The sequence below is a fragment of the Protopterus annectens genome, chromosome 15.part0, assembly GCF_019279795.1.
Source record: "Protopterus annectens isolate FY-2018-M chromosome 15.part0, PAN1.0, whole genome shotgun sequence".
NCBI classification, from domain to species: Eukaryota; Metazoa; Chordata; order Ceratodontiformes; family Protopteridae; genus Protopterus; species Protopterus annectens.
Window position 1 is genome coordinate 392624289 of NC_056749.1, and position 72089 is coordinate 392696377.

Sequence of the window (72089 nt, forward strand, 5' to 3'; positions counted from 1 at the left end):
ATTATTTCACTTTTCAATAAATCTATTAACGTATTATATACCCTTTGTATAATAGGTTGTACTTGTTCTTCTTGTAATGGCATATAAAACTTCATGTCACTAAGCATATTAATCATACTGTCACTATATTGTATCATGTCCATCACTACCAAGCCATTCCCCTTATCTGCTGGCCTGATTATTATATTGGAATTAGTGCGTAAATTCTTCAAAGCTTGTCTTTCTTTATATGTTAAATTAAAAGGCTTTCTACTCCTATTGCCTTTCTGATCTAACTGGTAAATCTCATCTTCTACCAACTTACTATATGCCGCTATCAAGGGTTGGACAGGTGGAATATATGTACTAGGTTTTCTAATTTCTTGAACCCTATCTGTATTATAATCCTGAAACTCAATTTTTAATGAGCAATTCCGTATGAAAAGTTTAAAGTCTCGTAATGTTTCGTCTAACTTACTAAATGTAGTGGGGATGAATGTTAACCCCTTAGATAAAACTTTTAACTCATCTATAGTTAAGATCTGACTAGACAGGTTATAGATTATGTTAATTTCTTCCCCTCCCACATTTTCTTGATGTTCTGGGTATGTATGTGGTCTGGGGAAAGTTTCCTTTTCTGACGACCCCGACTCATTGAACGTGTTCTCCCTTCTCCTGGAGGGGGTCTGATAGGGAAAGGGTGTTCTTTATTAAACCTACTTATAGTAGGTAGAATATTATGATTCGTCATTGTTGTAACATTAATTTGTTCTACTGTACTCGTTGAAGGTGATGTATGTGATGATGGAACTTTTCTACGTACTACTGGTTCAGGCTTACTAGCTTCCCTTTGGGGCGTATTTACATTCCCTGACTCTATTTGTGTTGTAATAGGTTCACCATTAAAAACACTTTGTACAGATGTGTAATTATTTATAACTCCATTTTCCTTTGCATAATCCTTATAACTGCTATTTGTATGTTCTTTACTTAAAGCATTTATCACTTCCCCAGTTACCTCTTCATTTAATACTGGAGTGTTAATTACATCTGCAGTTGGTACATTTGTAGGTTGAACATCCATTGTTTCTGACCATCTAGGCCAAGTAAAGATGTTACCCACATTAAAATCTGTGATATCTCTCTGTAATTTAGCTTTTTTCTGGTTATAGAGCCTTCTTTCATATTGTAATACATTATCTAACAAAACATTGCAACAATTGTCTACAGCAAAGGCTGGATAATTAGTGAAAACTGCTGTCGGTTGTTCTATTATATCTAGGCGTAACGCTTCCTCTAAGGGAGCGAAAAACTTGTTCATGGGTCTCATATAATTGAGGCTTATCTCAATATTGAGTTTCTGCCACTCAAAAAGTAGCTCTGGGTACTGTGTAGCTGTAGTGGGCATTTTAAGTACCCTTAAGCCTCTAGGAACAAGCCGTAACTGGAGAAGTGATAAATGCTTTAAGTAAAGAACATACAAATAGCAGTTATAAGGATTATGCAAAGGAAAATGGAGTATTCAGCATTTCATGTAATTTAATTATAGTGAAGTATTTACATGTTATGACCCATGTTAGGAATATTTAGATAGTGATAGTTTTTATAACAATATAAGTGTAGAAAATGGAGGCTGTGGAAATGTTTACATAGAAATATATAGTAACATACTTAATAGAATAGAAAAGTAAGCAAATGCATTTAGGTCAGCATATTATTAAACATATTATTATATGCAATGCTAAAGTTGTATAAATAACTGTTTTAGAAATTTATTTGTTTATATAGTGTATCAATACATGATAAGCGCGATTTTCGCGCTCTTTTTAGTATTTAAATGACCTAATTAATTATGTTGATCAGGTCTGATGAAGATTTTATCGAAAGCGCATACATTTTGGATTAATAAGAGATCGTGGATTTTATTTTGCATGCCAATTTATTTCCAGAAGCAGTTTTTATAGAGTGGATGGTATTCGGAATATCGTGATTGGAACTGTTGTGGTGAACGAAGAATATTCTGTGTCTACAGAAGTGTATATTTATGGTAACGGCTTACCCCTCCATTGTTTTGCTAACGCTAGGAATTTTCTTGTTATATAACTGGTGGCTTTTAGTCTATCTAGCGGAAGCATTTACTCCGTGTGTGTTCCTTGATTTGGTATTTATGATTAAACATGACACTTAGGTGAGGTGCCAGTTCATTTTGTAGTTCATGTAGTACACAGCCTGGGATGTCATCTGGTCCCATGGATGCTGTATTCTTAGCTTTGGAGAGTACAGTTTCTACATGTGTGGCCATGATTATCAGAATTTGGCAATCTTTTGGTATTGAGATGGGCCCTTTAGGGGGTGAGAGTGGGGTGAAGTTGGCACTAAAGCGATCTGCCAGGATATTGGCAATATCCTTGGGATCAGTATATTTAATGCCATTCTGTTGTAACTCAGAGCAGATCTGAGCACTGCCATTTAGATTTTTGACATAACTTTAGAATGTCTTGTGGTTGTCTTTGGAATCTTTGGCAATTTTATTTTCGTAACTAGCTTTTGAGGATTTTATGAGGGATCTCAGCTTCTTACTGAGGCTGTTGAGGGAGTTTTTTGCATCCTGGGATTTTCCTCTTTTTTTGCAACAGTTTCTTCCTTCTGTTGTATAGTTTGTTTATAGCAGGGGACCACCAGATTGGCTTCCTTTTTATGGAGAAGAGCATCTTGCTTCTATTTGAGATGGCACGATTCATGCATGAGTGGATGTGCTCGTACAGTGCCTTAGTGTAGGATTCTGCAGTCAAACTTCCAGATCCCGTCTGCGTGGGTGTTGTGAAGTTTGTCACTTCTGACTTCAGTAGCTTGAAGTTGGCTTTGGAGAAGTTTTTTAAGGAGGTTTCCTTACTGGGGGGTGGGGTGGGATGTGGATGTCAAGGGTGATTTGCTTATGGTCAGACCTGACCAATGAGGGGGTGACCACTGGTGTGGAGCATCTATCTCCCATGTTGGTAATGACCAGGTCTAGGATATTGGAGCCCCTGGTGGGACAATGGATTAGTTGATCCAGGGCATTGGAATTTATGAATTCCAAGAACCGTTGGGAAAAGGAGTTGGTACCTGAGTAGTTTTCCCAATTAATGGCAGGGTAGTTGAAATCACCCAGTATTAGGGTGTTTGGTTGTATCTTAATATTTTCCAGTATGTTTAGAAAGGTGTAGTGAGAATCTTGGGGCATGGATGGGGATCTGTAGCAAGCTACAATTTGGATTGCAGTCTTACCTAGTGTTAGTTACACCTGGAGAATTTCAGATGCATTGTGTTGGGCAACTAGTCTGGAGGTGTGAATATCCTTGGTGAATATGGACACTCTTCCACCTTTAGTGTTTTGGTCCTGGTTTTGTGGCCTAAAAGTGTGGTAAGAATTGTAGCCTGGTATTGCAGGGGTGCTCTCTGGAGCCTTGAACCAGGTCTCAGTTACTGCACAGATATCTATGTTCTCCATTTTTAGGAGTGCCTCGAGAGAGTGCATTTTGAGGTTTAGACTTCTAGCATTGAGTAGCATTACTTTCAGATTTTGCCTGCTTCTATTTGTTACGGTGGTGGTTTTATCCTTTGAACCTTGCCTAAAAAGGCACTATAGGGGTGGCAAGAGCTTTAGCCAGTAACCTGAATCCCAGGGGTGACAGGTGCAGACCATCTCTGGCAAAGCATCGTGGTTTGTCGATCATGTCTTCCCAGGCAGACAAATACTGGATCCCCTTTGAATGACACCAGAAGCTTAGCCAATTGTTGAAGTCAATTATTTTGTCCTTATACTGTGGTATCATTCTTAGCGAAGGCAGGATGCTACTCAGGGCTAGGGTCATACCTGCCTGGGTCACATGATCCTAGAGCTCTTCCATATCTCTTTTCATGTAGTCCAGGGAGGTACGTCTCAAGTCATTCACTCCAGCATGGACAATGACAGAGTCATATTTGTACTTGTTGTGGAGTGACTTGAGTGCATGCCGATGAATATAGTATGACTAAGACTGAAACTCATCTACTGGAGATTCCGGACTTCTAGTTTTAACTTTTAATCAGATATGCTGGCTCTGCCAGTCATACTCATTCAAGAGTACACAGTGATCTGCTGATTCAATATATATTTGGTAGTATAGATTGGACAGTACCAGGACAGAGTTATATTAATATTATATACTCGTGTTATGTGCATAGATAGCTTATTTGTGCTTTGACTTTGAATGAAAATCTGGGGAGCAACACTGGGATTAGTCAACAGCACTTCATATGCATTTGTTTTCCCTAGAAAATTAGTAATGCAGAGAACTGATGGTAACTGACTGGGTCTTCTAATGGTGTGACAGGTAGGGTGACCTAATTAGTAATTTGCAGAAAGCCATATTATGTCACAAGATGGCTAAAATAGGCCTGTGTGGGATGAATGTCATGGAGGAATTACTGGTTTTGTGATCCTGCTCGTGGTGAAAGGTCAAGATTAATGTATAGTAACTGGGGGGTGATGATACTTTTAACAGTTTCTATTCAGGTACAGGTCAGATTCTTAGAAAACGGTAGATTTGGATGATTAGTTACATATTTTGGTAAAGTTCAAGGACAGTGACCATACTGAAGACAATCTGTTCATTATTCCAGAGTTATGTTTATCTCTATTTATGACATCCTAAGTAGTGAAATTTGCATACATAATAGGTTGAGTTATGTTGTACTGATCCTTAGATTTTTAAATTTAGGGTGAAAAGCTAGATTGCTTTGCTGTCATAAAGGCTGTAGAGAGATCTGACAAAAAGGAAGCATGGTTGTTCCATAGTTAGGAATGACTGGGGAAATGAATGGTTTTCCAACACGAAGTTGTGCAGAGGCAACAGGCCAGGCAATTGCATGCCTTTTAGCCAAAGTAGTAAAGCTTAATGTAGATATAATGTTGTGTTGTACGGTGATAGCAAATGCTACTCATTTATTTATTTAAATCTTTTTAAGGAGGTACAGCACTTATCCCACCAGATCATTTGAAGACTGCCTAGAGCATACAAAAAATTGAATATACTGTCACATACAGCAAATAAGAAATAAAGCATCAAGCGAAAATAAAATAAAAGATACAGACATGTAAAAATAAAACAGCACAACATAACAATGCAGCCATAGTAAGAATGACAGCAAAGTCACATTCACAGTAAAACATATTTTATAATTTAATAAAAGAACCGAGTGCAGCAAGAGTAAGGTTAAAATACCAAAATTTAATTCCAGTGGGTACACACAAACGGATGAGCGCTTTCACAATAAATGCTTCTTCAGATCCATCTAAAAAACCCAGAAGTCTGCTCTTTATATAAATGAACCAATTAACCAATCAATAAAAAATACTCATCTACATTTGAAATATATAAAAACAAATAGCTAATAAAAATATATCTAAGTATATATATATATATATATATATATATATATATATATATATATATAAAAAATACATTCATGTAGCAAACATGTATATAAAAAACATTAAATCATGAACTACATAGTCTAAATAAATAAAGACACATAGACATGTAGTCAAAGATGCATCTATAAATGATTAAACATGGACCAACCACACTATATATACCAAAATCCGGAGTAAACAATGTTCAGGAGAGGAAGGTGATTGTAAAAAGCCTGAGTGGTTTTATCACCTGTGTTGCTTATATTATGTGTACTGATAGATGTAAATCAGCATTGAGACTAAACAGCGTGGATATATAAGGAGCATCCAGATTATTTAACGTTCCTACGCTGTTTCAACTTGGGTTTGATTGAAGCTCTATCATTCAAACCATGGCCCCTATCTGCCTTTAGTGTGATGATCCAATCGGTCTCCTTGGCTTCTGTAAATTTCATAATATCACCACCCCTCTTATTGACAATGATAGTCTCCAATACCCGAAATAAAAAAGTGTGATTCCCCATCATGGGAAACTACATATCTCGCTAGAGCATTATGTAGAGTGCCCTTCCTCATGTGGTAAACATGTTCCCTCATTCTGTCCCATAACGGATGGTTGGTTTTACCAACATAAAAACTTGGGCAAGCCTGACAGGTGGCTAAATATACCACATTGGATGTCATGCAATTAGCATCCACCTTGGTAAGAAAAATAACATGATCATCCGGATGGATGAAAACCTCACTGCTATCTATAAAGGAACAGAAATTACAGTGACCACACAGTTTGGTGTATCCAGTATTCATCATAGTCCTATCAAATCTAGGATAACATAGTAATCGCTTCAGATTACTCTTGTTCCTAAACAAAAAACCTGGTGTCTCCCCCACGATATTCTTCAGATCATCATCAATAAGGAGAATATCCCAGTGCCTATTAATGATTTCCTTTAAATGGGGTAAATCAGAAGTAAAGCAGGTGGAAAACTTGACAGGTCTATGGGTCGTATGATATCCAGTCACCTCATATTGGCTTCTAGGTCCAAAATATGGTGAACCCAGAGTAGTACGTAAGGTTCGTGCCTCCTCTAAGTATGAGTTAATCTCACCATCACTATATCCCCGGATTAATCCTGAGGCTTTCTAACTCCGAGATAAAGCCATTGTTGGTAGGATTGAGTCGCGAGGCTCTAATAGCTTGTCCTTTCATGATATTCTTAAAAACAAAGGGTGGATGCATACTCAACCTTAATAACAGGGAGTTACAATGGCAAGCCTTACGATGGACTCCCGTATTGATCAAGTTGTCTGTTAGTCTCTCAATATATAAATCTAGGAAGTCAATCCTATGTGCTGAATGATTCATGGTAAAAGTAAGGAATGTAGTTAAGCTGTTCATGGTTGTTAACATTGATTCCAGCTGTGATGATGTCCCATCCCAGAGAACAAAAAGGTCATCAACAAACCTTCTGTAAAACACTACGTGTCTGCAGAATAGATCATCCTTAAATAGAATATGCTCCTCCCAATGGGCAAGGAACATATTGGCGTAACTATTGGCACATGGTGTGCCCATAGCTACGCCATCACGTTGTCTATAAATCTGATCCTGGAACATGAAAAAGTTGTTCTCTAATACCAGTTCTAGAAAATGTACTATCAGATCTTTCAGCACTGTAGTGTAATTGCTATGCCCTTTCAAATAATGTGATACATAATCAAGTCCTATATCATTGGGAATCACAGTGAACAAAGATTGGACATCAAAGGTAGCAAAAATGTAATTACATGACTGCCCTTGGTGGCCAATACAGTCATATAAATCAATTAAGAAGTGCTTGGAGTCCTTTAACACTGTAACATTATCATTCAACACACATCTCAGATGTTTTTCTACAAAGACTGATAAATGTTCGGTGGCCCAACCACGGCCGGAGACTATCGGTCTCATAGGTGGGTTCCCCTCATCTTTATGTATCTTGGGGAGTCCTTGTATAATTGGTATAACCGGTGCACGAATCATGAGGTATTCATATAACTCCTTGTCTATCAAATTACTTCTGAATATATCATTAAGTGTATTACTAATGTGATTGACAACTGAATGAACCTCATCAATAAGGGTAGGTTCATAGAACTTATCCTGTAGCATTAAGGTCATGGCCTCTACATAAAAAGACATATCCATAACTACAACTTTACCACCTTTGTCGGCTGGTCTGATAATAATGGTGGGGTCATTCTGTAACTTTCTAAGACACTGTCATTCCTGGAAGGTCAAGTTATCTCTCCGTCTCTGTCTATTTGTTCTCAAGTTGATATTATAATAATTATATAATTCATCTCGGCTGGGGTGCCTTCTGTCTTGAGTCTGCATGTCCTGCCTTAGGTGTGCATGTGAGTGTGCCTTCTGTAGAAGGTTGGGCGCTGGGCTGGCAACTCGTACACGTAAAAACTCCACTGCCATTCAATGTGCGGGACAAGATCCGCTTGTGTGGCGCCCCCTACCCGGAAAAAAAAGCGAAGAAGATATAATTCATCTTCAGTCAATCTAAAAAATGCTTCAACTAAAGGGTGATGCAATGGTACATAATCACTCAAGTTTTTAAAAACAAATTCCCTGGTTTGAGAAGACTCTCCTTGGGAATTATTATACATGAGTTTAAGCATTACATTCCTACAAAATAACTTCAAGTCCATGATAGTGTCAGTTAATCTGCTCTGACTTTTAGGAATAAAATTTAAGCCTCTATTCAAAAGACTGATGTCATCATTAGTTAAATTGACATGAGATAAATTATGTACTAGTTCTTGCTGTTCCACATTTTCTTTAAAGTCTGATGAGGTATGAAATCTCCTGATAATTTCCTTTTCTGTCTGCCCCGACTCATGGAGCGTGGTCTGCGAGGACCCTTCTCCATGCGTACGGGCAGAGGAAAAGTTAAATCCAAACTGGTATGGTTATTGGATCCAATCACAGTAGTTGCACATAGACAGTTGTAAATAATCTGTTGATGTCATCCACATTATCCATGCTGTTTAGTCCCAATGCTGATTTACATTTATCAGTACACATAACATAAGCAATATAGGTGATAAAACCACTCAGGCTTTTTACAATCACCTTCCTCTCCTGAATATTGTTTACTGTGGATTTTGGCATATACAGTGTGGTTGGTTCATGTTTAATTACACCTTTGACTAAATGCCTATGTGCCTTTATTTATTTAGACTATGTAGTTCATGATTTAATGTATTTTTTATATACATGTTTGCTAGTTGAATGTATTTTTATATTGACTGAAGATATATATATATATATATATATATATAATATCAACTTGAGAACAACTGGACAGAGACGGAGAGATAACTTGACCTTCCAGGAATGACAGTGTCTTAGAAAGTTACAGAATGACCCCACCATTATTATCAGTCCAGCCGACAAAGGTGGTAAAGTTGTAGTTATGGATATGTCTTTTTATGTAGAGGCCATGACCTTAATGCTACAGGATAAGTTCTATGAACCTACCCTTATTGATGAGGTTCATTCAGTTGTCAATCACATTAGCAATACACTTAATGATATATTCAGAAGTAATTTGATAGACAAGGAGTTATATGAATACCTCATGAACCGTCGTTGGGCCACTGAACATTTATCAGTCTTTGTAGAAAAACATCTGAGATGTGTGTTGAATGATAATGTTACAGTGTTAAAGGACTCCAAGCACTTCTTAATTGATTTATATGACTGTATTGGCCACCAAGGGCAGTCATGTAATTACATTTTTGCTACCTTTGATGTCCAATCTTTGTTCACTGTGATTCCCAATGATATAGGACTTGATTATGTATCACATTATTTGAAAGGGCATTGCAATTACACTACAGTGCTGAGAGATCTGTTAGTACATTTTCTAGAACTGGTATTAGAGAACAACTTTTTCATGTTCCAGGATCAGATTTATAGACAACGTGATGGCTTAGCTATGGGCACACCATGTGCCAATAGTTATGCCAATATGTTCCTTGCCCATTGGGAGGAGCATATTCTATTTAAGGATGATCTATTCTGCAGACACATAGTGTTTTACAGAAGGTTTGTTGATGACCTTTTTGTTCTCTGGGATGGGACATCATCATAGCTGGAATCAATGTTAACAACCATGAACAGCTTAACTACATTCCTTACTTTTACCATGAATCATTCAGCACATAGGATTGACTTCCTAGATTTATATATTGAGAGACTAACAGACAACTTGATCAATTCGGGAGTCCATCGTAAGGCTTGCCATTGTAACTCCCTGTTATTAAGGTTGAGTATGCATCCACCCTTTGTTTTTAAGAATATCATGAAAGGACAAGCTATTAGAGCCTCGCAACTCAATCCTACCAACAATGGCTTTATCTCGGAGTTAGAAAGCCTCAGGATTAATCCGGGGATATAGTGATGGTGAGATTAATTCATACTTAGAGGAGGCACGAACCTTACGTACTACTCTGGGTTCACCGTATTTTGGACCTAGAAGCCAATATGAGGTGACTGGATATCATACGACCCATAGACCTGTCAAGTTTTCCACCTGCTTTACTTCTGATTTACCCCATTTAAAGGAAATCATTAATAGGCACTGGGATATTCTCCTTATTGATGATGATCTGAAGAATATCGTGGGGGAGACACCAGGTTTTTTGTTTAGGAACAAGAGTAATCTGAAGCGATTACTATGTTATCCTAGATTTGATAGGACTATGACGAATACTGGATACACCAAACCATGTGGTCACTGTAATTTCTGCTCCTTTATAGATAGCAGTGAGGTTTTCATCCATCCGGATGATCATGTTACTTTTCTTACCAAGGTGGATGCTAATTGCATGACATCCAATGTGGTATATTTAGCCACCTGTCAGGCTTGCCCAAGTTTTTATGTTGGCAAAACCAACCGTCCGTTATGGGACAGAATGAGGGAACACGTTTACCACATGAGGAAGGGCACTCTACATAATGCTCTAGCGAGACATGTAGTTTCCCATGATGGGGATCACACTTTTTTATTTCGGGTATTGGAGACTATTATTGTCAATAAGAGGGGTGGTGATATTATGAACTTTACAGAAGCCAAGGAGACCGATTGGATCATCACACTAAAGGCAGATAGGGGCCATGGTTTGAATGATAGAGCTTCAATCAAACCCAAGTTGAAACAGCGTAGGAACGTTAAATAATCTGGATGCTCCTCATATATCCACGCTGTTTAGTCCCAATGCTGATTTACATTTATCAGTACACATAACATAAGCAATATAGGTGATAAAACCACTCAGGCTTTTTACAATCACCTTCCTCTCCTGAATATTGTTTACTGTGGATTTTGGCATATACAGTGTGGTTGGTTCATGTTTAATTACTTATAGATGCACCTTTGACTACATGCCTATGTGCCTTTATTTATTTAGACTATGTAGTTCATGATTTAATGTATTTTTTATATACATGTTTGCTACATGAATGTATTTTTTATATATATATATTTAGATATATTTTTATTAGCTATTTGTTTTTATATTTCAAATGTAGATGAGTATTTTTTATTGATTGGTTAATTGGTTCATTTATATAAAGAGCAGACTTCTGGGTTTTTTAGATGGATCTGAAGAAGCATTTATTGTGAAAGCGCTCATCCGTTTGTGTGTACCCACTGGAATTAAATTTTGGTATTTTAACCTTACTATCGCTGCACTCGGTTTTTTTATTTAATTTATTTGATTTACTATTTACGGAGCTGCAGCGTTTACTTGTGGAGCGTTAGACTTTGTTTGTTATTCATATTTTATAATTTGTTTTTCAGTGTTGCAGAAGAGGACACACATATTCAGTTTTGTTGGTTTAACTTTTGAAAGTGTGCACCAGAAAAAGAAATGTGAAGGATTGAACTGCTTGTTTACTGACCCGATTGATTTTCCCAGAGTTCTACAGGAATTAAACATCAGAATTCTTAGAGACTGAAGAAGAAGACAGATGCAGGAAAACGTTAAATGTATAAGTAGTGTAGGGTAATGCATATTAAAGGGGAATAGAAGAGAAGGCAGAGATTTTGTTTGACTTAAATATTAGGGTTAGAAAAATTAGGCACTTTTGATGACCAGTGAACTTGGGAGAGATTAATGTTTACCCTTGTTGGGGGAGCTGTTATACTTTGTATTTTTCAATAGTACATCCTATCAAAATAGTATGACTGAACAAATAACAATGAAGAATAACATGTTTAAAAATAATTAAAAAAATCACCTGTTTACAATATATTCAGTTACATACGTTAGTGATCATTTGAATGACTGTATGCAACACAAGATAGCCATATATTAAAATATTTACAGTTTCACTACAGATTTATCACATTTGAGTTAGAAGATACAATCTGCTGTAAGCAATGTATACAGCCTTGACAACTGTTGTTTATTGTTGATTCTAGTCCTTTTATTTACAAGAACAAGTTGATTCTTTCAACAAATTGTCTTTTAGTTTGCTGTTAAATACACCAATAGTATTTTCCTCTCTAGCTTCTGAAGGGAGCTGATTCCAAGTTGATGGTGCCAGCCTTGAGAATAATTGTCTACCTACAGCTGTCCTGAATGTAGGTCTAAAGACGTCTGTAGGTATTGTCATGCTCATCCATTACTGTACAGTTTTGTGGTCTAAACTGTAATTCTGTTTTCTATGGGAAACAGTTTTCTAACTTAATAATGTTCTAAATATGTGAGAGGACAGTGCCCTAGCTTACAAATTTTGCAGATCTGTGAGTGGAATAGCTGTTTTTTCTTTCATTGTCTGGTGACAAGCTGAGGCCTGTCACAAGCTGACAGTGAAGGGTTAATTATTCTCCAAGTAACGCATATCTTTAAATTTTGTTAATTGCTGCATGAATTTTTTTGGTGTGTTCACACTAGAGTGCGATGCTGTTAATGGGAGTGTCCATTACATTTTTAGGGATCAGTACTTTCCTTGCTAAGGCAAGATGACTAGTGGGAGACAAAGGATGCAATATTTTGTAGTCAAATTTAAACTGACAAAGGGTCTTATTAATATTATCAGTATGTATTATGAAAGAGTTTAAAAAGTGTCAGTGTCTCTGAATTGTGCTGGCATTTGTATGGACGCTGCCTTGCTAATCTGTATACACTTTCTACCCCATATAGTTTGCTGGTTTCTCGAAACACATCACTTGCTCCTGCCATGTTATACATTTTTCTTCAAATTCCATTCAGCCTTATGCAGTACAAATCATGTTTATGAATCTCATCCACAGTTTATCAGATGGATACCAAACATTACCCCCAATATATCTAGTGGTCTGTACAAGCAATAAGTAATGATGAACTCCTTGGTACTTTTTTTGTTGATGACCTAGTCATCTTGTCTTCCAGAAAGACTATCATAGGATATATGGCAATGTCACAAACTGTAGCCCACATAAACAGTTTGTTTAACTGCTACTCCAGATAAAATTTCTCACATCAAAGTGAATGCTTCCAGAGATCCATAAAAGACTAACATACACCACCAACAGCACTACTCCTTTAACTCACTCTCAGTTAGCCCCAGTGAACCAACCCAACCATACAAATATCTAGGTCTGTGGATTAATTGCATCTTTTCAAGCAACACATATGCAAAGCAAGCTCTTAACTCCAGTATTAGCAAGAAATTCCCTGGTCACATCAGTATCAAGATACTAAAGATTCAAACCATGTACTTGCTAAAGGCAACATGTTTTATGTTTTAAAAATACCTTAAAGAAAGTACAGTTGTGTAAAATCTTACCATAATGGTAGATGTCCTTCTCTTCATTGTTGCAGTATTCATAACATTTGAGATCCCTTGTTATGGGGGGCCCAACATACAGCCAGTACACCAAAGCCTTTTATAGTGCTTTAATGGTACACTGTATGTCACACATATGCTCCTTGTGTAGCATATGGTGTATAGGTGACGTCTGGATGTACCATTTTCAGAACTTAAGGCCCCAGTAGGAATGCCAGTCCAAGGAAAAGAAAAATGTAACCAGTACATTCAGAAAGCAAATGGACCAGGGGGAGGAGGGAGAGAGTGAACACTGCAACAATGAAGAAAAGGACATCTACTGTTATGGTAAGATTTTACACAGCAGTGCTATGTCCTTCCATTTCAGTGTTGCATTATTCATAACATTAGGGAGAATGACTAAGCTCAGGAAGAAAATTGTGAGGAGGAAGGACCAGCAGAGCCCTCTAGGAAGCTATGAAGGCCTTAGCTCTGGAGATTCCATCCAACTTGTAGTTCTTGGTAAATGTATGCACAGAAATCCAGGTAGCTGCCTCAAGAATAGAGTTAGTAGCTAAACCCTTGAAAAAAGCACCAGAAGAAGCCACAGCCGAGTAGAATGAGCCTTAACAGAATAAGGAATGCTCTTACCATGAAAGGAATAACAAAAAAAATAGCTTTTGAGATCCAGGAAGAAATAGTTTGCTTGGATACAGCTAATCCTGAGGACCTAGGATGAAAGGAACCAAAGTGCTGATCAAATTTCCTAAAAGTCTTGGTCTTATTCAAATAAAATCTGAGTTGCCTATGCACATCCAATGTATGCAGCAGCACCTTCTCCCTGGCAGATTGCAGAAAAGGGAAAAAATTGGACAAATGAATAGACTGATTAAGGGTCAACTCATTCACCACCTTGGGCCTAAAAGAAGGATTAGTATGCAAGAACACACCTATCCTTATGAAACACCAAAACAAGACAAGCCATAAGGGCTTGAAGCTCAGACACCCATCTGGCAGAAGTAAGGGCTAACAAAAGTACAGTCTTCCAAGAGCAATGTTGCAAGGATGCTCAAGCTGCAGGCTCAAAAGGAGTCTAAGTCAATTTTTCTAAAACAAAATTAAGATCCCAGGGAGGAGGAACAGGCTTCCCGGAAGGCCTAATATAAAGGATGCCTTTCAGGAATTGTTTAGAAGCTAAAGGGGGAGATAAAGGCAGGCAAGCAGAGACAGCTGATAAGTGGGACTTAACAGAAGAATAAGCCAACCCAGCAATGAGCAATTCACACAGATAAGAGCGAACCAAAGGAACATTCACAGCAAGTGGATTCAGGCTATGAGAAAGACACCAAACAGAAAACCTCTATTCAGAACTCTCAACCAATCAGGGACAAATTTCAACAGAATCAGGGACAATTCAAGAAAAAATCAGGGACACTTTTAAAATATTAGTGCTATTAACTTGAAACAATGACAGAATCAGAGCATATGAATTAATACACATTTTCTGAAGTAAAAGAGGTCTATAACTCTTAATTATTGTCATTATTCATTAAGTGTAATTCACCACCTTTCCTCCAAAAGTCACTAGTTTTAGGAGGGATTAAGAGGGACAGAGCTAAAATTTGAGTCAAAATCAGGGACAGTTTAGAGGTATGCCTCTATTATTTGGAAAAGTAGGATTTCCTAGTATTAGGTTTCCAGGCTTCCTGCAGGACCCTAACCACATCCTCAGAAAAAAAGTGTCTGTGTGGAATCAGAATCCTATCACCCGCAGTGTTAGCTGAGGAGTAGACAGTTGGAGTTGGATGAGAGATTCCTTGTCTTGTGTGAGTAGGTCAAACCTGTGAGGTAACTTGTGATGACTGCCCTTAGCTAAATGCAAAAGAAGAGGGAACCAGTGTTGTCTTGGCCAAAAGGAAGTCACCAACAAGATTTTGGAAGCATCCTGTTGAATTTTGAACAGGACTTTTGGAATGAGGGGAAGGGGAGGGAAAGCATAAAGAAATATCCCCTTTCAAGAAATAGATAGAACTTGCACCTTCCAACCCAGACAACCTGGAACTCTGGCACACAATACAGGAAGTTGTCTGCTCAGAGGGGAGGGAAAGATATCTATTTGAGGAGTACCCCACTGGTGAACAATGCCCAGAAACACATCCCATTGAAGCATCCATGCATGGGATTGAGTTCAGGACCTCCTCAGGGTGTCTGCCACTATGTTTTGACCTGAGGGAATGTAAACTGCTTGAAGAGTCAGTTGATATTGGACCTGAAAATTCCACACTGGGAGTGCCAAATGGCAAAGAAGATAAGATGTCATCCCACCCCCTATTTGTTTACATACCACATCAATTTGGTATTTTCTGTAAATACCTTGAGAGGTCCAGGGGAGTAAAGAGGATGAAAAGCCCGAATAGCAAGTAGAAGAGCTCTCATCTCTCTGATATTGATGTGCTTTTTCTGTAGAGGAGGCAACCACACCCTCTGCAAATTTAGGGATCCAAAATCTGCTCTCCATATCATGTCTGCCAAGTCTGAATCAGTTTTGAACAGCTCCTGGGAGGGAAGTCAGTGATGAAAAGAGAGTCCTGGATTTGAAGACAACTGCTGGATCCACCAGTGAAGTTCCTTCTTGAGGCAAGGCAGAAGAGGAGCTATAAAGTCTAGGGGATGCATGTGTTGAAGCCAAACTGACTTCAGAAACTAATTAAACTGTCTCACGTGGAGTTTGGCCAGAGGAGCATAGGAATGATGGATGCCATGAATCCCAGAGCTTTCAGAAACTCCCCGACTGTAATAGAGATCAGAGGAAGAAGAGTTTCAGAGAAAGAAATGAGTGTTATGGCCTTAGGAGGTGGTAGGAATGCCAGCATATTCACCATTTGGATCCTGCACCCCTGAAAAACATGGTCATGAGAAGGAGTCAAAAAAGACTTTTTGAAGTTTATTGTGAACCCCAGTCATTCCATTACAGAAATGGCAAAATGAAGATTTTGCAACAGATCTCTGGAGAAGATGCCCGAAACAGGTGGTTGTCCTAGTAAGGAAATACTTGGATCCCTGAATCCCGCAAAAAGCAATCACAGGAGCGACACATTTGCTGAATATCCCTGGGGCAGAAGCAAAGCCAAAGGGCAAAGCAGAGAACTGAAAATGCCAGGAAACAACAGAGAAACATAAAAATGTCCTGAAAAGGGGAGGGGGATCTGGGATAAGGAGATAAGCATCTTTGAAATCCAGAGACACCATGTAAGCCTGAGGAAGCAGAATAGGAAACAGAGTCTGAAGGGATAACATTCGAAAGGAGGGTACCTTCAGAAAAGTGTTTAGATGAGACAGGTTTTTTATTGGTCTCCAAGTACCCACTTTTCTGGGGACTAGAAACATCCTGGAGTAAAACCCCTCTCCCCTTTTGGGACATAGACACCTCTTGAATTGTACCCAGAGTCAAAAGATCCCAAAGCACCTCTGGGAAGGAGGAGAGCTTCTAAGGAATACCCATAAAAGTGGGAAGGGATTTACAAACCATGAAATACCCTTGCTGAATAATGGACAGGACCCTGGAATCCTGAGTGATCTGTAGCCAAACAGGAAGAGAGAGAGAGAGAGAGAGAGAGAGAGGCAAATGGAAAAAGGAAAGTGGCTGGGAAGAATAGGATAGTCAGACAGCACTTGATTTATCTGGAAAAGGAAACTCCTGAGACATTGAAGTCTCAGTAGTCTTAGCAGGAGTAGCCTGCTTGCCAGCCTTTTTACCCTTAGAAGGAGGGTGAGATTGCCTGCGAACAAAGGTTGGCTTATTGGGATAGTTTCTCTGAAATTTAGGCACAGGAGAGACAAATGCAGGTTTACGTTTCCATAAGGCCTTTCCCTTATTCTGAATGTACTAAAACATAGCAGCAGCAGCTTTAACAAACACGTGTTTATTATCAAGAGGGGCATCCATCAACTTAGCCTTAATATCATCAGGCAAAGGTTAAAGCTGAAGCCAAGAATACCTACTTATCACTGACCCAAATGCAGCATCCCTACAGGAAGCATCTGCTGCATCATGACTACACTTGATGGAATGATGAGCCACCTAAGAAGTCCCTAACAGGGAAAGAGCAGAAGTATTATCCTCAGAGTCTGGAAGATCAGAAATAACCAGACAAGCCTGGGATAGGAGAAATAAGAAATACCTGGACATATGGGTCTGATAATTAACAGCCCTAAAAGCCAAAGTAGTAGAGGTGTAAACTTTCTTGCCTAGCCTTTCCATGGTCCTGATATCTTCATCAAAACACAGTAACAGAGAAGAAAGCAACTGAGAGGGTTTGTCAGAAGCTACAGAAAGCACTGAGGTGTCATCAGACACACTTGTACAAAAATTTAGTCCTCAGGCACCCTATAGAATCAGGTTTCTTGGGAGCAGGGAGACTGAAAGCCATGAGCCTTAGAAGCATTAGAAAATGCATCAAACAAGGCAGCCAAAACAGGAGGCGCAGCAGAAGGTTTAGAAGATTCCATCTGCAGTGACTTATAGTATCTTTTATGTACCTCAGAAACTTGAGCACAGTCCCATTTAAAGAACTCTGTCATCCTGGAGATTATGTCCCCAATAGAAATCTCTTCAAAGGGAGCATCAAGACTGGTAGACTCCTCTTCCTCCGAACCACAGTCCAAGGAGAGGAATTTGAGGAGAGTAAGCAAGGGATTCCTCATCTGAATCTAGCTCCTCCTCAGAAGAACCCTATTACCAGGGTCTTTTTAGGGGAGTAGAGGACCGAGGGGGGGCTGGAAAAGAAATTCCTGAGTAGGTTTCAATGCCATTAAAGTGCTAAACAAACCCTGAGTGAAGGACTGCCAATCAGTTTGTGGATCCTTAGGAGCAGGAGCGATATATTTAGTCTTTTGGTTTTTCTTCAATGGGACATCTGCCTTACAAAATTTCAAAGGCTGTGACCCAGGATAGCATTCAATGATAGTAGTAAGGACTTCTTCTCTCACTAATATTTGAGGAACATCCCCAAGCCCCTTGGAGATGATCAGCCATGTTTCCCCCTGAATGTCAGAAAGAGATGTCTGCAATGCCTCCTCAGACATGCTTAAGTCAGATCCCAAGCAAGCTCCAAGCTGGTCATGGCAGAGGACTCTAATGATTAAGCTGGGCAAACTTCCAGGCATTCACTCACCTCAAGACAGACATCTGGTAGAGGCTGAACTGCAGAAGATTCTGGCGTAGGCTTCTTGGCCTTCTTCTTCACTGATGACTGTCCCTTGGAGAGGATAGTATCCTCTATTGTGTCTTTCACTGTGTCTTTCACAAGAAGCTTAAGATGCTGATTTTCAAGATAGAGTGCCAAAGAAGAGAGTCTGCTATGAAGGGTTTTAGGTACAAATGTTTGAGAGATGGATCAGGATGTATGGTCGTGAGAGGCACCTAGGCAAAAAAGACACTGGTGATGGTGGTCTTTATGGGGAATCTGTCTCCCACACTGACATTTACCCTTCTTGGATGACATGAAACCCCACAAGGAATAATAAAAAGGGATAAGTTAAAAAGAACCCCAATGGAGCATTTATCTGCAATGGCTTGCTGAACCAGCAATGGAACACATGTTCAGAACGAAGATCAAGTGATGGCATTCGGACTGGTGGCAAAAAATTTCTGAAGAGGTACATCCAGATGTCACCTTTATGCCCTACACTTTGCAAGGAGCATGTGTGTGATGTATGATGTACCTTAAAGCAACCTAAAGGCTTTGGTATACTGGACGGATGTTGGGCCGCCCATGGCAGGGGAACCCAAATGTTATGAATACTGCAACAGTGACACTGAAGGACATCAGTTATACTCCATAGGTAAGTATACAACACAGCAACTACAAACCAACTCCTCAGGCCTCTTACTCTAGTATTCAATTACAGTGTAGAGCCAGACATCATCTGTGATAACAGCCTGATATTCATCTTCAAAGGAAGATTCACTGGTTATTAGCATCCATTTAAGATACTCTGTTATTTACACTGTAATAACCTCAGATTTATGTAGTGCCTTGTTACTACACCTACTAGTTGTGTTCTTACATATTACCAGCAAATTAATTAATCAAGCATCATATCCCTCTGTGGCTTCTTTATACGACAGATGTGCTATCTGCTAATCCATCATTAAGGTCTGTAGATGGTAGATGCTGCTTCATAGAGACAAAATTCTAGCTTTACTGGCTGGCTACTATGTTGCCTGCTTTGACTGTAAACATAGACCCTTAATACAACTTTTTAACTTAAACTATTAACTTTTATGTATATGTTTATTAATTGACAAGTCCACTTCAGCATTTTGGTGTTTTTGTGTTGCATCACTATGCCCTCCACTTGGGTGGTCCTTTCACATACCTACATACAAGTATTTCAAGCACAGGTAATACATAATGCTCTTCATTACAGGCTCATAGGTTCATGGATTAGTACTAGGCTAACTGCCCTTGTGGGCTGTTTTAAGCCTAGCCAATTACACCATGTGAGAATCAAACCCCAAACCTTATGTTTGTAACCATTATGCCAACATACCACCCTTCTAGCCTGCTAATATATTAAAACAGTCACCCCCATAATAAGTACCCAAGTTGTTTTAGAAATCTCAACCAGTACTTGTTTAATATAGTTTGATAATCTATTCCAGGCATCAGCTACTGTCTCAGAGAACCATTTAGTACATCTCTCATTCCTATATAATCTTCTACACAGGTTGTCTGATGAGTCTCTGTTAATCTTTGATAACCACAAACATTGCCAGAGGCAGTTGTCCCTAAATTCCCTATATATTGAATGGCGCAGTGGTGCAGCAGTTAACATTGCTGCCTCACATCAAGAGGTTCTCTGGTTTGATTCTCAACTGGGGTTCCTTCTGTGTGGAGTCTGCATATCCTCCCTGCATTCGTGTGGGTTTCCTCCAGGTGCTCCGTTTTCCTCTGATGTTATAAAGATGTGCATCTGCAGCATTTCTCCCTGGGCCTCCACTGAGACTTTCCCGGTAAACAAATGATAAATAAATAGATAAATAATAAAATAAATATCTGAATAAGGTCTTATCTTAAATATCTATATGACACACTATACAAGTCTAGATTTTAAGTATTCATAATAACTTAAGCTTTCACATGCATGGATGCCCTTGGTGTAGTATGTCCAATTTACCCACACAAGTTTTTATTCATCAGTCTCTGTTTTTTCCCATTTTTTACAGGGTGTTCAGGTGTTGTTTCAACTGTCGCATCTCTATCATCTCAATGCCACTCTCCTACCATTTTCAGCAGTCATACCTGACCACCACACATCTTCTCTCATGCAATCCACACATTTTTTTGAAGGATGCCCTAGCTTTTTCCTTGCAATCTTCTTGTCAGTCACAGATCTTCTTCACCAGATTAATTTCTATTTTCCTGGCGATGTGCCCAAACCACTGTAATCTGTTTTCATGGACTTTGTCTGCAATTGGAGATACTTGGGCTTTTGATCTAATGTTCTAATTTCTTCATCTGTCCCATAGTGAGTTTCCTACCACCAGTCTCAGGCACATCATCTCCATCACCTCTAGCTTGCTCAGCTGCTCTGCATTCACTGCCCAGGTTTCTGTACCATCCTGTAGTACTTGTTGCTCCACAGTTTTGCACACCTTACTTTGCTGCTTCTTTGGCACTTTTCTTTCACACGTCACTGCTGACACACTGTGCCAGTTGGCTGCAGCTCCTCTGATTGTAGATCTAAACATTTCATTCAGACTTGTCTTCTGGTCAATCACCCCTCCAAAACACATGAATGTGTTAAGCTGCTCCTCTGTTTTCTCTTTTATTTCAATTTTTAGCTTCATCTTATTCCCCCTATTTGATGCCATGACAGTGGTCTTGTTTGTACTCAGTTTCATCTAATGTACTCCCAGTTCTGCATTCTATTACTTTGTAATTTTCTGACTTTCTTGTTCAAAGTTTCTTTGTAATGCCACATTGTCTGCATACAGCAGCTTTGTTTAACTGTCCCCTCTGAACTGTTTTATAAAGCAGTCCATCATCAGTATGAGCAGTAGTGGGCTCACAGCTAAACCTTACTGCACACCTGCCCACTCACCTTGGGAACCCCTCTGAAAGTCTGAACACTGTTTGTTCTTGTGTCACTGGGTGTTTGTAGATAGCCTGCATCAGTGCTATCATTGTTTCTGAACCATTGCAGGACTGCTAATATTAGTTTTCTTGGGACCTTATCATATGCTTTTCCAAGTGTAGGAATGCTTAGCTGGATGCTTTCCTTATCTCTACCTTCTTCTCAGCTATCTGTCTTACTGCATCCTGATCTGAATCCAAACTTACAAGCTCCCATTTTACTTTCTACTACTCCTCTGTGTATTCACTTATAAATCACCCTTTCTAGCACTTTCAAGCATCTGAGGCAGGAGTCTGATACCTCTATACAGACCACAATTTTGAAAGTCTCCTTTATTCTTGTACACTGGCACTAGAATGCTTACTCTCCAGTGATCCATGATGCACCTTTCTCTCTGTACTGTATATATCCTCTGGAGCCATTTCTCCCATAACCTACCCAATATCTTGATCATATCTGTTGTGATCTCATCAGAGTCTGTTGTTTTTCTTGTCTTTATTTTCCTTAGTGTTGTTCTTACTTCTAAGCAGTGCTCTTCTTTCTCCTTCATTGTCTTCCTCTTGCATCGTTGGCTGTGTTTGTGGCAGTACAGATTCTGTGGGGTTTTCTTCATTCAAATGGTGCTGGATGTACTCCGTTTATCTGCTTTTGATGTCTTGTGGAGTGATGAGCAGGTTGTTGCTTGTATCCCTTATGAAGGGTTTCTGATGCAGCCTGATAGAGTTTATTTTGTGCCATTTGCTGACTCACTTTCTAGATGCAAGTAAAGTGACCTTGTTGTCTTGTTTTTTTCTGTCACTGCCCTCCATAGCCTCTTTTAGTCAGCAGCATTTTTTCTCAGCCTGGTCCTCTTTTCTTTCACCCATCTTTTCCTGCATGCCTTTCTTTTGATAAGTTCTGGATCTCTGCATTCTGCCACAAGCCTTCCTTATGTACCTTACTTTCACACCTAACATGGAAGTAATATCTGTTCACTAGTTATCACATATGATATTTCTTTTTCTTCCTGAGTTGCTACAGACTGATTTCCAAATATATCAATATACACACATACATACACACACACACACACACACACACACACACACACACACACACACACACACACACACACACATGTAAATATACCTATGACACTGTGTTACTGAAGTATAGCCAGACTATCCACTTATGCTGTGCTGATACACTGTTGGAAACTACTGGTGTTCCGGCTGCAGTGTGATTCTCAAACAATCTGGAAATATATCGCTGATTGATAAGTATATTTCTTGGCATTTTAACCTTTCAGAGTTCTGCATTGTCTTAATTTTGCCTGACTGAATTATTTTATATATTTTCTGGCACTGTTTTATGTTTCTCATCTGTCCTGAAACTGCATTGTTTTCTGTTTCTCATCTGTGCTGAAACTGCTTCCCCCCATTTCTGTGGTGAAGTTTATAAAACTGGTCTAACAGCTTTTGTGTTATCTGATTGCTTCAAGGCTTGTTGATTTAAAAATAGTTTGTAAATTTCTGCATACACTGTTGGAAACTCCTAGTGTTCTGGCTGCAGTATGATTCTCAAACAATCTGGAAATATATCGCTGATTGATAAGTATATTTCTTGGCATTTTTAACCTTTCAGAGTTCTGCATTGTCTTAATTTTGCCTGACTGAATTATTTTACATATTTTCTGGTATTGTTTTCTGTTTCTCATCTGTCCTGAAAGTGTTTTTTTTCCCGCTCCCACCCTATTCTTGTGGTGGTGTTATAGTTGGTGGCTTTGTAGTTGCCTGCCCATACTGTAAATTTGATCTGGGACACCCCTCCCAATCTGGTGTTCAGTCTACTTAATAAAGAGAGAACATGAGAAGGCCAACCCACTTTGGTTCTTCACCTTGAATTTTTCTTCTGCTCCTTCTTCCTCTCTCTTTGCACTTTACTAAAAACAAATGCACTTTATTTTGCTTTTGCCTCTTCTTAAAAGTGCTCAGTTGTATTTATTCTTCTCCATTAACTGTTACTCTAAGCCTTTTGGTTTAAGCACTTGGGCTCCAGACCGGTTGTTTTACATTAAGAAGGTTTGTGGTCTGCACTGTTGTGGCAGGACAATTAGCTTATATCCTTCTAAGTTGGGAATTGCCGATTGAAGGCTCAGTGTCTGTTATTCTAAATGTATATTAGTTCTGTTTAAAGCACTTGGGCTTCAGGCCAGTTATTTTTCATTAAGAAGGTTAGTGGTCTGCACTCTTGTGGGAGGAGATGCTAGATTCTGCCCTTCTGAACTGGGAATTTCTGGTTTAAGGCTTATTGTGCCTGCTTATTTGAACTGTTTCTTTCTGAAATTGGTGCACCTTGGTTGCTGTAGCATAGACTAGATTCAGGCATCCTGAATCTAGTTTTGTTTGTATAACTTGAGCACTAAACCAGGCCATCTCTTTTGGAGAAGGTTCCCATGTAACCTAGTGGCAGGAGTGTGCAGTTAGAACTTGTCTGATTGAAGACTGCTGGAACAGGGCTCAGTTTTGAGCATTTTTACTGGTTAATTGGGTAATTTGTTTAAATTAGTTTGCTCATTTTCTATTGTTATATAAAGAAGTTGCACTTTATTCATCTGCTTTAACTGTATTTGTGTTTATTCCTACTTTATTACTTTATTTTGCTTTTGCTGCTTCTTAAAAGTACTCAATTGCATTTATTCTGCTGCATTTATTACTGTTTGTTCGTAGCCTGATTAAATTGTAACTGTTATTCCAAGCCTTTGGTTGAAGCAATTTGGGCTTCAGACCAGTTGTTTTACATTAAAAAGGTTTGTGGTCTGCACTGTTGTGGCAGGACAGGTAGCTTACATCCTTCTAAGTTGGGAGTTGCTGATTAAAGGCTTAGTGTCTGTTATTCTAAAAGTATATTAGTTCTGGTTTAAGCACTTGGGCTTTGGGCCAGTTATTTTACATTAAGAAAGTGTGGTCTGCACTCTTGTTGGAGGAGAGGGTAGATTCTGCCCTTCTGAACTGGGAGTTTCTGGTTAAAGGCTTATTGTGCTTGCTTATTTGAACTGTTTCTTTCTGAAATTGGTATGCTTTGTTTGCTGTAGCATAGACTAAATTCAGACCTGCTGAATCAAGCTTTGTTTGTATAACTTGAGCACTAATCCAGACCATCTTTTTTGGAGAAGGTTCCCCTGCACCCTAATGGCAGGAGTGTGCAGTTAGAACTTGTCTGATCAAAGACTGCTGGAACAGGGCTCAGTGTTTAGCTTTTTATTGGTTAATTGATTAATTTGTTTAAATCAGTTTGCTCATTTGCTACTGTTATATTTAAAAAAATATATATATATATATATATATATATATATATATATATATATATATATATATATATATATGGTTCCACTTTAAATCATCAAATGTTCAGAACATCGATGTTGAGAACATCGAAGGTTTAAAGTGGAATTGCCAGGTAAGTGAAAATATAGAATTGTGGGTGTGTATGCAGGGCAGCAGTTAGGGTATGGGAAATCTCTCATTTAGCGCTACCGCATATAGTGGTAAACGGGAGATTTCCCTTACCCCACTGTAGTGCAATCTTGGAGTTGGAATATTAAAGTAGGGGGAGTGTGGGGGGTGTAGGGTCTCAATGATTAGAACGTCGATGTTCTGAACATTCGAAGTTTCAAAGTGAATTTACATATATATATATATATATACACACACACACACACACACACACACACACACACACACACACACACACACACACACACACACACACACACATACACACTTTATGCATCACTGCTTAGCTAGGGTTAAACTATTCCCAGCACCATACAGTCTGCTCTTCAAATTTTCCCTTAGAACTAGCCAGTTTTTTTAGTTTTAGCACGAAAATCTGTTTCTTTGAGCTCAGCACTTGTTCAGAACTTGTCGTAAGCACTAAATAAGCTACAAATTACTCAACTTTCCTCACTTGTCTAGAGGAAAACAGTTTTTAGTGCTTAATAAATAAGTACCTATCCAGGCATGTCTAAGGGTCAGCTCCCGGTGTTTTCTCCTGTCCACCTGATGAATCTGGGCATCTTGGGGCAATGCAGCAATCGCCTCATGTACACAGACAACCCTCTCCTCCTACCACCCAACACTACAATCTGTGAGAGATGCAATTATATAGCCAAACTAGAAGCAAAGCTCTCTTCACCCAAGACTGGACTAGACAGTCAAGAGAAGAAGGTAAACATTTGCACCACACCACACTCATCACATAGTCCTTCAAAACCTACACCACCAAAACACACACATAGAAACATGAAACACACACCTACATTCATGGACACTCTCAATAAAAATCTGCTCAAGCAACAGAGACCTCCAAAGCAGAAATGCAAGCAACCTCCACCCCCCCTACACAACTCAAATGACACACAGCCCACAAACTCAGTGTGCCACTCAACCACAGCCCATAAGGCATAACAACGTACCCAACACTCTAATCATAGGTGACTCTATAGTCAGGCACACTGATGTTCCACTCACCAGGCTAAACAAGGAGAAAGTTACTATCAGCTGCCTGTCAGGTGCCAGGATCAGCCACATAATGCATGCACTCAGGTCACTCCACAACAAGTACAAATATGACTCTGTCATTGTCCATGTTGGTGTGAATGACCTGAGACATACCTACCTGGACTTCATGAAAAGAGACATGGAGGAGCTCTCCGATCTTGTAGCCCAGGCAGGTATGACCCAAGCCCAGAGTAACATCCTGCCATCACCCAGAATTATACCTTAGTACAAGGCCAAAATAATTGACTTCAACAATTGCCTAAGCTTCTGGTGTCATTCTAAGGGGATCCAGTATCTGTCTGTCTGGGATGACATGATTGACAGACCACGATGCTTTGCCAGAGATGGCCTGCACCTTTCCCCCTTGGGATTCCGGACTGGCTAAGGCTCTTGCCACCCCTATAGTGCCTTTTATAGGCAAGGTTCAAATGACAAATTCACCACCTTAACAGGTACAATCATACAAAATCTGAGGGTAATGCTACTCAATACTAGAAGTCTAAACCTCAAAATGCATTCACTAGAGGCACTCATTAAAATGGAGAACATCGACATCTGTGCAGTGAGAGAGACCTGGTTCAAGGCTCCAGAGAGCACCCCTGCATTACCAGACTATAATTCATACCACACCTTTCGGCCACTTAACCTGAACCGAAACACTAAAGGCGGAGGTGTGTCCATATTCATTAAGGATATCCACACCTCCAGGCTAGGTGCTCAGTATAATGCATCTGTGATTATCCAAGTGCAATTAACTCTGGGCAAGACCGCAATCCAAACTGTAACTTGCTACAGATCCCCCACCATCCCCCAGGATTCCCACTCCTCATTTGCTGATACACTGGAAAATATTAGGGTACAACCCAACACCCTAGTAATGGGCGATTTCAAGTACCTTACCATTAACTGGGAAAACTATTCATGTAACAATTCTTTTGCTCAACGTCTTCTGGAATTCATAAATTCCAGTGCCTTGGATCAACTTATCCACACCCCCACCAAGGTCAGCAATCCTAGACCTGGTCATTACCAACATGAGCGACTAGTGTTCCACACCAGAGGTAAATTTCTCATTGGTCAGATCCTACCACAAGCTAATCACCCTAGATATCCACATCCTGCCTCCACACCCCATTAGGGAAGCCACCGTAAAAAATTTCTCCAGAGCCAACTTCATGCTTCTTAAGACAGAAGTGGCAAACTTCATGACACCTATGCAGATGGACAATAGAGGTACAACTGCTGAATCCTACACAAATGCACTTTATAAGCACTTACACGAGTGCATGGATCATGCTATCCCTAACAGAACCCAAGAGGCAATCCTCCAAAAAAAGGAAGCCAATCTGGTGGTCCCCTGCCATAAACAAACTCTACAACAGAAGAAAGAAACTGTTGCAAAAAAAAAAAAAGAGTAAAATCCCATGATTGGAGGAACTCCCTGGTCAGCCTCAGTAAGAAGCTGAGATCCCTCATAAAATCCTCCAAAGCTAGTTATGAAAACAAAATTGCCACTGATTCTAAAGACAACCACAAAGCATTCTATAGCTATGTCAAGAATCTCAATGGCAACACTCAGATCTGCTCTGAGTTCCAGCACAATGGCACTAAATATACAGAACCAACTGATATTGCCAACATCTTGGCAGATAGGTTCAGTGCTACCTTTACCCCCCTCTCACCCCCTAAAGGGCACATCTCCATACCAGAAGAATGCAAAGTTCATGTAATCACGGCTGCACAGGTAAAAACCACACTCTCCAAAGTCAAGAACACAGCATCCATGGGACCTCACAACATACCAGGCTGCATTCTACATGAACTGCAGAATGAACTGGCACCTCACCTAAGCACCATGTTCAATCATAGCCTCACCTCAGGCTTTGTGCCCACTGAGTGGCACACAGCGACAGTTATCCCACTCCACAAAGGGGGAGCCACCAGACCCCAGGAACTACTGCCCCATTAGCCTAACGAGCCTGGTCTGCAAGGCCATCATGATGGATCTTATACAAAAAGACATCGGTAATCTCCAAACTCTTGACCCCACCCAGTTCAGGTTTGTAAAAGGCAGATCATGTCTCCTAAATCTGATGGACTTCTTTGAAGCAGTCACTAAAGCAGTAGACGAGGGTAAGGTGGTTCACACAGCCTATCTAGATCTCGCCAAAGCTTTTGACACCATCCCCAACTCTGGAATTATAGATAAACTCACTAAACTACGTATAAATCCCTATGTCACAAGATGGGTTGTCTACTGTCTCATTGACAGAACCCACACTGTCAAAGTAGCAGACTCCAAATCCGACTTCAGACCAGTGACAAGTGGAGTACCACAGGGTTCAGTCCAGCTTGCTACAGTTTAAAAGAAGATTTTTTTTTTTAAACTAAACAGTGAGGAAGGAGGGCCAGAGCTAAGGAATTTAAACGGGACCTGAATGGCTGGGGTGGGTGGGGGTTTGAGATGCTTGTCATACATCTGGCCATCTGATTGGTGGCCAGTAGAAGGAAAGTAGAGATGTGTAAACTCTTACCATAGCAGTAGATGCCCTGCTCTTCACAGATGAAGCATTCATAACAGAAGGGATTTCCTGCCAATGATAGCTCAATGTCCAGACAGTATACCAAATATTTTAGTACTTACAGGCATTGTACTTCACATGCACAGTACCAGCATAAAGTGTAGGGCATAAAGGTTGATGTACAAACGTACACACTTAGAAATGAAAATGCCTCAGGAGGAACAGAATGTCCCAAGAGACAAGGAAGAACATGTGTCTCCAGAAGGAGAAGAGAGAGACAAGGCCCCTTAACCAGACGGACAAGAAGGACAGGTTAGAATACAGGGGGTAGGAGGGAAGGAGCGAATACTGCAACAGTGAAGAAAAGGGCATTTACTGTTATAAGATTTTACACAACTGTAGTATGTCCTTCCATATCACTGTTGCAGTATTCATAACAGAAGGGAGAGTACAAATGCTCAAAATGAAACCTGGGTGGAGGATGGCACTGAACAGCCCTCTAGAAACCCATTCAAGACAGCTCGGGAAAACCCAGCTCTAGCCCTGGAAATAATATCCAACTTATAATGCTTTATGAAGGCATGGACAGAAGACCAAGTAGCAGTCTCAAGGATGGAATTTGTATCCAGCCCCTTGAAAAACGCACCAGAGAAAGCAATATCTCTGCTAGAATGAGCCTTTACTGATTGAGGTAGGACATTTACCATGAAAAGAATAACAAAATTAAATGGCTTTAGAAATGCAGGAAGAGATGGTCTTCTTAGAAACATCTAAACAAAAATATCTGGGATGAAAGGAGAAAAAATCTTCTCTGATTTGCAAATAACTTTAGTTTTATCCAAATACTATCTGAGCTATCTATGCAAATCCAAGGTGTGAAGGACCTTCTCAAGGGCAGACTGTGGAGAAGGAAAAAGGAAGGCAAATGAATAGACTGATTAAGGGACAACTCATTGATCACCACGGGCAGAAAAGAAGGACCAGTATGAAGAGACACCTTGTCTTTGTGAAAAATTTAAGAAAGGAGGAGCATCCATGAGAACCTGAAGCTCAGGCACCCTCTTAGCCAAGGGACAGCCAAAAGAAGAACAGTCTGCCAAGTAAAATGTTTAAGGAAGTTGAAGCAGCAGGCTCAAAAGAAGCCTAAGTCAAATTTTCAAGAACAAAACTGAGGTTCCAGGAAGCTAGAAAAGGCTTCCTGGGAGGCCTGACTTTAAGAAATTGCTTGACCTCAAATCTAGAGGTCAGAGAAGGAGTCAAGGGCAAACAAGCAGGAATTGACAGGTGAGTTTTAACTGAACAATATGCCAGCAAATCACACAAATAAGACAGAACCACAGGAATCTCCAGAGATAGGGGATCCTGATGGTGTCACCAGACAGAAGATCTTTTCCATTTGGACATATACAATGTCCTATTAGTGGGTTCCCTGGCTTCATGCAGGACCGAAGCATGTCCTCAGAAAAGAGGTGCCTAAAAGGGATCAAATCTTTATCATGCACAACATCAGTTGAAGAGTGGACAAGTGAGGAAGAGTAAGAGACCCCTTATCTTGTGTGAGAATGTCCACCCGGTGAGGTAACTTGTGGCAAGTGTCCCTGGCCAATGGATGGGAGATCGCAGATATACCCCAGGGATTACCTCAGTGTCACTGCTCAACAGAGGCACAGCAAAATAATGGGTATAGTTCCCCATACTAAAGGGGGCGTAGTAAGCCACAAAACTATGGGCTAGGCTTGTAAATGCCCTCGGGCAGATAGCCTAGTATGAACCTATGAACCTATGAACCTATGAACCTATCTAAGCCAAAAGGGGTCACTAACAAGATTTTGTGAAAAGTCCTGCCTGATCTTGTGCAAAACTCATGGTAGCAGAGGAAGGGAAGGAATACAAAAGCATCTCCTTCCAAGCAGAGATAGGATGCCCACTTTCCAAGCCAGGGGACTTGGGACTCTGGAACAGAAGAAGTTGCCTGTACAGAAGGAAGGCAAAAAGATCTAACCACCAATGAGCAATATCCAGGAATACATATCTGTGAAGCATCCATTTGTGAGCTTGTGTGGTGGAGTTGCTTAGTCTTACACTAGACTGTGCTCCGAGGAAATGTAAACAGTCTAAAGAGTCAGTTGATACTGGATAGCTAGATCCCAGACCTGGAGGGCTAGTCTGCAAAAAAGGTAGGACCTTGTATCACCTTGCTTGCTAACATACTTCATCACTGTGGTATTGTCTGTGAACATGTTGAGGAGCCTGGGATGAAAGAGGGAATGAAAAGCCTGAAGAGCTAGAAGCAGAGCCTTCATCTCCTTTAAAATGATGTGGTCTGACCTCTGATGAAGAGGCCACAGACCCTGAACTGTGACAGAGAGCTGAAGGAAGCACCCATCTCCTGTCTGAGGCTAAAGTAAAGAGTACCTGAGTCAGGCTGGAGCTTGGAAAGGAAGATCTGGGTTGAGAGAGAGTTGATGAATCACCATTGAAGCTCAAGCTTGAGACAAGGAAAGAAAGTGACTGGGAAGTCCAGGGGATGGCAATGTTGGAGCCACACTGACTTAAGGTACTACTTCAGCTTTCTCGTAAGGAGACTGGCAACAAAGATTATGGGAATGGTGGAGGCCGTGAACTCGAGGACCCTGAGAAAGTCCCTGGTCATGACTGTAGCAAGATGCAGAAGAGACTTGAAAAAGGTGATAAGAGTCAGGGCCTTGGGGGCAGGCAGAGATGCCAGCATGGAGATGGTCTGGATCCTGCAACCAAGAAAAAACATGATACTGCAAAGGAATCTGAGCTAATTTCTGGAAGGTTATGGTGAAACCCAGAATCTGCAACATGGAATTTCTATACTAGAGATCCTGAAGCAGAGCATCAGGGGAGGAAGCTTGAATGAGCAAATTGTCCAGATAAGGAAAGATCTGAAGCCCTCTCATCCTGCAAAAGGCAATGACAGGAGCAAGGCATTTGGTGAATACCACTGGAGCAGTAGACAGGCCAAAGGGCAAAGCAGAAAACTGAAAATGTAAGGAAGAAATAGAGAAATGTAAAAATGTCCTGAAAAGGATGGATGGGGCTATGAAGGTAGGCAGGCTTGAAATCCAGAGAGACCAGGAAGAGAGACTACTACATAGGGTCTTGGGGACAAAAGCTTGGCAGATAAAATACTGAATATGGTTGTGGGAAGCATCCAAACAAAACAGACAATGGTTGTGGTGGTCTTTATGGGGAATCTGCCTACCATACTGACACCTTCCCTTTCTAGATGACATGAAACCAACCAACACTAAAAAAAGATAAGGAGAAACCTGAACAGGGTACTTACCTGAAATATGGCTTGGCAACCAGGACAGGAGAAAGGGGTTCAGACCAACAGTCAATGATGGCATTCAGACTGGTGGCAAAGAAGTTCTGAGTGTGTGCGTTCATACATCAACTTTATGCCGTACACCTTGCATTGGAACCATATGTGTGACAACATCCCAGGCTGCATTCTACATGAACTACAGAATGAACTGGCACCCCACCTAAGTACCATGTTCAGTCATAGCCTCACCTCACACTTTTTGCCCACTGAATGGCACACAGTGATGGTTATCCCTCTCCACAAAGTGGGATCCATCACGGACACCAGGAACTACTGCCCCATTAGCCTGATGAGCCTGGTCTGCAAGGCCATGGAATGTATCATCATGGAACTTATAAACAAAGACATTGGTAATCTTCAAACTCTGGACCCCACCCAGTTCAAGTTTGTAAAAGGCAGATCATGTCTCCTAAACCTTATAGACTTCTCTGAAGCAGTCACCAAAGCTGTAGATGAGGGTAAGGTGGTTCACGCAGCCTATCTAGATCTCACCAAGGCTTTCAACACCATCCCCCACTCTGGAATTATAGATAAACTCACTAAACTAGGTATAAATCCCTATGTCACAAGATGGGTTGCCAACTGGCTCACTGACAGAGCCCACACTGTAAAAGTAGCAGACTCCAAATCCGACTTCAGACCAGTATCTACCTCTCTGAAGTACAGGCTAACAAACACAGAAGGTCTTTGGCTAATGAAGTTTGCAAATGACTGCAAACTAGGAGCCATAACTGAAACTCCTAATGATGTGGACATCCTACAAAAGGGCCTCACTGAGACATATGCCTGGTGTCAAAGCCATGGCCTCAAGCTCAATGCCAAAACATGCATTGTCATTCCTTTTGGTAAAAACTCTGTACCCTTGAACCACCACATAGGCGGTAGTTTACTTAACACCGAAAGTGTGATGAGACCTTGGGACACAGGTGGACACTAGTCTTTCCTTTGATAATCACATCGCCACAGTAGTCTGAAATCCTTCTAAGTGGCACACCTCATCACAAAAGGTTTCTCATCCAGGAAAAAAGAGGTCATTGTTTCCCTCTACTCATCACTCATTAGACCCATTATAGAGTGCAGTGCCCCTTTTGGTATGTACTTCACAAGACATCTACAACAATTGGAAAGGCCTCAGAAATACCTCACAAAGAGACAGACAGACAGTCTCAAAAAGCTCCAGCTTTACTCCGTCACATATTGCCTTCTCAGAGGCGATCTCTGCCTAACATACAAAGCTATGTCAAACTCAGAGTTGCTGGACATGTTCTATTTAAAGAAATCCCAGTCCCTCCGAGCTACACGCTCTAAGGATCTAAACCTTGTCACTACAATAAACAGAACATGCTGGAGGGATAGATTCCTGTCCTAGAGACTTCCCATACTCGGGAACAAACTACCTTTCTATATCAAACAAAGCTTCTCATTAGCACTCTTCAAGAAAAATCTTGATGATTAGATGGGAAATAGGAAATTCACCCCAGGGATCACCTCTGTGGCTCTGCTCAACAGGGGCACAGGAAAATAATTTTCTTGGGTGGCAAAAGCCAGGGTACCTTTTTGGCTAGGCTTATATAGGCCCTAGGGACAATAGCTTAGTACCTACCTATGAACCTATAATGAGGTCAATAAAAAGGCCAAAGTGTACATGTCCAGAGCTAGTGGGGTTTGGCTTTATTAGCCTGAATGTAACCATAAATACTTAAAAAGTTAAAAAGTCATGGACATTTAGAAACCATGTAGCTATTAAACTTGATGTCCTTAAGGGATCATTTGCATATATTGTATCCCATTGGCATCCACTACAGGAAATTTAAGGTGTTTTGGTAAATGAGTGGAAATAATGGCTTTGTCCTGCTGTTTTATTTGGTCTGCAGACTAAAAGTAATTGCATGTCTTTTGACAACAGGGAATTTTTTAGGTGTGTAGCTTTTGAGTATGAAATTGAGGGCTGGGCAGGCTGTGAGTTTATGTATGATTTTATGTATTTTTTTTAATTTCTCCAAGACTTTTGAGTTTTTAATACCGTGTTGGGAATGGACCCCATTCCTAAGTCAAAGTATAATTAAAGTTCATGAAATTAGTATTGTTTCAGTCTTTGATGTTATCCAAAATCGCTCTTTGCAGTACCCGCAATGTGTCCAGCACTGACTCCGCAATTTGTATGGAGTTACATGTATCAGTAAAGTATCTAAGTCCGATTGCAAATTTTTTTTATGAGACCCATTGCTCCTACTACTATTCGAACTGTCTGGGTATCCTTCTTCCACATTACCCTTGTTTCTGCCTGCAAATCCTGGTATTTTATGACTTTGTGTCTCTCTATACATAAGACAGTATAATCACTGGGTATAGCAATTTCAATGATCAATGCTACTTTTGTCTTCTTTTTCTGGGCTACTACATCTGGTTTTCTCATATCTGTTCTTTGACCTGTTGGTAACAGGTGAGCCCATGTGACATAAATTTCATCATTTTCTATAATGCTTTGTGGATGACGTTTCCAAAGCTTCAATATTATAATGTTTGCACAATCCCCAGTGCAACAGTCTTGCCATATTATTATGCCTTTCAGTATACAGGCCTTCTGCCATTAGTGTATCACACCCAGCAACAAGATGTGCAGCAGTTTCCAATTCTATTTTACAAAACTTGCATTTAAGATCATAGGAAATTAGTAGGCTATTGGCCCTGAGGCCCTTATCAGCCTAGTCAAGAGTTTAGCCTATGCATAGACAAATCAGCACCCAATGCCCCTGTCCAGCAGGGACATGGGTGGAATTCCAGGGATGTATTTTCTATTTCCCATCCAGTTATCCAGTTTGGAGTTAAAAAGGGGTAAAGAGGTACTTTGCTTGATGTGGACAGGGAGTCTATTCCATAGATGGGGGAGTCTCTGGGACACAAATCTGTCCTGCCAACAAGTCCTGTTGATGTCACAGACCAGGTTGAGGCCACATATGCGGGTTACTCGAGTGGAGCTTGACTTGCAGATATGCAGCAGTCCCATCAAGGCAGAGTCCGAGATCATCTTGTATGCCAGACAGAGGTCACCTCTGAGGAGTCTGCATGAAACAGAGTAGAGGGATAAGGCTTTTAGCCTATCTGCGTATGGTAGATTTCTGAGGCCCTGGATTCTCCTGATGAGGAATCTCTGGGGTCTCTCCAGCTGCTGCATGTGCTTTGCAAGGTACATGCCGAATGGGGCATTGTACTCAATAATGGGCCTTTTAAGAGAAGAATACAGGGATGTTATGACCTCCTTGTCCCTAGATAAGATACCCTTACTTATGAGGTGAGCCATGTAGAAAACTTTTTGTACAATGGAACCAACATGGTGGTCAAAAGTCAGGTTGCTATCAATCTGGGTGCCCAAATCCCTAATGACTGACTGCATGCTTAAGATGTTGATAATTTGTGGGGACATCACGCTCCCCAAAGGGGATGATGATGCATTTGTTTGTATTCAGCTTGAGTCCATGTTTCTGGCGCCAGTCATTTGTTTGGGTGAGACCCTCTAGGAGGATGCCCATGTCACTAGGGGAACTGATGACTGCTCCCAGCTTGCAGTCATCTGCAAACTTGGTCAGCCATAGCCCCCAGGTTTTGGCCTGCACCTCAGAAAAGTATATCCCAAATAACAGAGGACCCAAGACTGAATCCTGGGGTACGCCACTTGATATGGGTCTACTGCCTGAGGTGGCTTCCTGTATTTTGACTAGGTGGATTCTATCAGTGAGCCAGTTAGCTATCCATCTGGTAACATATGGATTGATGCCTAGTTGAGAGAGTTTATCTATTATGCCCGAGTGGGGAATAGTGTTGAAGGCTTTGGCCAGGTCAAGCCAGGCATTGTACACTGTCTTCCCCTCATCTGTGGCTTTGGTGACTGTCTCAAAGAAGTCAACCAAATTTAACAGACATGACCTCCCCTTGACAAAGCCAAACTGTGTGGGATCAAGTGTTTGGAGGTTGCCAATGTCCTTGTTAATGAGGCCCATGATAATCTATTTGATGGCCTTACAGATCAGGCTAGTTAGGCTGATGGGTCTATAATTTCCCAGATTGGTGGACGCTCCACCTTTATGTAAAGGGTGACAGTGGCTGTCCTCCAGTCAGCTGGGACAAAGCCGGTACTCAGGCTTTGGTTGAATAGGGCACCTAATGGTGCTGCAAGTTCCTGCCTAAGTTCATGTAGGATGCAGCCTGGGATGTTATCAGGTCCCATGGGGGCTGTATTTTCTGGCTTTGAGAGAGCAGTGATGACTTGATCCCTAGATATAAGGGGAAGGAGGCAGGTACTGGGAATTTCCTGATTTACTGATGGGGGGGGCAGAGGGGTGAAATTTTCGCTGAATCTGTCAGGCAGCACGTTTTCTATATCTACGGCATTTGTATATGTGGTGTCCTTAACCACCAGTTCTGGGTGCAACCTTTGAGATTATGGACATATGTGTAGAAGGCTTTATAGGTTCATAGGTGTGTGCTAGGCTAATGGCCCTAGAACCTTTACAAGCCTAACCCATAGAATTACCCTGGCATCGTGCCACCCGACCTTAGTTCCCAGTGCCTCTGTCAAGTAGAGCCACTGGAATGATCTCTGGGGTAAATTTTCTATTTCCCATACACTCATCAAGATTTCTCTTGAAGAGGGCCAGTGAGGTGCTCTGTTTGACATGTATGGGAAGTCTATTCCATAGCATGGGCAGTCTCTGGGTTATGAAACTCTCCCTCCAGCACGTTCTGTTGATTGTGGTAATGAGGTTGAGGTCTCTGGAATGTGTGGTGTGGAGAGAATGGGATTTCTTTATATGTAGCATTTCTAACAGAGCTGGGTCAGACATGGCTTTGTAAGTCAAGCAGAGATCGCCTCTAATTAGGCGATATGAAACATAGAATAGCTGGAGTTTTTTAAGTCTGTCCATATAGGACAAGTTTTTAAGGCCTAGGATCCTCTTTGTGAGGTACTTTTGTGGCCTCTCCAGTTGTTGCAGGTGTCTAGTGATGTACATGCCAAATGGGGCATAATACTCGATGATTGGCCTAATGAGGGAAGAGTAGAGGGAGACAATGACCTCTTTCTTCCTGGATGCAAAACCCTTAGTAATGAGATGTGCCACATAGAAGGACTTTCTGACCACAGTGGCAATGTGGTGGTCAAAAGAAATGTTGCTGTCAACCTGTATTCCCAGATCTCTTATAATGCTTTCTGTGTTCAGTGGACTACCATCGATGTGGTAATTCATGGGAACTGGGTTTTTCCCAAAGGATATGATGACACATTTTTTGGCATTGAGCTTAAGACCATGGTTCTGACACCAATTGTTGGTCTCAGTGAGGCCTTTCTGTAGGATGTCAACATCACTTGGGGAGTTAATAATGGCTCCCAACTTGCAATTGTCTGTGAATATTGTCAGCCAGAGTCCCTTCGTGTTGGAATGGACTTCTGAGAAGTAGATACCAAACAGGAGAGGACCAAGGACCAATCCCTGTGGGACTCCACTCATGACTGGTCATCAGTCTGACTTGGAGTCAGCTACTTTCACACTGTAGGTTCTATGTCTGAGCCAGTTTGCAACTGACCTAGTGATATAGGGGTTGATGCCTAGCTTAGTGAGTTTTTCTATAATTCATGAGTGGGGAATGGCATCAAAGGCCTTGGCCAGATCAAGGTAGGCTGTATGAACCATCTTGCTTTCATCCATAGCTCTGGTGATTGACTCAAAGAAGTCAACCAAGCTGAGCAGGCATGATCTACCCTTCACAAAACCAAACTGTGAGCAATCCAGAGTTTGGAGATTCCCTATATCCTTGTTTATTAGGTCCATGATGATGCATTCCATAGCTTTGCATATCAGACTTTTCTGGCTAATGGGGCGATAGCTCCCAGGGTCTGTAGTCGCTTCTCGTTTGTGGAGAGGGATGACTATAGCAGTGCACCATTCAATAGGGACAAAGCCTGAGGTGAGGCTGTGATTGAACAGGCCACACAGGTGAGTTGCCAGTTCACTCTGTAGTTCATGTAGAACACAGCCAAGGATATTGTCCGGTCCCATAGAGGCTGTATTCTTGGCCATGGACAGTGCTGTTTTAACCTGTGCAGCAGTAATACTGGGTTCCTGCCAATCTATTGGTATTGTGATTGATCCTTTGGGGGAGGTAAAGTTGGCAGTGAATCTGTTGGCCAGTATATTGGCAATATCTGTTGGCTTGGTATAGGAGTACCATTGTGCAGTAGCTCAGAGCAAATCTAGGTATTGCCATGGAGATTCTTTACATAACTATCAAAGCTCTTGTGGTTGTCTTTACTATCTGCTGCAATTCTGTTTTCATAGCTAGCTTTAGAGGATTTGATGAGGGATCTCAACTTTTTGTTGAGGCTGATAAGGGAGTTTTTCCAGTCTTGGGACTTCACCTTATTCTGCATCAGTTTCCTCCTTCTGTTGTAGAGTTTGTTTATAGGAGGGGACCACCAGATTGGCTTCCTTTTTTTAGAGGGGAGCGTCTTGGTTCTATTGAGTATGGTGAGATCCATGCATTTGTGTACGTGCTTGTACAGTGCGTTGGTGTATGATTTGGTAGTCATGCAACTATTGTCCATTTGCATGGGTGCCGTGAAGTTAGCCACCTCTGTTTTTAGGAGCCCAAAGTTAGCTTTGGAGAAGTTTTTTATGGTGGTTACTTTTGGGGGGGTGGGGTGGGGGTGGGAGGGATGTGGATTTCCAAGGTGATTAGTTTGTGGTCGGATCTAACCAGGGAGGAGTTGACTACTGGGGTAGAGCAATGGTCGCCCAGGTTAGTAATGACCATGTTAAGGATGTTGCTACCTCTAGTGGGGGTAAGAACGAGCTGGTCCAGGGGATTGGAATTAATGAATTCCAGGAAACGTTGGGAAAGTGTATTGGTACATGAGTAGTTTTCCCAGTTAATGGAGGGGTAGTTGAAGTCAGCCAGTATGAGAGTGTTAGGTTGTACCCTAATATTCTCCAGGGTGCTTACGAATGTGGAGTGTGAGTGTTAGGACATGGTTGGGAACCTATAACAGGCTATGACCTGAATAGCTGTCTTACCCAATGATAGCTGCACCTGAAGTATCTCTGATGCGTTATGTTGGGCTACCAGTCTGGAGGTGTGCGCATCCTTTATGAATATGGAAACACCACCACCTTTGGAACTTCAGTCCAAGTTCTGGGGCCTAAAGGTGTGGAATGAGTTATAGATTGGTACAGCAGGGATGCTTTCTGCTGCCTTGAACCAGGTGTCTGTTACAGCACAAATGTTGATGTTCTCCATTTTAAGGAGTGCTTTGAGTGAGTGCACTTTGAGAATTAAACTTATAGCTTTGAGCAGCATGACCCTCAGATTCCATTTGTTTGTAGCTGTTATGATGGTAATTTGGTTTTTGGAACACCGCCTAAAAGAGGCACTATAGGGGTGGCAAGAGCCTTGGCCAGTATCCGGAAGCCCAGGGGTGACAGATGCAGGCCATCTCTGGTAAAGCATCGAGGTCTGTCAATCATGTCATCCCAGGCAGACAGATACAGATACTGGATCCCCTTAGAATGACAGCAGAAACTTAGCCAATTATTGAAATCAATCATTTTCTGTTTGTACTGTGGTATCATTTTGGGTGATGGTAGGTTGCTACTTAGGGCCAGGGTCATACTGTTTCTCTGACAAGTTTAATGAATTTTGTTAAACCAATGTGTACATAGTCCACTATCCTGGTCCGGCAATATTAACCTTTCATCTTTTGGTTTAAATTCACTTCTCCTTAAATCCTGATCGACATGAGGCTGTTCCAAGTTTTCTATACCTGTAACTATATTTATGCATTTTCCACATTTCTTGCTTTCTCATCTGATCCTTCACTTATATTCTTTTTCTTTTGGTTTTTGGCACATTCAGTTGCTACCTGGTTTTTATCTACTTCTGGTTTCATTTCCGTTCCTGCTTGACACTGATATGCTTCTGCTAAACTAAGCAGGGAAGTCATCTTAGACTTGTACTTCTCATGTTTTAAAACTTTCTCTAGGTTTGGATCTTGTGAGATCAGCAAATATGTATGCAGTCCTACGATTGCAGCTCTATACAAGTAATCAATTTCTAGGAGACTCATGCTTTTTTAAGAATGGCTAATATATGTAATCTTGGTATACACTGATTTTTATAAATCATTTGATAAGCATGAAACATTTTTATTGTTTTTTTTTGTCCAACTGATCTAATACACCTTGGGGCCAGTCTGTCACCCCAAAACTGTAAAAACAGGAAGAGCAAAATGATTTATAGCTTGGACTTAGTTCAGATCTGTTTTCAGTATTAATTTTAGTCTTCTGAAATATATTCCTTAGTAAGTTTTATTCTCATTTGTTCATGTTTTATTGTTGATCCTTCATCAATTCCCAAATATTTATACACTCCGTCTTGCTCAAGTTCCTTTACATTACATTCCTGTCCCAAAACTGATATTTTCTTGGTGCTGCAGTTTTCCTGCTTTAAAGGTTACTTTTGCACATTTGTCAAGACCAAATGACATTCTTATATCATCTGAGAAAGTTTTGACTACCTGGAGTTGTGCTTTCAGTTCATCATCTGATGAACTATACAGTTTTAAATCATTAGTAACCAAGTTTTCACCACAAAAATCCAAACAAGGTGATCTGGTAAACAATAAAGGAGACCTTCAGTGATTCACAGGATACTGACGTTGATTCACCAAAAAGTTTTATTTAAATAAATCCACAAGTAGTAAAAACCACTAGAGACAAAAAATCATGGATTGAGCGCTTTCGTCTCCAATCGGAGACTTCATCAGAATCCATGACATAAAACAGACCACTCCTTTTATACAAAATACACTAATTAATCGATGTATGTTAGGCTTGAATAATCACCCATCTTAAAGGGCCAATGAATTGTTGGTGCTTTAAATACAAAACAATGCAAAAAGTATCACATACTAAAAACATCTTAGTGGAAAACAGACAAAAATGTTACTGGAATACCAAATAATGCATAAAATACGTAATGATAAATAAACAGTGATCTCTCAGGGTAAGGTACCTGCTATGTCCCCAAACAAAAAAATGTCAATATCAAGGTGCAGGTACTCAACCATCAACCAAAAAGCAAAAATCAATAAAAATTTTATACTTGAACAGCAAAAGAACTTTATTCCATGGGTTGTTAGCTTTCTACTCTGGACGCTTCTTCAGACTTTAATAAAACAGTTCATCAGTTGTGTATTTAAACACTTATCAATTAAACAGTTAACCAATGAAAGCCTTATACATAACTATAAAAAGTCAGAAACTTCTAAATAGATAAAAAGTCAGAAACTTATATTGTGAAAATTAAGACTTCAAAATTCAACATTGACATTAAAATGGATGTAGTAATAGATTATAACTGTTATTAACATTTCAGATGGCAAATAGCATATAAATATTTAAAATACAAGAGCATATAAAAACAGCATGTAATAAAAACATTTCAAGTGTATGAAACTACTGAAAAACTTCTAAAAATACATATTCCTACTAACACCAAGAAACATGAAAAGTCAAAGGTATAGCAATAAATAACTGCTAATGCTTAAGATGACGACTGACTAGAAAGGGTTTCAGAGTAACCCTCTCATTGAGGCCATGTCCTTCATCTGCTTTCATTCTGATGATCCATTTACATTCTTCCCTTTCAGTGAAGTTACTTACATTGCCTAATCTCAATGTGGTGTGTATCAATTCAATAACTAAGAACTCAAAGGTGTGTGTGGAGCCTTGTGATAGAACATGTCTAGCCAGTGCTCCTGTCATTCTCCTGTTGATCGCATATAAATGCTCTCTAACCCTTTCCTCAACATAGAAAGCCTGGCATTTGGTGCAGATGGCTAAATAAACTATGTTCCTTGTCCTTATATAGCACACCTGTGTCCGGGTGCCTAAAGTTATTCCTGCCCAGTATGTATTTGCACTGATTTGCACTCATGACATGGAAAGGTACCCATTCTAACAGTGAGTGGTTGATCTTGAAGTTGCCTTTCATAACATAACATGTTCCTTAAAGATCTAGTATTCTTGTAGGAAAAACTGGGGTGAGGACCTACAAGTGCTCTAAGCCTATCATCCAACTGTAGGATACCCCAGTTCTTTCTAATGACATTAGTAATACTCTTATTCTTATTAGTATATGAAAGTACCATCCTCTTTTTACTTCTAGTAAATGGCCTGCTTTGTTCCACCTGTTCACTAGTTGCTATCCTAATGTATGGTCTTGTTTCTTCATTGCGTTCTGTTTGTTGCAGGACTGTCAAATCATTGTCATGGTAACCCCTGGACCTTGAAATTGACATAAAATACGTAATGGTGAATGAAATAAAAACTGTATGTATACATTTATACGTTAAAAACGGTATATAAATATTTTGTATAGGCAGTAAATGTATATAAGTGAATCCATGATTTTTTGTCTCTAGTGGTTTTTACTACTTGTGGATGTATTTAAATAAAACTTTTGGGTGAATCAACGACAGTATCCTGTGAATCACTGAAGGTTTCCTTTATTGTTTACCGTTTTTAAATCATCCACAAAGAGAAGATGGCCTTTATACTTCATTGTTTTCTGGGAGTCAAATTGTAACCATGACCTTATCTATTAAGTAGACAGCCTAGTGGGTTAAGGGCAAGATAATAGAGCAGTGGTGACAGAGAGTCAACCTGGAATATCCCCCTTTGAATTTTTATCCCTGGGATAATGATTTGTCCTTTATCATGGCTTAGCTGCAAAGTGGTTTGCCACTGTCTCATGGTCACTGTAATGTAATTGATCAATGTAGGGTGTATCTTATACATTTGTAAACACTCTTATCTGTGAATGTGGGATGCTGTCAAATGCTTTTTTATACTCGATTTATATCATACATATATTCCTCCCCTTTTTAAAATTCTCCATTATGACTTTATTTAACAACAAATGATCCTTTGTTACATATAACTTTCTTTTGTTACCGTTTTGTTCAATTGCCATGATTGAGTTTTCTTCTAAATGACTATAAACTCTGTCAACATCAATTCCAGTGTATAGTTTATACATTGTTGGAAAGCAAGTTATTGGTCTGTAGTTTTTAGGATATCTTGCAGGTTCACTCTTAAGGAGTATAGTTTCCTGTTGTTAACCACGTTGACGTCTGTTTGGGGTGCACATATAAACAGATTTACTCATAGATATATCTTCATGTAAAGATGATAATACTTTTAGCCAGAAGTTAGGTCCTGCATCTGGGCCTGGGGTTTACCAGTTAGGAGCTTTTCTTAACTTTGTTTCACTCTCTCTGGCTGTTATTTCTTCCCATTTCATATCGTGTACCTTTAAACTTGTTATTCTTTCTTTAACTTCTTCTATTCGTTTAAGCATCTTTGTTATGTTCTACAGGATCTTCATAGATATTTCTCCAAAATGTATCTATTTCTTCTTTTTTTTATGGTGTTTCTGTTCCTTTTGTCTTGTTTCCCAATGTTCTATAAAATCGTTTTGGGTCATCAATAAATTGTTTATTTTGCATTTTCCCTTTATATTTATCTACATATTTTCTAAGTTTTTCTGCCTGTGCTGATATGTTTAATTTATTATTTGCAATAGTGTACAATAAATCGTGGTCTGTTGTGATACTGCTTGTTGCTTCTATCTTTCTGAATATTTTTGTTGATCTGTTTCCTCTTCTGTACTCTTTTAACAGTGACACTTCTTGTCTTAATTGCTTTATAGTGCAGTTATAAGTTTAGATGATGCAGGAGTTCAAGTCAGATGACTGACAGAAGGGCAGAATAATGATCCATATAACAGGTTGGACTGTTTGCAAATTTAGCAATTTTATTTTAACATAATTCAGGATTTGATTTTAGTGAATTGTTGAGACTGATGAGAACACGAGCGCCATATAAGAGTGAGGGTAACAGGCAATGGCTAAGGTGATTTTGGTGGATGTGTGTAAGAAACTTTTATGTCTGTACAGCATCCCTAGTTTCTGATAATTTTTTTATGCTGTTCTGGATAAGGAGATTGAAATTAAAATTGTCATCTTCTGTTACACCTAAGAGTTTGGTATGGGGAAGTACTCCGTGGTATTATTCTGGGTAAAAATCTTAAAGCTTGTATTTTTTTTGTGGAGTGTTTAGTGGTAAAAGGAAGAAGGAGTTTAGTTTTCTTAGAGCTGAGTAACAGCTAGAAATTACTAAGTCAAAATTCGATAGAGGAGAAAGATTCTTGAGCTATGCATTGGAGGTATAAAAGAATATTTTCAATGTACAATGTAGTAGATTTACCTGCATAATGAATTATGGAGCCTTGAGAAGTGTGAAGACAGCTGATGAAATAAAAGAGCAGGGACAAAGTACAGAACCTTGGGGAACACCCATGTTATTAGCTAGGAAAGGCATGGGACAACCGTGACATTTTGCAGAATGCTGTGTGGTGGATAAATAGCAAGTAAACCACTAAATAGAGGAGAAGGATAGACTTATACTAGAGAGTCTGTTTTGAGGTTTGGAATGGAGAACAGTATCATATGCCTTTGACAAGTCTAAGCATAGTGCGGGGATACGTTTGGCATAGTATCTTGCATTAGTGACAGTTTCAGTAAAGGAAAGTAAGGCAGTAGTTGTGATGTGGTCTGGCCAGAATCCACGATGAGTTGGTGTTAAATGTTGGTACTGTAGAAGATACATGAGGAATTGCTTGTGAACACATACTTCCAGTATTTCTGAAGGAAGGGAGAGGATGGCAACTGGGCAGTAGCTTGATATTTCACTGGAGTTGCCTTCTTAATGAAGGGAAATGATAAAAAGAAGTTATGTACTCACCATAACATTCCATCTGAGTGGGTAACTTCATTTGTCTGCAACCAGTGGTTATCGGATCCAAGCCGGCAGCTTTACCTAGCTAAAGATCCGAGCTCCTAACTCCTCCCCCTACCCATAATCCCCTGCAACACATCCCCCATCCTCAAATCGAGTTTGCCCATAGGGAATCCACAAGACCCTCGAAAGAGGCCAGTAACCTACTGCCTAACAGAATGGACAATCCTCTGGTTAAGAAGCACGGAACTGGTTAGGGGGAATGGAGGGGGGGGTCAGTTGCAGACAAATGAAGTTACCCACTCAGATGGAACGTTATGGTGAGTACATAACTTCTTTATCTGAAGTGGCTAACTTCATTTGGTCTGCAACCTGTGGGACAGAGTCCCCAGCTACCTAGAAAACCTTGGGCGGCCCTCAAGGAAAATATTCCGGAGCACCGCGGAGCCAAAGGAGGCCCTACTCCTGGAAATCAAATCCAATTTATAATGGGAAATGAATGTATGAGAGGAGGACCAAGTAGCTGCTGAACATATGTCGTCTATAGGGACTCTAGACCAGAACGTAGCAGAGGTAGCTATGGATCGGGTTGAATGCGCATGGATTCCTAAAGGAACCAGTTTGTTTGAAGCTAAATAGGCTTGAATGATGCATTGCGAAATCCAGTTAGCTAATGTCACTTTGGTAATAGGTTTGCCTAAAGAAGACTCGTCAAAGGACACAAACAATTGATCAGACTTGCGGTTAGTTGCTGTCCTGTGCAGATAAAAATGCAGTTGTCTATGCACATCCAATTTGTGCAGTGTGCATTCCCCTTTGTTCTGAAAATTGGGAAAGAACACTGGCAGATTAATAGACTGATTAATATTTGACTCAGAGGCTACTTTAGGGAGGAAAGAAGGATTAGTCCTGAGAGAAACTCTGTCCTTATGAAAAATTAGATAAGGGGGTTTCATACAGAGGGCTTGAAGCTCAGACACTCTCCTGGCCGAAGTTATTGCAACCAGGAAGGCTGTTTTCCAAGATAAAAATTTCAACTGAGCTGACGCGGTTCGAAAGGAGGGCCCATCAAAGCCTGCAGGACCAGTGTTAAGTCCCATGGTGGAACCGCAGACTTAACTGGCAGTTTTAACAGGAAAGCGCCTTTTAGAAAGGTTTTGCAAAGTCTGGTGGAAGCCAGTGATCCTACCTCATCTCCCACATGAAAGTGAGAGATGGCTGCCAACTGTACTTTAACCATAGATGCACTGGCTCCCTGATGAAAGATATGGGATAGAAATTCAAGAATCATCAGAATAGGGACAGTAAAGGGATCCAAGCTCCTGTCTTTGGTCCAAATGGAAAAGTGTTTCCATTTACTACCATAGATCCTTCTGGTAGAAGGTTTGTGTACTGCTACCAGAATGGCTTTCACTGGTGACGAGATACCAGGAGTCCTTGCTATCAGCGGAACTGGATCAACCAAGCCGTGAACTTGAGGTCGCCCAGATTTGGGGGTTGTAATCCCGCAGGGTGAGAAATTAGATCCGGGATGGGATCTAAGATCCAAGGAGGAACTACACTGTGAGACTGCAGGTAAGGGAACCAGATCTGGCGAGGCCAGAATGGGGCTACGAGGATTATCTTGCTCCCCAACCGATAGGCTTTCTGCAGGAACTTCGTCATTAGCGGAAGTGGGGGATAAGCATAAAGGAGACAGGGGGGCCAAGCATGAACCAGAGTGCCTCTGGGGCTCTCCCCTATTGGGGGAATTAGAGCAAAATATTCGCTGCACTTTGTGTTTGCCAGGGAAGCAAAAAGATCGCAGCAAGGTAGACCCCATTTGAGGAAGATCTGTTTTGCTACTAACGGGTTTAGAGACCACTCGTACGGTGTGAGGATCAGGTGACTTAGCCTGTCTGCTAGGATGTTGGTCCAGCCCGGAATGTGCATTGCTACCAGAAAGCGGTTGGTGGAGATCGCCCATTCCCAAACTCTCATGGCCTCTCGGCAAAGGAGATAAGATCTGGTTCCCCCCTGTTTGTTGATGTACCAGACTACAGCCATGTTGTCTGACTGAATTGCAATAGTTCCTGGAGGAAGGTCTTGTAGTACTTGCAACGCCAAAATCACCACCCTCATCTCCAGGACATTGATATGCAGAACAGTCTCTGAGGGAGCCCATGTGCCTTGAAAGTTCTGCCCATAGCATGCCCCCCCACCCGAGGTGAGAAGCATCCGTGGTCAACGTGGCTTGGGGTTTAGGCATGACGAACAGTCTCCCCTCTCGTAGCTCCTGAGAGTGCAGCCACCAGAGAAGGGAGTCCTTGCAAACCCTGCTCAGGGGAATCGGGATGCTCAAGGGGTGCAGCAAGAGTGACTATTGGACCTGAAGAGTCCATTGTAGGATTCTCATACGCAGGCATGCAAAGGGTGACAGATCGATGGCTGCTGCCATGGAGCCCAGAGCTCTCAGGACTAATTCTGCAGGTGGGGCTGAAGGCTGGAGAATTGTCAAAATATGAAGTGACAAATTGCGCAACCTGTCCGTTGTTAGAAAGGCCTTGGAGTGACGTGTATCTATTTTGGCCCCTATAAATTCCAGAACCTGCACAGGATGAAGGAATGATTTTTGAAGATTCACAGTAATATCTAGGTGCTGATTAAGAACCAGGGTATAATCCCTGGCCCAGCAGAGCTGATGCCTGGTGGAGGCGGTGAGGAGCCAGTCGTCCAGATACGGAAAGACCCGAATGCCCTGAAGTCTCAGGTGGGCTGCGACCACCACCATGACTTTGGTGAACACCCTGGGGGCTGAGGTGAGGCCGAACGGAAGAGCCCTGAAATGAAAATGACTGGCTCCCAGCCAAAAGCGGAGGAACCTCCTGGATCATCTGTCCATTAGAATGTGGTAGTATGCATCCTTGAGGTCTATGGAGCACATCCAGTCGTTCTCCCGAGGGAAGGGGAGAATATATTGAGGGTGACCATCCGGAATTTCTCCTTGGGAATGAACAGGTTTAGAGATGAGAGGTCTAGTATAGGCCTCAGTTCTCCCATCTTTTTTGGCACTAAAAAGAACCTGGAGTAATTTCCCAATCTGGACTGGCCTGGGGGAATGGGCTGGATGGCCCTTTTTTCTAACAGCTTCGAAATTTCTGAAGCTGCCACCTCCCTTTGATCCAGTGGGACATCTGGGATGCTTTTCATAGGAGGGGGTAAACTCAGGAAGGGAATGGAATAACCTCTGGATATAACTTGGAGCACCCACCGGTCCGTCGTAATGGACTCCCAATTTTGGAGGTGCTCCGACAGACGCCCCCTGACTGCCTCCAGAGAGGGACAGCTGGGTAAGCCCTCAGGGCTGTTGCACGGGCCTCTCCGAGAAAGGTTCTAGGGACCCGAGATTCCTCGGGCCCCCTCTGCCTCTGGGCCGGCGTCCACCTTGTCCTCCTCTGCCTCTGAAGGATGAGTGGTCTGAAGCGGGACGGGACTGCTCTGATTTCTGGAACCACATCTTCTTTTGTCCCCTCTGGTTCCTGGAGAAGGACCGTTGGGGATTAGAGAAGTGGATCCCGACGGCAGACAGCATCTTCCCGTCCTTTTTGCTTTGGACCAGTGTGTCGGATGGTCTTGCCAAAGAGCGTATAACCGTCAAAGGGCGCCTTAGCGAAGGACGCCTTGAAGGGTTCCACAAAATCGCAAAGGCGGATGCAGGCATGGCGCCACAGAGCGATGCCTGCTCCGCTGGCTCTAGCCACTCCCTCCGTGGCATGGGAGAGTAGCCACATAGATGTATTAGTAACAGATTTCAGAGTGGCCATACGTGTCGAGAAGATGTGTTTGTCCTCGGCCGCCATGGACTCCGGGGGGGCTCCAGCGTATTCCTTAATCATGTCTCGCTGGAGTCTGATAACATGTGCCATATAGTTCAGCGCCCTCATAGAGAAGATAGCTGAAGCAAACATCTGCTTTCCAATGTGGTCCAATGTCCAAGATTCTTTATCTGGAGGGTGGACCAAGGAACTCTCCTGCGCTAGTTCCTTCTTGGTGGCAGCCACCACCACCATGGCATCCACTGGAGAACTTTTAGACCAAGCCATCCTATCAGAAGGGGGACTAAGTACCTTGTCTGGCCTTCTGGGAATCGGCTCCACTGTGTCTGGCTCCTTCCAAGCCCTGGTGGTAATTAAGTCCACCAGGGGGTCAGCTGGGGGAGACACCCAAGAAGTAGATGGGCCTGCATCGAACGCATCCAGAAACACAGACTCATCCAAGGAAGGCTTTTGGGCACACCACCCTCCTCTGATTCGCAACATTTCCATGATGTCTCCAAAGGAGACATCTTCAGGGGGTGACCTCAGGGAACCTTCCCCTTCCTCCAAATCTGTGTCCTCTGTCAGGGACTCAGGGGAGTCCAGGTGCCTCCTTTTGCACTTCCGTTTGTGAGGAACCACTTCGGTGGGGCTGTCCGAGGAAGGCTCACCCACGGGGTCCTGATCCTCTAAAGGAACCAACTGGAGCGCCGATGCAGGCTGTCCCTGTGGCCGGATGACAGAGGACAGGCCCAAATGTGCAGGGGTGACGGATGGATCCGTAACCCGGACCGGGGATCTGGAAGTCCTCGACAGCACCCTCTCCACTACATCAAATGCCGAGGGTGAACCGCTCTCCCCTGGCTCCGACAGCAGCCCGCTCGGCGCCGATGCAGGGATCGGCATTGGAGCCGAAGCAGTCGGACCTGAGAGGGAAGTGTGCTCTGACCTAAATGGCACCAAAGACACCATTCCCCCATGGATTCGACGCTCGGCTCTCGGCCTCGAGAGCTAGGATCTGACACGCTCGAGGGCATAGTCGGTGTCGAAGCAACCAAGACTGTCAGCGCCGATGGATCCCCGGGTCCAAAACAGCATGGATCCGAAGACTCTGAAACGCGATACCGGGTAGGAGAAGGAGCGATCGGGGTAAAGAAAGGGGCCAAGCTCCCCCCAGAGGGGGGGGGCTTGGAGCACCCCCATCTGCATTTGAGCCTGCAAGAAATGACACATCATCCGGTCCAAATCAGCGTCGGTCAAGCTTCTGGTGGATCTGGAGGAGGTTGCCGATGCGGGCCTGGAGGGCCACCTCGAAGACCTCAAGGGAGACCGGTACTCCTCTTCTGACTCAGGGGAAAAGCAAGGAGAGCGGAGCCAAGAATGAGGAGAACCAGAGACCCTCTTAGTGGGACTAGCTACCTTAGCTGGCGGGGCCGAGGGATGAGACTCAGCCCGCCTTTTGTGCCTATGCCGGTCCTTGTCTTTCCTCTTCTCCTTAGAAGAGGAAGAAGAGTCCCCCTCACCTTGAGAAACAGAGGGAGTTTGAGTCCCCAATAAGGGAGGGGGATCGGAAGGCATGGGAGCCGCAGCCGCGACCGGTGCCTTAGAGGGAGAGTAGGAAGAAGAATCCGGGGGTAACAATCCCGCCAGGATTAGCTTGTTCCTCCTATCCCTGATGGCCTGGGGGTTGAAAGCTGCACAGACCTGGCAGCTGGTGGATAAATGGGCCACCCCCAGACAAATAACACACTGAGTGTGGCCATCGGCTGGGGACAGCTTATGACCACACTCAGTGCATTTAGAAAAAAATGGCTTTAGGCCCTTCAGCCGTCATACTACACACTCACACACTAGGGGGAGGGTGAAAAATAAATTTGAAGAGAATTTACCACAAAAAAGTTAAAATAAGTATACTAGACGGTAAAGGGGGCTAAACCAAGCACACACATACAGAAAAACCTAAGAGAAAAGCGATTTTAAAGTTTTTTATAAACTTGAAATCTCTCACCCACGCCAAGAGCTCATCTCTAGAAGCTGCTGTAAGCCGCGGCCAACTAGATCTGAGGATGGGGGATGTGTTGCAGGGGATTATGGGTAGGGGAGGAGCTAGGAGCTCGGATCTTTAGCTAGTTAAAGCTGCTGGCTCGGATCCAAGGTCGGATCCGATACCCACAGGTTGCAGACCAAATGAAGTTAACCTCTTCAGATATTACTTTTTCTAAAGTTGGGACATATGTTTCTGTGGTGGTTCTGTTGATGAGAATGCTAACACAATATACTATAGCTTCTGCAATGAGCTTAAGACATCCTGAGGGAAGATTCTCACACTATAGAACACCTCAGCTGAAAGAGAGGGATGTGAAACATATAGCCTAAACAAATATGGGTTTAGGACTGAGACCTGTGGGACACTCTGACTGTAACCTAGAATTTTGGTTGTCCAGTGGCAGCATACTTTGTAGGTCCCACTTCTAGGCCATGCAACTACCACCTTGCCAAAAAAATAGTGAAAGCTAGCTGTTCTGACTTGTTATCAATGTTTTGTAAATGACCCTATCAAAGGCTGAATATATGTCTATATAAATTATATCACAGCACAATTTTCCATTCATTGCTATTATTTTATTATAGAACATTGTGTTACAGGTAGTTGTAGATGTATTTTCAACGTATACTTGCTAATATATGCTTTTAATCCCCATCCCTTCCACTTCTAAGAGTAATTTATCTAAAAATAACTGCATCCATTGCTTTTAAAAAGAAAATAGACCTATATGTCTATATGACCCCAGGTTTGTCCTTTTCCCTGTTCCCTTGGTGACGGGTTTAACAATTACATGTCTCCAAACTTGAGGAATCTCTCCATACTTAAAGGAACTAGTAACCAACAGAAGGTGATGGCACTGTAAGTTTAAGCTAAAGTGTTCTCAGGTCATTATTAATAAATATTTCTCCTCCGTATGCTCTGTTTGGGTCCAGTTTTTCATAGTATTTTTTTCAATATAATCTAATTTCAGTACCTAAGGTTACCTGGATGTGACTAGAACAAATTATCTTCTCCTTTGTGGAACCAAAATGTTCTGCATAAGATTTTGTAAATACATCTACAATCTATTGTGTATGAGAATAAATGTTAAAATGCAGGCATGGTTTATTGATTGATATGCCTTTACTTTTACAACTTTTTAGTTATCTCTAAAATAGTTTCCTATTAAGCTCAACATCTTTATATAACTTTTCTTCATATTTGCCCTAATCATGTCTCACAGCATGTTTAATTTGTGAGTCCAGTTTGTTTATTTCAAAGTCATAGTTTTACATAATTTCCATTATGTATATATTTTTTCCTCTTAAATATCTTGTTCTTATGGAAATACATCCTCCTTGATCTTGTGTGCCCAGAGCCTGAGATTCTCTCTTGTCTTTCGGCTTTTCCCGGTTAGGGGTCGCCACAGCGGAACTCCAGTCCGCTAATGATTGGCAGTAGAGTTTTACGTGCTGGCTTGCCGGGCCTAACGCACAACCTTCAATGAAGGAATGCCCATTCACGCATGTCGACACACAGAAGATGCTCTAACTGAGAATCAAATGGGCAACGTCTAACTGTGAGGCGACAACGCTACCTCAGCACCACCACCGCAGTGCCCTTTTTCATTCAAACAATTTCCCTTTCAAAACGTGCCACATTCCTTCTGCCATCTTTCCATAGGTTCATAGGAGGTTACTAGGCTAATGGCCCCAGAGCCCTTACAAGCCTAGCCATGATATACCAGAGTTACATTTATAACCATAGCCATTTTTTACTTGAGTTACCATAAGTCACCTTGGTTAGATGGGTGTTATTAGCAGAGCGATTCTAAGGTGAGCACTGACTACCTCTGTCCATGAGGGACATGGGTGCCACCCCTGGGATGAATTTGTGGTCCCCCATCGAATTATCCAGGTTACATTTAAATATGGTCAGTGAGGAGCTTTGCTTCATGTTAACTGGGAGTCTATTTCAAAGGAGTGGCAATCTGTGGGTTCTGTAGTACAGAATCTGTAGTACATTGTATGTGGTGTAAACTGGAGCAGGATTTGTCACAGTTCAAAAGGAGAGAAGAGATTTTTCTTTCTCCCCAAGTCTGAGGAAAGGAGATTTTTTTCTCTTTTGCTTCTCATGTTAAAGTCATCACGGGATGGTACCAGGCACAAGAATATCTAGCTACACATCTGATATTTTATGTGTGTGTTTATATATATATATATATATATATATATATATATATATATATATATATATATATATATATATATATATATATATTTTTTTTTACAGATGTTACTTCAGTGATTATCAAAATGAGGCAGAAGCTATGATGACTTTCTGATAATCTGTTGTCAGGATTATTGTTTTACTGAAGAAGAAATGTCATTACATGGAGCAGCTGTGTGATTTAGCAGTTTTTCAGAGCCTTTTGTCCACATTAAAACCTAGATTTACTTCAAATTTCTGCAATTAAGATCCACAAGACTAATTCAAATTCAGTATGAGATATTAACACGCTTCATTATTCAGGCCTGAGTTTGATTCCCTCAGTCTCCGTTTTCGTTCTGCATGACTCTGAGTCATTTTAAATTACTAGATAATGCATGAAAAGGGGTACTGGTACCAACTTGGATTACCAAGTTAACAAATAAATAAAATAGAACAAAATACATTAAATGCACTATATAAGTTAAGAAATATCCATTTAGTGTTGAGAAATGTAATTTCATCATTTCTGTATGAAATTCCTATGATCAGTTTTTACCTAACAGAATTTTTGAACCACCTGATGACTCAAGTTAATGGACTAATTCTAGTATCCATCTATCTGTGCATCCACCCACAGCCCCTTGTTCCATCTTTTGCATAAGGGGTAAGGGTGTCACTTCACCAGTGACAATCATGTAGAGTCAAAGTTCATACCAGCGGGTGGCTAGCCCTGCAGTGGTATTTCTTCCATACTACACACTCGCACCTATGGCCAGTTTAGTGTGTCCAATTCACCTACTCTATTTTTTTAGAATGTGGAGGGAGGAAATAGAGCATCTAGGGGAAACCCACACAAACACAGGCAGGACATGCAGACTCCGCACAGAAAGCCCCCCAACAGACAATCGAACCAGAGACATTCTGCCTTTCTGTGGTTTTAAATACTGCTACATTAAGATCATCCTTGTTGTCATGTCCATTCATTTTAATGGCCAGTAAATGCAACTGCTCTCACCCTGTTGAAAAGTTCACTGTTGTTTAAAGTGTAGGCTTTCATATCATGTCAGTCTATAATGGATGTATAATATTTAAACATATCTAAAATCTGGTATCTGCAACCAAATTAAATTTTGCTTTTGCAGGACATAAATTAGGAAAAGGATGATAAAAAACTTCATTTGCTGCTCTGTGCATTATCATGGGATGTATGTCTTAGTCATCAGCCTTTTTTGTGTTGAAGAGCAATATCAGATCATTTTGTTGTATTTATTCTTCATATCTCTTGGAGCCAATGTCTACAGCTATTTAAATTAATCAGTTTTGTCTGCATGTTATAAATTAATCAGTTTAGTCCCTATGTAACATCATATATGCCAAGCAAATAACAAAGGAAATCTTGCTAAACTATACACACTACCCTGAGGAAAATCTAAAGTTTACACAGATGTTTGTTTTGTTTACCCTTGAAAGAAAGGGAGATAAAACTGCAAACCATCACAAAAGATTTATATCAATAAATGATTAACATGTAATAATCTGCAGCATTTAAATGCAGGATACGCTGAAACATGAGGGAACTATAAAAGTTGCAATAATGCAAAACAAAACCATAATTAGGATCTGCACAGAACAGAACTGGTTCATTTTGATTTAGCTTTTGTTTTGGCAGTGTTCGACTCACTAATCAGACATAGTACTGAAGACATTTATGCCCAAGCCTTTGATATTTTAGTTGAAGGCTATTACACATTTGCAAATCATGTTGAAGGTATTCGATTATTCACCATGCAATGCTGTTCTAAATATAGACTGAAAGCATTAAACACTTGCCTAGTAAACCATAAAAGTCTGAGTCAGATACAACAAATCAATCTCACTTGGTACAATACTCCCACGCACAGCAGTCCAGGGAGCGATGAAAGCCAAGGTTTATCACAGCATATTAGATTTTCAGTTCAGTGGCAAAACTGATCAGGCATGCTAGCAAGAAAAAGGGTCTGGAATTAAAAGAAAATTAAATGCTGATCAAACATATGGTTGTGGGGTGTAATTAAAAGATAAAAGTGCAGAGCCAAAATGGGCTTTTAGAAAGAGTACAGCATGCAGTGCAAAGAAGAGCCAGCAGATTTATGGAGTGAATTAACAAGTCTGCTGTGCTATTCCCTCTGAAGTATGTTAAATAACTTTCTGCATTAACTGATGATAGTACTGGTCCATCCATTATAAAGAAATTCCAAGTAAGGAAAATAAACTTGTTTTCCTTACTTGGAAACTTCGGTGGTGCAGCGGTAGCGCTGTTGCCTCACAGCAAGAGGTTCTCCCATTCGATTCTCGGCTGGAGCGCCTTCTGTGTGGAGTTTGCATGTCCTCCCCACAGTCAAGTGGCCTTCGAAAGACATGCGTGAATGGGCGTGCCTTCATTGAAGGTTGGGCGTCGAGCTGGCACCTCGGCACCATAAAAATCTACTGCCAATCATTAGCGGACAGGAGTTCCGCTGTGGCGACCCCTAACCAGGAAAAGCCGAAAGAAGAACAAGTAAGGAAAATAAACTTATATTTGATGGTATGCATAAAGAAATACTTGGACTACTACAGTACCCACTGATTATATGTTTTGTTTTCATTGAACTGAAATGGAAAGATGGAGAAATAATGAATTTTCATCCATTTTGTTACGTCAGGGAATATGTATTCTAACAATTTGAAATGTAGCTGATTAATGTGTTGGCTAATACTGGACCATGAAATATGCCATCTGAAGTCATGGGAACAGCCATTTCTAACATTAAGATATTGAAAGGGGTTTTACCATTTGTCTTAAGGTAAAGCACTGTCACTAAGCATTTTATTCCAACTGGGACATCTTCTTTAGAATATATTTCCTAAATACCATAGTGGGATCTCTAGGAAAGAATTTGCTGAAGGGCTACCGTTAGTTCCACAGTACTTACTGATCATTCACTGGTAGGTTCAGCCATTGCAGGGAGTTTAACTGAATCCACTTATCGATTTCAGTGTTTCATGAAAATGGAACCTATAATAGCAGTAATTAATTAATTAATTAAATACATAAATAAAAGATAGGATACCGGTGCATTAGCCGACATGGACATATAGGCAGAATGCACAAAAACATACAAACACCTAGGGGAATTTGGAACCCTGCCAAGTTATTCACTGCATGCTTTTGGCATGTAGTATAGCAATAACTCATGGCTGGGTGTGGATAATGCTGGATTTACCCACGGTTGGTGTGATTTGTTCATGAGAGTGAAGCACCCTTCAACATTCAGGTTTCTGTTTTTGAGAGTGTGTGTGTGAAGGACAATTTAGAAGTGTGTATCATAAAAACAGGGGTTTTAAGCACAGTTCTGATAACCTCTCTATTTCTGAAAGGGAGCTTCTTTTCAGATTAACTGATGATAGAAGCATCCATATAACGAAACCCGATAAGGGTTGGGGGTGTAATTATAGAGAGTATAAATTATTCTTCATAAATGTTTCAGCTTTTGTCTTGTGACACCACATATCAGAGGGTGTCTGTTAATCAAACCGATATTGCCTATGCCAGACTGGATTTTTATTTGTTTGACACGATCATAGAAGGGAATTAGATCACGAGGTGTGGGAATACCTGACTGTTGAGAAACCCAAGATGGCATCTATGTTTGATATTCCCAAAAATTCATAAAAATCCCCATGATCTACCTTTAAGGCCAATAGTCTGAGCCATTGGCCAAATTTATTGATTACAAATGTTATGCTTTGTTGAATTCTGAACAGCATATTTTACAAGACTCTTGGCATTTGCTATTCTGCTAAAGGCTTTGGATTATCATGACAATGTATTGTTCATCACTGTCGATGTACTGGACCTATTTACAGTGATTCTTCATGAAATAGGTCTTGAGTGGTTCACCTCTTATTTAGCAGTTCATCCACTGATGCCATCTAATGATGTGCATTTGGTTTCTTCTCTTCTGGATTTGACCCTTAATGACAATTTTGTCTGTTTTGAGGGGGAATTCTAACACCAGATATCAGGAATTGCCATGGGCGCTGCATGCACCCCTGTTTATGCTACATGCTAATATTGCTCTTGCCATGTGTGAAAAAGCTACTGCCTTTACCCCTGAGTTTCTTGCTTTGACAAATGGGTCCTTTAGATACTTGGGTGACATTCTAATTTCATGGGACGGCAGTGTGAAGAAATGGGAACACTTTCTTGGTGTACGGAAAACTTCTACCATGTTTCTTAAATCAACTTACAATATCAATGCTGAGTGCATTCTTTATTTAAACATCAGACTTGGCAAAGATTCTTTTAGGGGTTTTTATACTTCTACCATCTATAGAAAGGACATACACCTCTATTTTGAAAGCTGTCACCCCGTTTTCCAGAAGAAGTCAGTAGTTATGGGCAGATGGTTTGGCTCTCTCACCTCATTTCCAGTGACTCTGAATCTGATTCTGAAATACATCATTTGGTCTTTTTACTTCTGGACAGGAGATACCCTATTGAATTTCTTAATAAAATCAAGGCTAAAGTGGTAGGTCACAGGCAGGATCATTTTGACCCCATCCTTTGCAATTTCTCTCCTGATAGAATTTTTAGAACCATTTGCACTGATATCTTCACTGTTAGCACCCCAATAGTATTTCACATGATATGAAGAATAATCCTATGTTTATAATTTTGGTTTACCTTCATTTGTTCGGACATGGTATGTGCGATTGTGCTTTTGTGTGACTCAACAGGGCAAATTACGTAAGACTTCCAAGGACATGTGTTTGAATGGAATAATGCATTCGCATTATAGCCATTCGAACATATGTGAGTCAGCGTTGCGGTTTTCTGCTCTTGTCCTTTCAATGCAATGCACGTCGGACAATGGACACACGACTTAATGAAGGTAAACCTATAATTTCTTTCAGTAATAGTACTCATTTTTATGTTAACATTGTTAGGTCCTTTTGGGGCACAGTTTTCAGACTTGTAGAAATGTCTTGGTGGTGCACCCATGATTACTTATTCTAGAAAGAAGAACCTTATGGAGATACTAGAATAAGAGTCCCAAAAAATTGTTTAGGGCCAGAGCTGCGTGTATAAATGCTGCTCATGCAAATGGTCTAGGTTTATTCATGAGGGGCCTTAAGCTGTTGTCCATAATTATAATAGGATCATTCCTTGAGCTGGCAAAGTAAATTATAATACAACTCATTTAGTTTGTTTGGCTTTGTGCAACTCCCATAATGCATTTTATGTTCACAAAACTAATAAAAGAATTAGAAACAGGATAAGAGAACATATATATGATATTAAAAAAGGAAGACTACTAACGGTTTATTCATACACTCTACACTTTCCACAGAATTCAGTAAATTTACTTTTTTTGCACTTAATTGGGTATTTGTGACCTTTTTTTGTGGGGATTTTGGAACTCAGAATGTAAAGAGCTATGGTGGCAATTAAGGCTTAATGCTTCATGTGTCCCTGGCATTAATGAAACAATTTCTATTACCAGTATCTTGAAAATTAGAACTGGTACTATTTAATATAACTGTTTACTCTTGTGGCCATTGCACATTTTCATTTTCATGGTTATTTCATTTTTATTTTAACTTTGTATTTGTTTTATATTTCATATGTTATGTTTTGCTTAATTCAGTTTTTGTTTTTTTCTGCATTCTTAAATGTCAGTTAGCTTTATACATATTTATGTATGTTTTATTACTATGGCAGGATTGCTCAACACGTTTATACTAGTCAGACAGGTTTCTTTAAATCATATTAGCTTTGTATGTGTTCACTGATTTCACTTCATGATTGGTTCATCTTCTGTATAAAATGTTTTTAACATGGGTGATTTCTCCAGTTTTTACGCTGAAGAAGTCTTTAGACGAAAGCACTCCGTTTTCATGTGTGCATTAAAAACTTCTGTATAGGTGGGAGGTGGTATTCATTGGTTTTTGATAAATTTCATGTATATTTGCTTTTTTTGGAGGAAAGCTATTGCAAATCTAGGTAAAGTTTTGAATAAAAAAATACATAATGTCTACAAAGGCCTGTATAGTCAAAGCCATGTTTTCCTCAATTATAAAGTATGGTTGTGAGAAATGGACTGTAACAAAGGCTCTGTGCTAGAATGCTTATGCTTTTGATCTGTGGTGTTAGAGAAAACATATGAAAAATTTGTTAGTTGTAAGAAGATTAAATCAGAGTCAATACTTAAAAAAAAGACTTTTCACTAGAAGGTCAGATGATAAACTAAAACTCAAAGTGTTTGGTCATATAATGCAAAGATGGGATTCTCAAGAGAAGTCTCTGATTCTGGGAAAGACTGAATGCAAAATAAGAAGGCACTGCAGTAGCAAAGGGGGGGGGGGCAGGCAATATTACTAAAGTAATGAATATGAATTTGCAAAAACTTAAAGAATCAGTTCTTGACAGACAGGAATGACATCCTAAGAATTTAGGTTATGAAAAGCCAGACTTCACTAAACTGCTAAACAACTGACAAAAGAGAATGTGCAGGTGAACTACGCAACAAATACTTAACCTAGGGTTAGGTATCAAAAATCAATCAATCAATCAATCAGTCAATCAATCAATCAATCACCAAAGAGAATGAATACAAGTCTTTCTCTGAAGAACACCTGCCACCATCATTGCCAAAGTTAAAAGGAATAAAGCATAGTGGAATGAAAATCTGAGAATAAACTATCCCAGTAATGCCTTGTGTTATAAAATCCCTATGTCAGAAGACATTCTTTTTTTTGGAGACAATATTTATAGGATCATAGCAGCCACAAGCAAACCGAGCCACAAGGCCATTTCTGTCTTGCCAGTATCCACACTTAGCCCTTGCCTCTCTTTTGTAGGAGGGCTTGGCAGATCATACCAAGGGTGAATTTATGAATACCTGTCTAGGTATCCAGCTCCTTTTTAAAGGCAGATGATAGGAGTTTGCTCCAGAGAAGGGGTAGGTGCTTTATGACAAATCTATCCCTCCTCCCCTTCCTTGTCTTATTTATTGGAGTAGTTTTAGATCTCTGTCCTAGTATTACCAGGACTGTTTGACTTATTGAGATATATACATTTTAGGATAACTGGATCCCTTTAAGCAAGGCACAGATTTCCCCTAGGGAGTCTATATGAGACTGAGTGTATGATAAAGCTTCCAGTCATTCAAGGTAGTTCAGATCTTTCAAGCTTATGATCTTTTTAGTTACAAACTTCTGCTGTCTTTCCAGTTGATTGATATGCTTAATAAGGGAGCGCTGTGATCAATTATGGGTCTAAACAGTGCAGAGTAAAAGGAGGTGAAGACTTCTTCAGGTCTGGAAGAAATGCCTTTTGGAATGAGCTGTGCAAGGTAAAAGGATTTTTAACTACTGTCACAACATGATGGTCAAACGTCAGTAACCTGCCCACCCAAGTACTTAGGTCTCTCACAATGATTTTATTTTGAAGTGGTGTGTTACCTATGTTTTAAGCTGGAGGCCACCAGTGCTTGTTTAGTGATATTAATTTGGGAACCAGGTAGTTGTCAGCTCCATGGATGAGGTATTAATTGTTTCGGACAGTACCTTCAATATGTGTACCTTTGTGATCGTTAGTGGCTTGATTCCATCAGGGAAAAGTGGGCTTGAAATAGATGTCTCTGGGGTGAAATTACACTACATTTATTTGTCAATATGTTGTCTGCTTGCTTATATATCACATACCTCTCAAATGTCCAGATTTATGCAAAATGTTCAGATTTTTGGTCTAGTCCTCATAAAATGTGTTTTTCTGGCAAGTCAATGAGATGATCTGACGATAGAAATCAATGCATTATGACATACATTTGAGTTTCAGACTTCAAATCTTTCAGAAAATGTATGTTGACACAATATATTTTTATTCTAGCAAATTTCTAAGTTTATAAGAGGAATATTTAAAATCTGTCCCTATTCTGGGGCCTTTGTTCCCCCATTTTGTCAGGCTTTGTCTACATTTCTTGTACTATGATATTGACACATATGTCTATCTCTGTCTATCTGCTAATTAGGTGAGTGACTGGGCCCTTTTCAGACCATTTTAGCCATTAAAATGTCATAAGAACAAGAAAAAAAAACTATACACAGATAATTTAGTGCATTCAATCAAGCTGCATGTTTCTAGTATGTGGAGGAAAAACAGGATAGCTGTAAAAAACCCAGCTAGAGAAAGGAAGAACATGCAAAGTTAGATAAAAGCAAAGAACTGGTCAGGATTGAACTCTAAACCCCAGTGTAATAAGGCATGTATTCTACCATTGTGGCTTAATGGTTGCAGTCATAATTTTCCCTTTCAATTTTCTGGTAAAATTAAGCAATGCTTTTGTTTTCAATTTTTGAGGTCAGGTTGTATTTGTAGTTATATCTGAAAGATTTAATAAGATAGGTGGATTGCTTCTGCACTTTATTTAATCTCCACTTTTTTATGAGTAGGCTGATATTCCATGACAAGAAGTGCCCTTATTAATTTTGAGATTTTGCTAAAGTTTTGGCATGGGTTCATGAATGCAGACCTGAAGGATAATTTCTCAGACAGATTTATCCAAATAGACTGATACCAAAAGTACAACCATCTTTGAAAGACAGCACTACTGTGTGATTGAACAGGTAGTGAAACAGAATCTGGAGAATGGCATGCAAGTTTCACCAGCACAGCTAAGTGGGTGGTCATCTGTAGGTTGCATTACATGCTGTTGCAGAGGAAAGACAGAGGTTGGGGCAATGGGTAGTGATGGAAATGTTGAGACTATATTCACTTACTACAGGAATGCCCTGGTGTAGATGCTCACTACAGTACTGCCCTGTGTGAGGTGCTCACTGGGGGAGGACCACGATTTACTGCAGTACTGCCCTGAGTGTGCTGCTGGCTGGGGGAAGACCCACCACTTACTGCAGTACTGCCCTGAGTGAGGTGCTGGCTGGGGGAAGACCCACCACTTACTGCAGTACTGGCCTGAGTGAGGTGCTGGCTGGGGGAAGACCCACCACTTACTGCAGATTGTGTATGTTTGGTCTTACATGACTGAATAACTTATCAAGTTACTTTGTTTATTAATTACTGTTGTATAAACTAGTCAGTTATGTATTTATTTTTCATAACTGTATATATTTGTGTGTGTAGTAAAAGAAGCTATAATTCATTACAGCAGCAGCAGCAATTCCCTTTAAATCAGGCAAGAAATATATAATAACAAATGTATACCTCTGGATCCATAAGTTAACTTATGGAATCAATTAGATACATACATGAGATATTTTCATTTATAGTAAGGAATCATGCTTTAGACATGTATAGTTTTGTACACTGAGTATATTACATATGCATGGTTCAAAATGTGGCTCAGCACATAATATATGATGGAAAATAAAGTGATAGACAAGAGACAATCAAAAAGACAAAAAGAAAAACAATAGTCAGTGAATTACTAAAGAATTACTAAATAATTACCTTAAAAACAAAAATGTATATGGAGTTTGTTCTCCTCCCTGTAGCTACTATGACTTTCCTGAAGCTTCATTAACATGTGAAGAGGTTTTATAAAGGTAAAAACGATGCACCTTAAATACAGGCAAACCTTCCAGTTTGTATTCGTATTAGTAGCTACTCACAACGGAAACATTTAATTATATACAAGCACTAAAACTAATCATAAAAGAATGCATACTATGAAAAGAAGAATGCATACTACGTTACCCATTCACTCAAAAACTGCACGAGGCCTTCAACCACAAACCACAAATTAGACTGTCGGTCAAAAGGGTGCCATTTACTTACACACTGCTCACCATACTTTCATTAGCATACAACAATCATGTATCAGCATAAGTTCTACACAATAAAAATTCTAGACATCCATAACAAGCAAGACGGCATGTGAAATAACTGTTGAAAAATACAAAATCTCAGTAACCATACAGTACATCATATGCAAATGCAATTACCACTCACAATCAAATTAACTTAAGATGCACAAATTTAGCAACCAAAGAGCTGAATGAGTTCATTTTTTTTCTGTCATCTTTGTGAGAACTGAACAATGTATAAACAATTTTTTTTCTTGCTCTAGGGGTTGTAGAGTTAACAGTGTCTGATCGTTTCATATTCTGGATGCCTTTGTTCTTGGTAACACACTGAAATAGAAGTGATCCTTCCTCGGAGATATGTAGTGGGTCTCACCTGTATCTCATGCAGAAATCCATAATGATATCATCATGATGTAATCATACATTTTTATGTTAACAGTCCTGATGGCACTTGAAATTATAGAGATCTTGGCACCTAAAACACAATTCACTGACACCATATTTTTGTGAGAGTAGAGTCTGTATGTCTGACTATGGAGTCACCAATTACCAGTAGATTTTTATTAGTAGACGGCTTATGTGTGCTGGGTTTGGCTTGATATTTCTCTTGGTGACTGCCAGCTACAGATGCAGCAGTATGTATTGTGGTGTTTGATTTCCACTGAGTCCCAGACTTGTTTGACCTTGAATGCTTAGGCAGCAAATTTTTTACAGCTCAGCATATGATAACTTTCCAGGTATTTGTGTGGAGTGTTGTGATAGTGAGTGGTGCTCACAGTCTGTGTTCATATGTGACACTGATATCTCCATCTTAGTTAAATCTTTGTATCTCTCATAGGTAGTTTGTGAGGAAGTAAGTAGTAGTTCATGGTCTGTGAACATCTGTCAGTTGTTGCACTGCTTAAATATAACAAGTACTATAAGGCTGACAACTGACGGAAGAGAAGCTAGCTGATCTTTCATCATCTCCAAGAGTGTAGAAATATAGAAATTAAAGTCCTATTTGTACAACATTTAACTTGAGCGAAAGCTTCTTTCCTTTAGTAAATTATTATGAGTGCAATATAATAAATATTAGTTAATGCAATAAAAAGTCTACAGTATAAAAATAAATATTATTACGGCCCTATCCAAGGTAGAATAGTTATAATAATTAAACTTTATCCTGAAGCAAAGGGAAAGCATCTTAGTGCACCCCATTACTGAAAATGGTTCTATATAGCCCTCAAGAGTAAAACAATTGAAATGCTTGTGTGGATTTTGTGCAGGCTTGTGCTTGGCTCAGTGTAAAGGTTTGCACAGTGCTATGTGAAGCTCCATGTACAGGTTTACACGGTACTGCACAAAGCTCAGTGTACAGGTTTGCAGAGTTGTATGTGAAGCTCCATGTAGAGGTTTGCATGGTGCTGCACAAAGCTCAGTGTACAAGTTTGCACTGTGCTGCGTGAAGCTCTGTGTACATGTTTACACAGTGCTGCGTGAAGCTCTATGTACATATTTATACAGTGCTGCGTGAAGCTCTGTGTACATGTTTACACAGTCCTGCGTGAAGATCTGTGTACATGTTTGCATGGTGCAGGCTGAAGCTCAGTGCAATATAGCTGAACTAAGAAACCAATGAAAAACACAGTTTTGGGGTTTAATTAATAAAGACCGGATCCTAGAAACACAACAAATTATCCTTTCGCACAAAATAATAACTGCTGTCTCTCAGACTGCCCACACACTTGACCAAAACTTTGCTGCAACAGAAATTAAGTTGCGAACAGTTAAAATGGTGAGTAAAACAGTAGAAATTTCACAGGGAGCACTACAACAGTTAGTCGGTCAGAGGACAGCACAAACATTAACTAAGTCGCAAGTAATTAACCACCAGAGCAGTGTAGCACTTAATAAATCGGTAGGTGACTTCAGAAACACAACACTTTGACTTTGCAGAAAAATTATAGTGTTAATTTCAGTGCTAAAGATGTTAGGCATCTCAACATCTTTGGTTGCATGGATAGCTGAATGGTTTAGTAACAGAGCATGGAAGCTTTGATATTAAAATCGAAATGGGGAGACTTTGGGTTACTGCCAGGGACTAAGCTCATATTTACTTAGTTTATTCTTAAAGGAAATTTAAATACCATCTGAAAATACACTGCTAATTCAAAATTAGATCTGTATATCACAATTGTTAAAGGTATTCATTAATAATAGGCCTGTTTGGACAACATTAATAAATGGTTTGAAAAAAAAAAGTATGATCATTAATATAGAAAAACAAGTGTGCTTTGTAGCATTGACATTGTATTACCCACATGAGATAAATGGGCGCAAATGGAAAATATAGCAATTTTTGAAGATTTAATATATGAGTTAGCAGCAGTAGCATTTTGGAGAATGCATGGATTCTATTAAGGAATGTTACAAAATGAATGAGTACATCAGAAGGGTTGTTAAATCTAGCAAAGTATATGTATCAAAACTTTATTGATCTCTTTAATTAGTGAAAAATTCAAATGTTTTGTTGGGACACCCATTGGTAAGAACAGATGGCAGAAATTAAACGTGAACAAAGTTAGTTTTCTAATTTAATAAGTGATTACAAACATATGTCCTATTGTGAAAGACCACAATTGTTGAATTTATTTACAATTTCTTACAGATAAGAAAGGGTGCCCTCACCAAGTGTACACGGCATGGAAGTGCTCATACATACATATATGCCCTGGACTGAAGAAAGGCTTCTCTAGACTACACAGAACTGTTTGTAAGACAAAACGAACTACTAACTTGTTCAGAAAACATAAGTAAATGAGTGGAATATTCTTCCCAAATCACCAGAGAATTGTGGTAATCTGAATACACAGATGATTTTTTTCCCCCAGAAATCCTTGTTAAGATATTTAGACATGAAATATGACATTTTTAGCCCAAGCCTAACAGTCTTTGTATAGTACTTGATCTATCTTTATTTTGTTATTTTACTTATTTTCTTCTTGCAGCCCCCAAATTACAAGTCACCTGTGTAGTTGCTGTTACCTTTTATTCTCATTTAATGGTGTGAGAGTACAACTCTGGAATGGGCATCTTTTCTGCAGCCATCAGAGTTTTTTTCCCTGTAAGTCTTTCCTTTTTTGTCTGTCTCTCTCCCTCCTTCCCTGTTTGCAAGGTCCCTATGGGTGAGAGTGTGATGGATCAGTGCAATGGCTTGTTACCTACTACCATGACAGATGCTATGGCCACAGTCCCACAACTTGTATGTGGACTTTCCATGTTGAGTCTCTTCTGGGAATTGTTGGCAGTCTGCACATCCCTGAACAGATGCCCTCAGCCCCTTCCCATTGTGAGAGAAGGTTCCAGCTTGTTGATCCCTCCCTACACAGCCATCTGCTCAAGCACATGATTCACTAATCAAAGACTAGTCATCAACACTGTGGACAGGGCTTTGTCCCTCTATACCACAGAATGCAAAATAACTTTGATAATTTTCAAAATGTTCACCCAGGATTTAGTTGTACCTTCAGATTTGTTTGTGAATATATCAGCTGTCATTTTCTTAAATCTAACTTTGTTCTTCTGTTTATTCATTGGAGGTGTCCTCTTTGAATGCTTCACTTTATACTGCCAAAAGTACTAAGGTAAACACAGTGACCAGAGGTACTGAAGAAGTAAATTAAATTAACAGCAAAAGTAAACATCTGCATCATAGATAACATTTAAACAAATACCAATGGTGAAAGAATTGAAGTTTGAGAAGTATAAAAGCTGAAGTAATGAAGAGCAGGAAGAGTGAATCTATTTAAACAGGCACATTTTTTAAGGATTTCTTGGAATGGTTTCATTATTTGTACAAGATTTTAGATGATTAACATTACTTATGAAGACATTATTTATATGGTACTTTTTGTTTGCTTAAAAACTGTCCCTGTGGTAGATACATCAACTTCACCTATTTCGTCTTCTTGTGGTGCCAGAGCCCCAAGTAATTCCTTGAACTCTAGTGCTTTCTCTCCAATCAACTTTTAGGTCTTCAAGCTAGTCTTTGTTGTTTTCAGAACCTTCTCTGACCACTGCTTGCAGATGATTATGGCAACTAGTCATTTATACTCTGGGCTGACTGTTTCACTGGAGATGACTTTGCATTCACTGATTCTGCCCCAGTGCCCTTTCTTTACTATGAGGAAACCTACTAGGGCTGTATGTTGGCCATTCTTGTATGCAGTCTTGTGACAGTCTCTCTTACTGAACCATGTGCTAGCCACCATCATGCCCTTTGCCAGACAGAAATCTAGAGTGGTCTCTCCTTCTATATTGCTGTTTCCCCACCCACGTGGACCAAGGCAGTCCTTATATCCTTTTCTGTCTCTCCTGATATGTACATTCAGGTCACCCATTATCAACAACTGTCCTACTTTAGCCATTAGGTCCTGGTACTTTTGCCTGAATACACTGCTTTCCTCTGTTATGGAGAATAAGCTGAGATTATGAATACTGCCCTGTCATTAGGCTGGAATTTGATAGCCATGAGTCTGTCACTAATTCTGGTGACATCCCTCATTGTCTTCTGAAACCTCTACTTCACCACAGTTCCCACACCATTTCTAGTCTGTCCTCGTCCTGAGTAATAAACTCTGAATCTCAAGCCATCTTTTCTTCTACATGCAGAGGATGCACAGCTTCCTCCACTTAATCATGTCATTAACTTCCAAACTACATCCTGTCAGTGAACCTACACTGAGTGTAGCAGTTATTAGTTCATGTTTGACAGATTGACTGGTTTTACATCAAGCTTTTGCTCAACAGAACTATTCCAGGTAACGCAGCCTGGGCAACTAGAAAGTGACCAGCCAGTTACTTACCCAAGGCTGCTGAACTTTATGGTGAGCATACACTGGCCAGTAGGGGCACATACATCCCTGGCACAGTTTGGAGTAGGCTGGGTTCTCAACCCACTTATCACAGAAAAATATCCATGCCTTTTTGGTAACATTAGTCAGCACAACCGAATGGCCTAAAGCCAGTTTTTATATCATTGAGTGGCTAGTCTTGACATTGCGCAGTTCTCCTATTTTGAGGATGCACCATGGCCGATGTCCAAAGCATTAGTCTATACAACTCTTTCTCCTATAGGGCACCATCTAGAGTCTGCTGCTGCCCACAGCTCCATTCCTGGGTGAGTTTGAGGTGGAGGGAGGAACCCCACAGAGATCTAGGGAGAGCATACTCCATGCAGATATTGGCTGGAGGTCAGGATCAAACCTTTTACATTATGGTCTCTCAGAGGCATTGGAGAAATTCTCCAAATAACCAAAAAACACTCAACACTGGTATAAATAAAGTACAATAAAAAATAAAAACACCAGAAGGTATGAGGCCCACAGAAACTTTTAATAGTTGTTGAGCACTTTTGTTGAAACACCTTGTTGTGAACTTTATCAGATACCTATTAAGGCTGGAGACTTTCCAGCTCCAGAATGTCCAGAGGTAATTGGTTCCGCTAATTAATTACAATGATTCAGACAAAATACTGTCCAGATGTCAAAGACTGTTAATGAAACTGAGAAGTTTCAGTGTCAGAGCAATCCATGTACCTGTAAAACAATTAATTGTAGCAGACAATATCCAGAAATCATATAACGTGATCATCTGTTGTCATACGTTCAGCACAATGCTGCTGCCTGTGTGCAGAGCATAATGACAGCAAGACCAGTGACTACCAGTAGGCCGGAAAAGTTAAATCTTGTTACCAGAAGCAGTTACATGATGTTGTCTATGTCTGAGATTAATGGCCTAATCACTGGATATAAATAAGGCATCTCTTCTACATGCACTACTCAGTCAGTGAGTTGCTAAGACAAATACACCAAACTTTTATAAAATGTTGCGAAGGAGGCCAAAATGTCAGTGTGGTGGCCAAGCATAAATCTTAACATTGCAAATCTTGTGTCAAAGTACCATCTATGTATCATCAATAAACCTCTCACCATCATCACAATGTCCTTGGCAAGGATAACAGCTGATGTGTGCAAGTTTGAGAGCAAAAGCTACTTAAAAGTGATGGACTGTTACTCTCTTAGAACTATTACATGCACCAACTCCGACAGCCAACAAATAACAGCATGTGTCAAGACTATGTTCACTAGATATAGAATACCACTGAACTAGTTACAGACAATGGCACATGGTTTGTGTCAACTAAATACTAACAGCTCATGGGTAACAACAGTTTTACTCATACTAGTACAAGTGCTCAATCTCCCCAAATGAATGACGCTGCAGACAGAGTATGCCACAGAAAATAAAGATGCTGAGACAACCTGATCTTCAAACAACTCTCATGCCATATCATGCAGTGCCACATATTTATACAGGGTTAAGCCCATCTCAGCTAACCCTTGAAAGGCAAGTAAGGACTGACATGCCAATATTAGAATCTAAATTTGTGCAGAAACTATTCCATATGACTCAGATACACAAAATGATCAAATAATTGAAGCTTCATCTAAAACTTTTTATGAACCAGCTGCTATCTATCTTTCCACCATGCCAAGCTGAAGTTAAAGGGGAATAGAAAGTGGGACATGAGAGGTGTTGTAGGCAGAAAACTGCTGAACTGAGGTCATACATAGTACAAAGGATCGTGCCATAGTTAGATTCAATCGGTGACATTGTCAGGCAGTTCCTATCGACCCTTTGGCAGAACGCCACGTTCAAAAGTATAACCTTGATTTTTTTGAGTCAAGAATAACCATCTAGTAAGTGTCCTTTTTTTCCTGAAAAGTGTTACAAATTAGTATGTGTGACAAGTGTGGAAGTTGAAATGCACAGCTTGTGATGACAGACAGTGCTTGACTGGCTGGCTCTAAGCATAATACTATCCATCATACTTGTTTGTCTAACCATTTTTCTTCCATGGGTTCCAGTTCTAGTTCCAATACTGGTCATTGACACACTCTGGAAGAGAAATCAAATTACAGATTCACTATAAAGACTGTCACCAAGTAATATGGACTGATAAGTGACCCACCAAGTTTTTCCTTCTTGTGCCTCCAAATGGTCATTTTCTGATGCATCCTTTACTCCCGTAAACAAATGTAAATGTAGATGTAAATATAAATATAAATAAATATGTTGAAATGAACTTTTGAAACTATGAAGTAATGTCTACTTCAAATGTTGCAATTTCATGAATAATCGTAACATAGCTTATGTAGAAATCTTCAGAGCACTGCATAGGCAATCTCATTCAAAATTGTTAAAAATGCACACTGACAGGGTCATTAAAGATTGCTGAATATGCACATCTGTTGTGCACATACCTTTGCCTCATAATCCCAGAGAGAAGTTTTTCTTGCCTTATTAGGGAAGATGTGATAGAGCTTCTATGAGTTTTTTATATAATATGAAGATATATTTCCACTTTTGTTTTAACAGGTACGGTATCCAATAATACATTGACTCTAGTATCAGTTGAAGTTTATTCATGATGAGCTGTTTACAAATTCTTACTGTGCTACCATTTTAAACAAAGTAAATGTTACCTTTTTCTATACAATTACTGGTGTAGCCTGATGTTACTGGCATTGCCATTTGACATTGCTGGGTGTCCATCATGACACACATTTGTTTTCAAAAATGACATTTTGGATAAGAGTCGTATAAATTCTGTGTTGTAGTTAAGGTGGTGGTGTACAGAAAATATACTGAAAGTATGAGCTCAGAATCTCATGTTTTGGCAGAGTTACAGGCAATTGTTGTTAGTCCTTATAACTTATTAATTTTATGGAACATTGATATGAGGTTTTCATGGTAGTTTTTTAAGTACCAGTCTCTCAAATGTTGTTTGCCATTACCTAGTTCAGTTTTTAAATATTTTTGTTGCAGTTATTTTTTAAATCACATTTTGACCCGAGTTGTACAAATTCAATGTCATAGCACAGGGGGTGCTGTCTGGTCCTTAGAAGGTATATTGAATGTCTGAGCTAAAATACTAATTTTTGGTAGGCTTATGTACATTTTTTTAAAAAAATAATTTTAAAAAGTGAATTTGTTTATGTTTTATTTGCTTTTCAGTGGGGAATCCTACTTATGGTTTCTGTGGTGAAAAATTTTATATCTGACCTCTTCCTTTTTTTTTTTTACATTTTTTGTAACAATATTTTCAACTTTTTGTGCTAAAGATACGTGCAAATCATCTTCTTCCATTGCAGAACAGAGTTAGTGCTGCGAGAAATATGGACTATCAAAGAGATTTTGAAGGCTGTGTGGTAGAAGGCATCTGTGACTAAATATGTTGTCAGGTTTAGATGGACGGCACTAGGCTTTCTCCTGTGCATGGCGGCACACATGCTGAGCAGCTAATAGGAATGAAGCTGCAATCAGAAAAAAATATGTTTCTCTTGTACATACATATTTTACATTGGGCCTTTTTCCACAAATTCTCCTGATTTGTTCAAGAAAAAATACATGCATACATAATAACTCTCAGGAACTATTGTGTTTCATTTCTTCAACAATGGAACTTCGACACATATTTAGACAAAATCAGGATGTCGGATAAGCATTCATGGTACTAACATCTCAATATAATTCAATGTGTAAGGCCAGTGTTATGAGAATACATATTCATAAATCAAACTGCACAAGGGTCACTCGCTTAAGGGATCTTATCTCAGCCTCTAACATGAACAGGTCTGGCTGGAGACTGCAACTTCTCTGGAACAAGCTTCCAATTCACATGAAACAGAGACCCTCAGTGACCGTCTTCAAATGCAACCAAGATCAATGGATGGGTGGCCGCAAATTCACTCCTGGGGTGGTGCCCATGTCCATCCTGGACATAGGAAGTCATTATTAACTACCATAGACCCTTACCTCTGTGAACCTCCATACCTAACCATTGACGTTTGGGGCAACTCAGGATAAATATGGCTAGGCTTGTAAGGGCTCTAGGGTCTTTAGCCGGCAACCTTCTATGAACCTATGAACCTATAAATGCATATAAGATGCAGCAGAATTCCTTCTTACAACAAGTTAAGTGACCTGTAGTTCTGTAACTTCAAACTTCCATATATAGTATAAAATATGTATGTATATATATATATATATATATATATATATATATATATATATATATATATATATATATATATATATATATATATATATATATATATATATATATATATATATATATATATATATATATATACACAGACCTCAACTGGTAAAAAATTGGTAATACCCAAATTACATTTAAGTGTGAATGTACAGAAGCTATACACCAATTTGAAAAGTATAAACTCACATCCAGTTCTACCCAAGCATGTCCAGATGATTGTAGAATGGCATATTCTTCAAGAGATGCACACGGGCACCTAACTGTGCATTGCAGTTTTTGAATATGTGAACCCCACAATAAGGATTCTTGCATTTCCTGCAGATTGTACTGCCTCACTTGTCATTCCTAGTAAGACCTGCACACTATGTATTTATTTAGATAAACTTAAAATCAGTAGCACTGCACTAATGGTGCTTTTTTCAGCAAAAGCCTGCTCTCTTGAGGAGTCTATAAATACTATGGG